Here is a 72,089-nt window from a genome sequence, read left to right as displayed (position 1 = left end):
AGATCTAGCAAGCTCGGCAATTTAGCGCACGCTATTCTGCGCATTAAGGCCCTAACGCACCTTTGTAAAAGGAGCCCTTAGACACATTATCACAAATTAGCCTCTTTATGTGCACATTGTTATAGGATACCCCCTAGCAAGATGCACACATAAATCCAAAATTGTTGCCAATTACAGTAGTTTCAGTAATTGATTATTAGCATCCAATTAGTGATAACTGGTTCATTATTCAATTAAATTGTGTCCACAAATTGGACAAATGATCACATTTGCACAAGCAATTTTGAGCACCATTTATTTTTGTGAAAATGTCTGATGTTCTCCTTCTTCCTCTTTACCATATGGCTCAGAAAGCTAAATCTGTAAAAAAAATCATTTGTGAGAATATAAATGCAAGAGATTGTCATGGATACACGATTAGTGAACTTTTATACTTACCATAAATGTATACTTGTATACTTGGTATAAATTGATACTGGGTGAAAGATTAAAATAAAAATATATTTCACAAACTGGTGATACTAAGTAGATAAATGCATGCTGTGAACTACAAAGCCGTCCTTTTACTGTAGATAATAAAATGATAAAGCTAACAGCAAACAAGTTAATTCTCCAAATATCAGAGATAAATATAAAGGGGAAAAGATCATGATTAAGAACCGTTTCTGCACAGTGGGCAAAATGTAGCAGAAACTTGTAGAGTACAGCATCTCAGAATAGATAACAAAAGCAATTTAGAGAGATTGACATTTGTAATAAGTTACATTTTAAATGTCATAGGTGCATTCCTGAATATCAAAGGTACACTGGAGGGGAATTTTATCTGTGCTTCTCCAAATCTGGCCACTAGTACTTAAAACTGCTGACCCTTAACTCTTGGAGCATTTGTTTAGATTTCTTCTAACTCTCAAAATATATTTTTCTTGTATTCAATTTTTTTTGTCACCAGAAACGGTTTCATGAAGAGCAACTCACTGAATACGACAGGCTGCTGAAAAGTTCACAGTGGAACCAACAAAGCTAGGGCAGTCTCCATTGAGGGCTATACCCTTAGTCCAGCGATTTTCCACTTTTTTTCTTCCATATTTTTACAATGGAATGAAAAAAGTAAAAATTGCTGGACTAAGACCCTCTTCTATCAAACTGTGATAGCAGTTTTTAGTGAGGGGAGCTGCGCTGAATGGCCCACGCTGCTCCTGACGCTCATTGAGTTCCTATGAGCATTGGGAGCAGCACAGACCATTCAGCACGACTCCCCGCACTAAAAACTGCTATCGCAGTTTGATAGAAGAGGGCCTAAGTGTATAGCCTTTGATGCAGACTGCACCGTGTTGGTTGGCCTGAGAACTTTTCAGTGACCCCTCGTAGTTAGGCTTTCTGGGCTATGTTGAACAGCTCATAAACTATTTTGGCAATTCAAGTTTGTTTCCTTTTTCATATTTAAGCATTCTAGAATTATTTTGAAACTTGAATGGAGAAATCATGTGGCATGTGGCTTATAGAATTTTATAGGCATAAAGTTAAACCATATATAATCAGTGAATCGCAAACTGTGTGTAAAGGCACACTAGTGTGCCATGGCGAGATTCTGGGTATATCGCCAGGGACTGAAAGACACATGACATATACTGAATGTCCCTTCTGGCATCGGCGCCTCTCCTCCTCCGTCTGCCTCCCCCGTTTTCCTTGAGATTGGGTTTCCGATCATGTGCTGATGTTGATGTGATGATGTAGTGTGCATGCATGTGATGTCATCGTGTTGAAGTCTGCTCATACTCGAAGACCCTCCAGACACAGCCACAAACTCAGGAAAAACGAAATGAGGTTTGTGTGGTGGCAGGTCTGGGGGTGGAGTGGGGCAGGGCTGGGTTGTGGATGTGCCATAGAAATCATTTGCTCTGTTAGTAGGGCTGGGTTGTGGATGTGCCATAGAAATCATTTGCTCTGTTAGTATGCCAGAGCAAAAAAAACATTTTCAGGACACTGATATATATGAAAGATCACAGATTTGGTCTGAGAATATACAGCTATAATTTAAGAATCCCTGTCACAGTGGTTTGGAGTCCTGTTGAAAATGTATAGCAATAGGGGTTTTTTCAGTTAAGTTGATAAAATATAGTATATTATAGTTATGTACCTATATGAAGTTGTTTTTGTGGAAACATCATAAAATAATGTACTGTATACATTTGTATGATGAAAAGAGCCTTTTAGATAGTTTTTTATAACCTGTGATTGAATAATAATGGCTTATTTTGTTAAGTAAAAAAAGGTGTAGCCAAAATACTGACGCTTTTTCCTACCTCTAAAAGCGGAGCAGAAGTGGTTTGCATGCTTAAATGAATTTTTCACAATGTGGTTTTTCTCTTATATTTTATGGAATTTTTCTTAATATTTTTATTTATCAGGATTTGTTTACCACCTTTTTGAAGGAATTTACTCAAGGCAGTGTACATCAAGAATAAGTCAAACATAAGCAACAGATAATTACAGCAGTACAAATATTCAAATGACAATACATAGCATGGCATAGTATGCAAAATTACAATGTCAACACGATAAAACATTTTAATAATGTGGAAGGGCATAATCAAAACAAATGTTTTAAGTCAAATTTGGTCATATGGCACTAGGCGCCCAAAGTTGGCAGTGGAAAAATGCCCATTCTTGAAAAATACATCTAAATTTTATTTTTTTAATCGTCTTTCTGAACATCTAGGCTTTTATTCATTCAGACTGCCAGTACATCTATCTTTATACCACATTTTCGACCAAAATGCCCAGAACAAGACCATTTAGGCATGGGAGAGGCCAATCTTGTACTGGACTGGCCACCCAGACATGGCAAGAGAGCAGTGGGGCACATTACAGGGAACTTCTGTGAATTTCACAAAAAGGGTGCCACATGAAAACCTCACCAGAACTCCCTTATATGTTATTGTGAGCCCCCCTAAAACACCCCCAAAACCCACTATACCAACCTGTCTACAACCCCAATAGCTGTTATGGCTGCATGGTGCAACCTCATCTGGAGTATTATATTCAACTAGTCTTTAAGCCCATTACATTAAAGGGTGCTAGAGAAGATGTCTGTCTGTCTGGGTATTTTTTTTCTTTGTCTCTCTCTCCTTGCATGCTGCCTGTCTGTCATTTTTTCTGTCTGTGAATCTCCCTGTGCCTCCTTCCTATGTCCTTAGTGCCCCTTCCTATGTCCATAGTGCCCCCAGTGCCCCTTTCTATGTCCTTAGTGCCCCCTGAGCCTCCTTCCTCCCCCCTCCGATGCCAGCCTGCCTTCCATTGAAACCCCCCCACCGTTGCCTCCCATCCCCCTTCCATTGAAACCCCCCATGCCAGCCTGCCTGCCTCCCATCCCAATGAGCAGCATATTTCCATGGAAACCCCCCCCCCCGATGCCATCCTGCGTGCCTGCCTTTCATTGAACTCCCCACCCCCCCTCCAATGCCAGCCTGCCTGCCTCCCATCCCCCTTCCACTGAAATCCCCCCTGATGCCAGTCTGCCTGCCTGCTTCCCATCCACCTGAGCAGCATGTTCCCATGGTCGCGGTGTGTTAGTGGTGTAACCTAGGGTCGGTGGCGGGAGGGGGAATTCACAGCTGTTACCTGACCGAAAACACGTCCGCACAGCCAGCAACCGCTGTATTTCTGCCTCTGCCGGCGGGGACCGTCGGGGCCTGGGTGTGGCAGGGAAGGGGGGTCTTACTCTTGCCTGGCCGGGGCCGAATCCCGGGCCTGCCCTCCTTCCCCTAAGTCCGGCCCCTCACTCCGCGCCATCTAGCGCATGCACACTCGTGCCGCCACGACAGATCAGGGAACACGCGAGTGCGCATGCGCGCTTAACATTTTATTATTATAGATTCTGCTCTCCTTATCTCAAGAAAGAAATAGAGGCGCTAGAAAAGAAGAGCGACAAGATGAAAAAGGAGATGGAGCACCTCTCATATGAGGAAAGATTAAAACAGTTAGGGCTCTTCAGCTTGGAAAAGAAACGGCTGAGGAGAGATATGATTGAAGTCTACAAAATCCTAAGTGGAGGAGAACGGGTACAAGTGGATCGTTTTTTCATTCTGTCAAAAATTACAAAGACTAGGGGACACTCGATGAAATTACAGGGAAATACTTTAAATACCAATAGGAGGAAATTGGTTTTCACTCAGAGAATAGTTAAGCTCTGGAATGCATTGCCAGAGGTTGTGATAAGAGTGGATAGTGTAGCTGGTTTTAAGAAACATAGAAACATAGTGGCAGAAAAGGGCTATAGCCCACCAAGTCTGCCCATTCCAAAGTATTCGCTCCCGAATTTACTCCCTTAAAGATCCTACGTGAGCATCCCATTTACTCTTAAAATCCTTCACGCTTCAAATACTCTAGGCCATATCCTTTAAGGGTTTTGAAGAGCAGACATAGAGCTTTAAATTTAACCCTGCACTGGTTGCAATTAAAGTTTTTGGGAAAGCTGGTGTGATATAGGGGTTCATTTTCAAAAGAGAAAAATGTGCCAAAAATGACATTGTGTTTGCTAAAACATCCAAATTGCCTTGTACATACAGTATATACTGAGATATGCATACTACAACGTCTTTATAAAATTATCCTCCAAGGCCTGAATTCTCAAAAAGATGCTGAAAGTTAGTTGCTGGCAAGATGCCTAGATCGCTTCTACCAGTGATTAACTGAAGGGTTTTAATTAGTTATAAATGGTATGATAATTGTTCACGCCATTAAAAACCAATTAAACTTAATTTTTAAAACCTCTGGGGCTGGTGCAACCTCTGGGGCTGGTGCCTAGGTCCATGACACACAGCGTTGCCTAGAGGCGTCAAAGCCCAGAAATGGGCTTGTTTAGGGGCGAAACCGAGCTTCAGTATCACTAGGCGATGCTAGTTGTGATTCAGCAATGATCCTAACTTCTGGAAATGTAGGCCTATAAAACCCTGGTCTACATTTCCAGTTCCTAGGGTCCTTGGGAGCTGCTATTCTGGAAGTGGTACCTGTTGATGATTGACTCGCGGCAGGAGCCCGTTTTGTAGGCACCTGCAGTGGCAGACGCCGCTTACAGAATCAGAGCCCAAGCATTCACATTAATAGCCGCTAAAATTTATCACTTATTCATTAAACTTTACAAGCACTTAGCCATATATGGGAGTAAACTCTATAGGGTCTACTGTGCAAAGCTCCCTAGCCCAGAGAAAGAGGGAGTTCTTAAGAGGGCAAGGTTACAAGCAGGAGGTCTTGCAATTGAAGCTATTTGGATTATTGTAACATCGTTTACTTGGCCGGAACAAAAAAGACTATCTCTAGGCTGTGAGTTATAGAGAATACGGTGGTGAAATTTATTTTTGGTTTGAAGAAATATGACCATCTAACTCCCTTTTACCGTGAACTGCATTGGTTGCCGGTTGAGGCACGTGTTATTTTTAAGTTAGGTTGAGTCTCATATAAAGTCTTGTTGGGTTTATCTCCAGCTTACTTGATTAATTCATTTTCTTTTGCAACTCTAAAACATTCAAGTAAAGCTCATGCTCTTTTTGTTTATCCATCGGTGAAGGGTTGTAAGTTCAAAAGATTTCATGAACACATGCTTTCATATCAGGCTGCCAGTCGGGACAAGGAATTCAAACAAGTATCTCTTATGTCTTTCTCATATCTGGAATTTAGAAATCGTTTGAAGACTTACTTATTCTCTAGATTTTGGGGTAATTATATTCTGTGATGATCGCTTGGTTGTAAGTTGATGTAATCTTTTGTAAACCGCATAGACCTGCAAGGTTATGCGGTCTAGAAGTTGATTTTTATGTTATGTTGTGAGAAGGCATTTAAACCTGCTTAAACTGCAAGAGGGCAGAGGTGCCCTGAACTTTGGGTATGATATAAAAGGGACACTGTCTTGCCTGTTTTTTGTGTGGAAAGAAGAGAAGACCCAGGAATTTGGGAATGTGTTTGTGAAATAAATCCTGGACATATTGTGAACTTTAAAGCTTCTTGGGTATTTTCTTTCTCCAGTCAGGCAAAGATTGCTTGTGGTACAGACGGCATTTTGCCTATTTGGCAGGCTGTGTCTGGCCTAAGTGTGATTGCCATGAAATAGGTGCCTAACTTTAGGTGCCTATCTTATTAGGCACCTGTTACAGAGTCTGTCCCTAATATTCAGTGGGAGAGAACCACTTAAGGGGGGAATTTATCAATGGGTGCTAACCAAATTAGCATGCACTAAGATTAGCGTGCATTAAATGCTAAGAAGCCCATAGGAATATAATGGGCTTCTTAGCGTTTAGAGCATGTTTTCACAAGCTATATAGGTTAGCGTCCTTTGATGAATTCCCACCATGTGTTGCTGAAAATTAACGGATAGCACCAAACAAGCAATTTAACCAGTCAGCGACTGTTTCTAGCTGATCAAATCATTGTGAATATCGGCCAGTTTAAGTATGGATAGTATATATGAAATATTCCTGAAAACATTTGTACAGGTTTAGTTTATGGGTAGTTCTTTAGTTTTCTGTTTTTAGAAATTTACTTGAAAATGTATACATATCTCCAAATAATGTGGGCTAATAATAATAATAATAATAACTTTATTCTTCTATGCCGCCACAATTGTGTGACTTCTAGGCGGTTCACATCGAAGAGAGCTGGACAATCAGCGAGTTACAATATGCAGATAGTCAGTGAAATTACAGTCTGCAGAATCTTAAAAATGCAGCGAATTACAATGTAAAGTTTGTTTAAAATTTCAGAGGGGCCCTTTTAGAAAAAAAAAGTAGCGAATTACAGAATACAATTTGCTAAGAATTTTCAGAGGGGACATATTAGGAAAAAATTGGAATTAGTGTTTGGATTAGTTAATGTGTAGGATTACTTAGGGCCCCTTTTACAAAGCCGCAGAAGCTCATTTAATTCCTATGGGCTTCAGTGCATTTACCACAGCAGAAATGCTACTCATGGTTTTGTAAAAAGGGCCCATAATTGATATTTGTGTGTTTGACAGAATTGACTATTTGCTCATTGTTATTTATCCTTACTCTTTTGTATATAATTGTAACAATCTAACAAAAAATATATCTGTGACCTGAACTTACTTTCCACTCAATCTTAACAGCAACCATAAATTAAAGTGCTAATATACCCCCACCCTCCTTTTACAAAGATGTGCAGCAAAAGCTCTAAAGCACTTCAAATCCCTATGGCAGGGGTAGGGAACTCCGGTCCTCGAGAGCCGTATTCCAGTCGGGTTTTCAGGATTTCCCCAATGAATATGCATGAGATCTATTTGCATGCACTGCTTTTAATGCATATTCATTAGGGAAATCCTGAAAACCCGACTGGAATACGGCTCTCGAGGACCGAAGTTCCCTACCCCTGCCTATGAGCTTTCGGGCAGTTACTGCGGTGGCCCACGTTATCGGGCTTTGTAAGAGAGGGGGTAAGCTTTTATTTGTTTATATATATACAAGTTAATTTAAATGCAATTCCCAAAGCAAATTTGAATGTAGTAACTAATGCATTTGCTTACTTAGAATATTCTTCTGATTAACTTACAATAATTTGCATGTTGCTACTTTTAATATTGTCAGATTATGCAATATACAGTAGCTCCCAATAGCAATATAACTTTTTCTAACCAAAATGAAAGATATATATCAAATTTAAATACATATTCATACCAATTGTCTTCTGTGTAAACAAACTATTAGTGTGATGATCATAATGCACAATCGTTACCCTTAATGGTTTTTTTTTATAAGACTGTGAATGGATTGTTAAACTTTGGCTCAAGGGCACAATAACTTTCAAATCGGCATAATTTAATCATTACCAATATTAGTGAATGGAAAGTTGAATCTAAAGTTCTTAATCTCATTTTAGTCTGTTTCATATGTTTTCTTGCATTTAGATTCTCCAAATGGGTATATTTTATATAACAAAATGGATATCAAAGTTTTAATGTATTTTTTTTTTTATAACCTCAATGTGTAGGATTTTATCTTCCAATCTGTTATCATAGTAGGAGAAAGAAATCATAGAAATGTAACTGACTGTAGTGCATTTAGGGCCCTTTTTGCCGCAGTAATGATACAGCCTTGGTAAATTCACCAAAATCCATTCAATTCCTGTGGGCTTTGGTGCATTTACCACGACAGAATTGCTACTGCGGCTTTTCCTCTTGTCCTTCATTTCACATGGGAGATTGCTAGTGACATGTTTTAAGTGAAGTAGTGTTTTTCTTAATAGGACATGTATACATTTGCACTAGCCCTATAAATGTACTGTATATGTAACTGTGCAAATTTATGATACAGGTACAAGATCCTTTATCTGAAATTCCAAAAACCAAAGTTTAACACTTCATTTATATTTGAAGGTATTACGGTAGGAATTCTATGAACATCAGAGCAAATACTGCCGTGGCTGGCGATAAAAAAGCTTTGGGGTCCTTTTATTAAGGCACGCTAACTGATTTAGCGCACACTAAATGCTAAGACATCCATAGAATATAATGCATACCTTAGCATTGAGCGTACACTAAATCAGTTAGCGTACATTAATAAAAGGACCCCTTAATGCAGCTTCACAAAAGGCGGGGTAAGTTAGGCACTTAAATTGGCTAGGTATGCTGGTCTAGGTGCCTAACTTTAAGCATTATTTATAGAATCAGGGCCTAAGTGCTATTCTATAGTGCCCACTATTCTATAGTGCCCAGCACTGAACACAAATTTTCCCAGCGCCTACTTTTCAGTGCTATTTAGATGGTGAATTCACTAGGGACAGAGAAAGTACCTCTATATAATATACGTAAACTGCCAATGTAGAAATGAAACCTTTATGATAGTTAAATAATTGTTATACTGTGCTTATATCATATTTGGAACTCATATATACCGTATTTGCCGGCGTATAAGACGACTTTTCAGTACCTTAAAATCCTCCCCAAAGTCGGGGGTCGTCTTATACGCCGGGTACTGTTTTACATGTACTTACTTTACATTACAGAGCTGCAAGGGGACGCCCCTAGGGTCGCGGGGATCCCGTGGGGACGCCCCCTAGGGTCGCGGGGATCCCATGGGGACGCCTCCGAGGGTCGCGGGGCTCCTGCGGGGCTGGATGCTCAGTCTTCTGGATGTACGCGGCTCTTCTTCTCCCTACCTTCTCTGCTTGCAGCACAGAGCCGAACGGAAGTCTTCCCGACGTCAGCGCTGACGTCGGAGGGGAGGGAGGGCTTAAACAAAGCTTAAACAAAGCCCTCCCTCCCTCCGACGTCAGCGCTGACGTCGGGAAGACTTCCGTTCAGCTCTGTGCTGCAGGCATGGCAGGTAAGGAGAAGGAGAGTAGCCTCGCGGTACTAAGAGAGAGGGGCGGCCGCCCCGCCCCGGTTGCAGCACAGCCGGCCAGGTTCCCTTACTTTTGTGGCACTTCCCCGACCGACCGATAACAGCCCGGGTCCGACAATCCTCCCTGCCCTGTAGCCGCAAATCTAAATACCTTCTTACAGCAGCTGTAAGAAGGTAATTTAGATTCGCGGTTAAGGGCAGGGAGGTTTGTCGGACCGGGGCTGTTGTCGGTCGGTCGGGGAAGTGCCACAAAAGTAAGGGAACCTGGCCGGCTGTGCTGCACCCGGGGCGGTAGAGAAGGTGTGCGGAAGAAGGGGTAGTCTTATACGGCGAGTATAACACAAAACTCTATTTTTTAACTAAAAGTTGGAGGGTCGTCTTATACGCCCAGTCGTCTTATACGCCGGCAAATACGGTATTCTTCATATTATGCCACTAAGATGTTGAGGGAGAAAACCACATAATGACACCTTTTAGGATATTTAGATAATGGTTATACAATGCTTGTGGGGCAAGCAACCAATAGAATGGAAAAAGACCTGAGTTCCACACATAAACCGAGAAATTCCAAAACCGATTATTTGTTTCAGCTGGTTTTAATATGTCTAATAAACTTTCCATTCATTTATCTGTTCCTCCGAGATATCTGGAAACTACTGTTCCACTTTGCTTTGCTTTTATGCTAAGCTTGTATCATATTTGCAACTCATATATATTTTCTTATTATTATGCCACTAAGATGTTGTGGAAGATAACCACATAATGGCTGAGTTTTTACATATTATTTCTGATCATAAAAGTAAAGAAAAAGAGGCAACTAAGGCCTTACAACTCCAGTCATGGTAGATGGGCTTGTCATGCCACTGGGGCTTGCGCGCATCTGAGAAGCTGAAAGCTATGTTGTCGGTAGTTTCACTACCAGCAGGTCCTCCCAATGCGGACAAGTTTCAATGGAGATGTCAGACTGACGATGTACCACCCATCTGAGCAGCAGCACCTGGGCAATGTTGGAGGCAAAAGACTGCATCTGATGCAACAACGGTAATATCAAATTTATACTGTGCAGACAAAAGGCCCATCAATCTACTTCTGTATTCTGCCATGAAAACTTGATGTTCATCAAGTCACTGGGAATCAAACACTAGTCGATGGCACCTAACAAGGTCTTGCAAATATACATTTCACATTATGGTTTGATCACCAGGACTTACAGTACAGTGCTGAGAAAGGATTATCTGTATTTTAGCAACATTTTCTGTATACTTGAGATCCTAATCTCAACCCATATAAGAAAGAAAACTAATCTCAATGAACAAATAATCAGACAAAAACTGATATTTTAATTCAGCACATTGATTCAACAACCAGTATCCTTGCCAGAAGAGGTCTTTGAACTTTTCATTCAGTAACTGGTAGCATCTCCTTGAACAGCAATAACTTCAATTAAATGCTTCTTATAATTGGCGCAACAAAGGAGTCAGGAGGAGGATACATAGAAACACGTTGGCAGATAAAGGCCAAATGGCCCATCTAGTCTGCCCATCTGCAGCATCCAATATCTCCTCCTTTCCCTATTGGCTAAGGCTCTTAACATTTGCATCTCCTCTTCCTATAGGCTAAGGCTCTTTGCACCTGCATTGTGAGGTCACAGAGCTGCCCATCCACAGTAACCATTATCTCTTTCTCTCTCCGAGAGATCCCACATGCCTATCCCAGGCCCTTTTGAATTCAGACAGTCTCTGTCTCCACCACCTCTTCTGGGAGACTATTCCATGCATCTACCACCCTTTCTGTAAAAAAGTATTTCCTTAGATTACTCCGGAGCCTATCACCTCTTAACTTCATCCTATGCCCTTTCATTGCAGAGTTTTCTTTCAATTGAAAGAGACTCGACTCATGCGCATTTACATTACGTAGGTATTTAAATGTCTCTTTCATATCTCCCCCCTCCCGCTTTTCCTCCAAAGTATACAGATTGAGATCTTTAATCCCCTCTTCTATTACAATGCGCTAGCAGTTTATAGCGCAGAGAGCCACGCTGAATGGCCCACACTGCTCCCGATGCTCTATGAGTGTTGGGAACAGTTGTGGACCATTCAGCAAGGCTCCCCATAGTCAGTCCCTTAGTCTGTTCTCATATGCCTTATGATGAAGACCACATACTATTTTAGTAGCAATTCTTCTGGACCGACCATCCTTTTTATATCTTTTGGAAGGTGCGGCCTCCAGAATTGTACATAATATTCTAAATGAGATCGCACCAAAGTCTTATACAGAGGCATCAATACCTCCTTTTCCCTACTAGCCATACCTCTTCCTATGCAACCTAACATCCTTCAAGCTTTCACCATCACCTTTTCAACCTGTTTGCCCACCTTAAGATCATCACATACAATCACACCCAAGTCCCGTTCTATTGTCATGCACATAAGCTCTTTACTCCCTAATCTGTACTGTCAATAATTCAGCCATGGGTGTGCAGTTCAAAGTTCACTTTATTGATAGTAGCACTGCGAGGACTTGAAGACTCGACACTGACAGTGTTTCAGCATCTATGCCTTTGCCAAGAATCTATTGAGCCATGACAAGTTAAAACCAATAATAAAAATAATATGAAACACGTGGAGGGGCATAATCAAAAAAAGTGTCTAAGTCCCCTTTTGGTCTAAGTCCCTAAACGTTCAACCCAGAAGCAGGGAAAGTGTCCATAACCAAAACAAATGTCCATGTTTTGATTATGGCCTTCCTCTGCCTAAATGCCCAATCTCCACTACGTCTACAAGTACCCCCTCAGCACGTCTACACTTTTTAGCCATAATGAAACAAAAATACGCCTAGGCCACAAACGTCCAACAGAAGGGCTTTTAGGCGAAGGAGGAGCCAGTCCCTCGCCTAAAAGCAGGATTCTGTAACCGGTGTCTGTCAAAAACAACACCGATTACAGAATCCCCCCCCCCCACAACGATCCAAGCAGGAGGGTGCCCAAGCCCTCCTGCCATGTCAAACCGCGACCCCCCTCTCGACAACATCGGGGCAAGAGGGAGCTCAAGCCCTCTTGCCCCGCCGACTCCCTGACATGATCAGAGCAAGATGGAGCCCAAGCCCTCTTGCCCCTCCGACTCCCCAATTCCCCGACAATATCGGGTCAGGAGGGAGCCCAAGCCCTACTGTCCCTGGGGATCCCCCCCCCGCTAGATGTTCAGGCCAGGAGGGAGCCCAAGTCCTCCTGGCCCTGGCGACCCCCCCCCTCACTAGTTGTTCGGGCCAGGAGGGAGCCCAAACCCTCCTGGCCCAGCCGATCCTGCCCCCCCCTGACAACATCGGGCCAGGAGGGAGCCCAAACCCTCCTGGCCCAGCCGATCCTGCCCCCCCAACAACATCGGGCCAGGAGGGAGCCCAAACCCTCCTGGCCACGGTGACCCTCTACCCCCACCCCGCACTACATTACGGGCAGGAGGGATCCCAGGCCCTCCTGCCTTCGACACAAACCCCCCTCCCCCAATGACCGCCCCCCCCAAGAACCTCCGACCCCTGTGACACTCCCTTCCCCGTACCTTTGTTTAGTTGGCCGGAAAGATGGGAGCCAAACCCGCCTGTCCGGCAGGCAGCCAACGACGGAATGAGGCCGGATTGGCCCATCCGTCCCAAAGCCCTGCCTATTGGTGGGGGCCTAAGATGCCTGGGCCAATCAGAATAGGCCTGGGAGCCTTAGGCCCCTCCTGGGGGCGGGGCCTGAGGCACATGGGCCCAACCCGACCATGTGCCCAAGGCCCCGCCCCCAGGAGGGGCCTAAGGCTCCCGGGCCTATTCTGATTGGCCCAGGTGCCTTAGGCCCCACCAATAGGCGGGGCTTTGGGACGGATGGGCCAATTCGGCCTCATTCCGTTATTGGCTGCCTGCCGGACAGGCGGGTTTGGCTCCCGTCTGTCCGGCCAACTAAACAAAGGTATGGGGAAGGGGTGTGGGGGTGTGATGGGGGGTCGGCCAGGGGGGTCACGGGGGGGGGCGGTCGGAGGTTCTTGGGGGGGCAGTCATTGGGGGGAGGAGGGTTTGCGTCGAGGGCAGGAGGGCCTGGGATCCCTCCTGCCCATAATGTAGTGCGGGGTGGGGGTAGGGGGTCGCCGTGGCCAGGAGGGTTTGGGCTCCCTCCTGGCCCGATGTTGTTGGTGGGGCAGGATTGGCTGGGCCAGGAGGGTTTGGGCTCCCTCCTGGCCTGAACAACTAGAGTGGGGGGTCGCCAGGGCCAGGAGGACTTGGGCTCCCTCCTGGCCCGAACAACTAGCGGGGGAGGGGTCGTCAGGGCCAGGAGGGCTTGGGCTCCCTCCTGGCCCGAACAACTAGCGGTGGAGGGGTCGTCAGGGCCAGGAGGGCTTGGGCTCCCTCCTGGCCCGATATTGTCGGGGAGTTGGGGAGTCGGCGGGGCAAGAGGGCTTGGGCTCCCTCTTGCCCCGATCGTGTCGGGGAGTCGGGGGGCAAGAGGGCTTGAGCTCCCTCTTGCCCCGATGTTGTGTGGGGGGGGGAGTGATGCATCGCGGCAGGAGAGATGCCTCATCTCCTCTACCACGATGCCATCACTCCTCTACCCGAACTGCCGCAGGTAGAAGAGTGATGGCATCACGGTAGGGGAGATGAGGCATCTCTCCTGCCGCGATGGTTAGGTTGCCGGGCCGCTGAACTGATGGCGCCAGCGGCCATCAGCTCAGCGGCCCCTTTTTCGGCACTTAGACCTGGTTTTATTTCATCTAAGTGAAAAAGGTCTAAGTGCCGACTAAACTGTATTGGTTATACCTGTTGTACGGCTAGGTGTAGGTCGGCCCACCTCCCGCCCACTGCCTGCCCTTTCCCCTCCTCTAAACACACCTCTTTTCTCTCTGTGTGTTTAGAGGCAGGGGAAAGGCCTAAGTTGGTTTTAGATACGTCTAAAAACCAGCTTTGGTTATGGGTACTTGGACGATCAGGCTTTTTGATCGTCCAAGTTGCCATTTAGGACACTTTTTAGACGTTTTTTTTTAAATTATTATTACACCCATAATATAAACTATTAAAATTATAACTAATAAAATCACATCAGGCAAGAAAAAAAAAAATATATATATATATATATATATGTGAATTATTGAACAAAGAATGATAAAAAATCAATTATCAAAGACAAATAGACCAACACACTGTCAGTGTCGAGTCTTTGAGTACTCGCAGTGCTACTATCAATAAAGTGAACTTTGAACTACACAACCGTGACTAAATTATTGACATCTGCTCCTCACAACTCTTTTGCTGTGCCTTGATTGTCTCATTGTTGAGGCCTCCTTTTTTGGTGTCCTGTAATTGGTGATCACTTTTTCATATCACCCTAAGGGAATTTTGGCCCATTCTTTTATAAGTTAATGCACATTTTTGCAACATCTAACTACTGTAAAAAATGAAAATGTTTATGTTTACTACCTACTGTAAATTTACATGCTTTGAAAGCTGTCAGACACAGAGGCTCTGCTGAGGAGCCACTAATTCATAGTGAGTGTGGAACTATCTGCCCCTCCAAGGAAGCATGTTTTCTTAATAAAATTAATATGCGGTCAGCTTAAACCCCCATTTGGCCGGCATAAAGGCAGGCTTTTCCTGATAATGACAGGGATAACCATCCAAATGATAACAAGAAATTGGAAGAGTTCTGATACTTTAAATTTTCCTTTTTGGTGGGCAAATTTGTGTTCTAGTTACAATATGAAAAAATGAATGCAGAATTTTTGGGGAATAATAAGGTATTTAAGTTAGTGTGGGGCCCGTTAGCAGCTTTTGTTGCATCTATTTAAGATATGTAGTTATATATTTATGTCTTTTATCTCTTTTAAATTAGGTTTCGTTCCCATATACATCTGGGGGAGGGGAGGGGGGATACCGCATATATATTTGATGTATGTTTACATTGCTGAGTTATAGAGGGTTGGGGGTAATGATGTCTTTTAATTTCTGTAGTTCAAAAGTGCTTTGTAATGGTTTGATATGTTTCAGATGTATATATTTATATTGTACTGTTCAGATTGGAAAATAATAAAATTAATTTAAAAAAAAAAAAATATATATATATATATATATATACACGGTCAGCTTAACACTAACCAATCAACTCAGGATTTCTTTCTTTTTTTCCTTTTACATTTCTTTACCAACCTTCTCATTCTCTAAGAGTTGATCCTTTATGTTCTTTTAATTTCCAGATTTCCCTTAAACAATCTAGAACATCAGAATACTTACGCTAGTAAGTATAACTCAGGATTCTAACTCAGGTAAGTAGATATTTCTATTTTACAATTGCAGAGTCCCCTGCCTGTGTCTGTCTCACTGGTCCTGCTGGAACTCCAGCAGGGCTGTCCCAAGGATATGCTCTAGATAAACCCTAGAGGTGGCTCAAGGCCCTAATTCTCCCCATAGTCCTGTATTTCCCCTTCTCTTCCTTAATTCCCCCATAGTCTAGAAACTTCCCTTCATTTCCTTAATTCCCCTTGTAGTCTGGCATCTCCTCTTTTTTCCCTACCCTCCCTTCATGTGGTCAGCTTTCCCATTCACTCCCTATCTCCCATTTGGTCAACATCCTCTCTTCCTCTCACTCCCTTCCCCTCCCCAGGTAGACAGCATATCTATTTCCATTCATACACTCTCCATTCAGCATATCCTTTCCTCTTATTTACTCATTCCACATCCCTTGTTCCACATTTTCATCTTCTCTCTTACTCCTTATCTCACTGTTCTACCTCTTCCCAGACCAAGATCAAAGTTCCACACAGGCCTAAGCTCAAACAATGTCACCTTCTGCTCTCCTCTTATAAAAAATTCCTACTCTCCTCTTACATGGGATTAGGATACGGGAGAGCAGTGTTGCTTCCCTGCTGCCTCCAAATTATGCTACCCTAGGCAGACACAATAATTTGCTTAATAGCGGAGCCAGTTCTGCTCTCTCCAAGGTGTCCAGGCCAATGGGGCAGCAGTGATTCCTATTCATTCCTGACCTAGAACTTCCCTTCAGAAATCAAGCTACTCAGCCCTTAGTGGTAGTATTGACAGGGGCCAAATAGCACTATTTTTAAAGAAGCAGCTACCAGAGGAAGACCAAATGGGAGCCACTCTTGCACCAATCACCTCCCAGAACACTTGAGTTAAGTCAGCATCTCAGAAGGTCCAGTGCTTAGGCAATCTTCAGTTTAATTAGATTAAAAGACTTGGTTTCCTCAGAAGGAGGGACTTCAGATTTATACTCTCACAAAATACCCTTATCAAAATCTTTAAGAATAAAAAATCCTTAACAGAATCACTTGGGAGTATTGTTCTGCAGCAAAAAAAAACTCTTAACTTCTTTGATTCTGTTGAAAGGGGCAGAGCCTCAGATCCCCATGCGTCGTAAAGCTTTAACAACTGCACTAGAAAGGGAATTAACCTTACTGGCTCATGTTCCCCTTCCTGCCCTTCATAGAATCTAATCTTAAACTAGCAATGCTGAAAAACCAAAGGACTTAAATTTAGCTTCAGGGCAGGGTGAATTTGTTGAAAGTTGAATGTTTCAGTGCAGGTAATTATCACTCCTGCTGTCTCTGCTAGTCCCTTCGCCGATGTTAAGCTAGATGTTGTTTCGCCTTCAAGCTACGTCAGGGCTGTGGACCGATTATCTAAAAAAGTAAAGAGAATTAACAGGAGAAACTTCACGCAGCAGAAAACACTCTCCAAACAACACTGCAACTTACTATGGCGTTTAATTTTTCACGCTCACCGCGGCAGAGATGGCGCCAGTTAGAGCTGCCTCCTGTTTAATAACATCTGACATCACTCACAGCTGACCGGCGAGTCAGGAGCCTCATTCTCATGCCAAACAAACAAAATCACTCACTCAATCAATCACTGTTAAATGATCAAAATCGAAGTCCTACAGTCCTATGATGATTAAAAAAAAAACCAAGTGACACTCAATCTTTTGGTTTAACCCATATGGTTCCTCAGAGTGCAAGCAGGAAATCCATTCCTGCTCTTTCTTTTGCAAAATCAATCTTCTGTCTCCTCCTCCAGTAGTCAAAGAAAATAGATTTTTTTTTTTTTTATCAGTTTACCATCATGAAATCTTCTCTGACTTATATAGATCACTTTCTCTTATATCACTATGGGAACGCTGTTTAGTAAGTTGGGTATTTGTGTAGCACAATATGTAGTGAATCTGTAAAAAGAAAGAACATTGGAATGTTTGCTTAACATTGGAGAACAAAAGTGCTCATTACTCTGCAACTGCTTTTTAAGCAGAGACAAGAACAGGGAAAGCATTACCCGGTAATCTTTACCCTCACTTCCCCACTGATTTTACCTGTAATTGCAATGCTCCTGTTAGTTTTAATTTAAAAGCGACTCTCACTTGGTCAGGAAAGCCTACAGTCTATTTGTGACATACTTGCTGCTGTCAAGGTAAATGTCATTTAAGGCCACTGTGACAGTGGCGTCTTTTCAGCATGTCTCATGGAGAGATGTGACCTGAACTGTTGAGCTACCAGACATCACATCAAAAATGAACCGGTTTGATATCTGCTCAGTGAATTTTATGGTATTATTGTAGGGAAAATAGTGTGCTGAAAATGCTTTTGCCCTTACTGTATATATTGTGATGGGGCCAGGGGTAAGCCTAGCGCTGGCAACCCGGCTCTGAGTTCTCCTTGGAGGGCCACGCTGGGAAACCACAGTAGAAAAGAAACTCCACTAATAATGGATAGTTCAAGTTTTATTACCTAGTTCAATGGCACTGGGTCTCAGGCAGCCATTTCTGGTAGGTACCGCAGACTAGGAGCCTACTTGAAAGTGATAGGTACCTAACTTGATAGGTGCCTATCATCCAATTAAGTGCAATTAACAATTACAAGTTGTTAATTGTAAATTATTGGCACACACATACACACACGCACATACCTTTTACAAAACTGATCCTGACACTCAGAGTTCCTATGAGCATCGGGAGCAGCACAGAGCATTCAGCGCACCATCCTGCATTAAAATCCGCTTTGGTGGTTTTGTAAAAAAGGGGTGGGGGAAGTAAGTGTGTCATTTATAGAATCCGGGCCTTATTGCCTAAATGCCCCTGAATATTGAAAAAAAAAGCTATTATATATTTTCCACAGCACAAAATATATAACTGCTATTTGAATATTTACCCTGTAATATTTATTTATCAGGTCAAATCTGATAACTTGTTTTCCAAAAGTATCCAAAAATAGATAATCTAAAGCTTAACCCCCCTCTTTTACTAAGGTGCACTAACCAATTAGTGCGCACTAATTGAATTAGCACATGCTAAACGCTAACGCATCCATAGACTAGCATGCATGCATTAGCATTTAGCGTGCGCTAAATCAGTTAGCGCACCTTAATAAAAGAGGATCTATGTTTATAAAATAAATCAATGAAGAAATATATATTTAATCATGACAAAACAGTAAATAGACAATCAATATGTCAGTTCACTTTGTAAAAATCAGGTTTCCAATCTGCTTTCTCAGGAAGGCTTATTCAAGTACTATTAGGCCCTCTTTTACTAAGGTGTGCTAACCGATTAGCACGCGTTAATCGATTTAGTATGCGCTAAACGCTAACGCGTGCATGTTAGTCTATGGACACATTAGCATTTAGCGCGTGCTAATTCGATTAGCGCATGCTAATCGGTTAGCGCACTTTAGTATTAGTCTTCTTGGAATTAGGAAGAAAAGAATGTTATGTAGGCATATTATTCTCTGCTTGTAATCTGGTAAAAAAATTGTTTCTTTTAGATCTATCATTATTTAGAATATATCACTACTCTGTGTCTTGCAGTGGAAAAAAAATCAATGATTTTTACCTCTACAAAATATCTTGCATTAGTAATTCCTTATAATGGCAGATCCTAATACTCATAAGAACATATGAATTGCCGCTGTTGGGTCAGAGCAGTGGTCCATCGTGCCCAGCAGTCCGCTCATACGTCGGCCCTCTAGTCAAAGACCAGCGCCCTAACCGAGACTAGCCCTACCTGTCTGATGTAGAGAAACTGTAATTCAAATATAGCATATAAAGGGTCCCTTTTATCAAGCTGCGATAGAGGTTTTCAATGTGAGCCAGCGCGGTAAATGCTCTGAAGCTCTTAGAATTCCTATGAGTGTTGGAGCCCTTACCACACCCACGCTAAAAATCTCTAGTGCGGGTTGATAAAAAGGGAGAGGAAATGTATTTAATTTGATGCTATTTAAAGGGTTAGATTGCTTTTCACTTACAATATCTTAAAATCCTGGTCTTCATCCTGATTTTAAACCAAATAGAAGATTATTGTAACTTGTTGTATTATAATATTAGCAATCTTTTCTCCATCATGTCTAATTCCTTCAAATTACTGCTGCAGGAGTCCGTCTAAAAACAAGGAGATATGATCATGTCTCACCAGTATTGGAAAATCTTCATTGACTTTCAATTGTTTCTAAAACTTTCTTTAAAGTGATTCTTCTGCTACATGGTATTATTTATTTTGGCACTTCTGCTTACTTTATCAACTTGTTGCTTCCCTACTATTCTGATCACAACATTTTATTTTTGTTCCTGGGTAATAAATGTTCTTTCTCAATTACCTATACCACAAAAGTATAGAAAATGGTTATCATTCCCATCAGACTTTGCTTTTGTATCCAGGAAATTGATGTTTTGTAATTTACCATTTTTGCAGAACATTTCCAGATTGATTCCAAGCTGACTAAACTTAGGGGCCCTTTTGACGTCTAGGCTCAAGCAGTGAAACTTGTGGTATGAAAGTACACAAGTCACAGATCAGAGGAAGCACCACCAAGCTTTTTCCACCTTCGTCACCCATGAAGATGGGCTCTGCTTCTGCCCCAATGTTACCAGTCTGTTTGAGGCAAATGGAATCGCCTGTAACCCAAGAGTGGTGTCTCTTCATTGCCAACTGATCCAGGAACATCAAAACTGTGCTGCTCCATAACAGAAACAAGTATCTGTCTCTTCCATTGGCTCACTCAGTGCACATTAAAGAGGATTACTACAGTATCAAGACCTTACTAAGTACCTTGAATTATGAGGAGTATGTCTGGGAGGTTATCAGAGACTTCAAAATGGTGGAATTCCTTATGGGTCTCCAAGGCAGTTTTACCAAGTTTCCCTGCCATCTCTGCCTTTGAGACAGCAGGGACACAAAGGTGCACTACCAAAGGTGGGGCAGGCCATGGCTGACTGAGTTCTATGTGGGGAGAAACAACATCAGATGGGAACCACTGGTGCTGATGCCACCACTGCATATCAAATTAGGCCTAATAAAACAATTTGTTAGAGCTATAGGGAAATATCTTCCCTAGTCTATCTGAGGCAAAGGTCTTCATCGGACCACAGATAAAGAAGATCCCAAGGAATTTCCCAAAAAGCTAACTAGGAAGGAAAAAGTGGCTTGGAACAGCTTTGTCACAATGGTTCGGGACTTCCTGGGCAATCACAAGACCAAAAACTACATGGAGTTGATTGAGAATCTGGTGAAGAATTTCTTAAAGTCCATGTCCTCAATGCTCATCTTGAGATATTCAATGAGAACATGGCAGCTTACTCAGAGGAGCAAGGTGAGTGCTTCCACCAGGATATACTGGACTTTGAATGTTACTACCAAGTACAATATAATGAAAACATGATGGTAAAGGGGATGGAACTCCTCTCGTATAAGGAAAGACTAAAATGGTTAGGGCTCTTCAGCTTGGAAAATAGTCGAAGTCTACAAAATCCTGAGTGGAGTAGAACGGGTACAAGTGGATCGATTTTTCATTCCATCAAAAATTACAAAGACTAGAGGGACACACGATGAAGTTACAGGGAAATACTTTTAAAACCAAAAGGAGGAAAAAAATTTTCACTCAGAGAATAGTTAAGCTCTAGAACGTGTTGCCAGAGGATGTGATAAGATCGGATAGTGTAGCTGGTTTTAAGAAAGGTTTGGACAAGTTCCTGGAGGGAAAAGTCCATACTCTGTTATTGAGAAAGACATGGGGGAAGCCACTGCTTGCCCTGGATCGGTATCATGGAATATTGCTACTTCTTAGGTTTTGATCAGATACTAGTGACCTGGATTGGCCACCGTGAGAACGGGCTACTGGGCTTGATGGACCATTGGTCTGACCCAGTAAGGCTATTATGTTCTTATATACATCTGGAAGCTGAATCATGAAAGTAACTTACAATATAATCACAAATCTCAAAAAACTGCTTACTTCTAAATCTTCTGTGGTCATTTTTGTATAACCTCAACATAAATAAGAGTGTTAATTATGATTCATATGTTGCTGTTTATGACTTTATAAGAATGAAAAGATGAAAATTTACCTATTTAAAAGATGAAATTTTTAAATAGGTAAATTACAAAATTTTACTATATTGGTCACAAAAGCTAAGTTTTATGGAAATAACAGATATTTTCTAAACTTTTTAGATATGAGCAATTAGTAAATTACACTTACTGCCCAGGAACAAAAATTGTATTACATAGTGTTACCAAGATGCTAAGCAGCTGTCATTGGTTTTCTCAGCTTCTATCAGTCTGGACATGAAGTGACAAACCATTTTCAATTATTTTTCCCCCTTCACTCTGAAATACTCTGTGGGGCCAATATTCAGCGCTATTTAGCTTCCTGGGAATGGCTTCCAGCTGGCTAAATAGCACATAGCTGGCTATCGACTGATATTCAGCAAAAGATAGCTAGTCATCTCCTGCCAAACATCCCATTCAGCGGATTGAGCTGTGATTGGTTATGTTATGTGACATAACCAGTCACCAGCAAAACTCTGCTTCTTTCCAACTATGTTCACTGGTCAGATACTGTAGAACCTTCTAAAAAACAGGTCTATCTTTGACCACTAGAACATAGCCAGCCAGCTGATGAATATTGGCTTAGCCAGCTATGTCTTGGTAAGCCATATGTAAGCCAGAAATTCAATGTCTGTCACTGGATACAGTGCCAAATTTTATCATTTCTGTTTTTGCTGTAGACCTCAGGAGACAGCCAGCTATCTCCCGTGCTCTGAATGTGGGGTGGTATGTGTAGCATACTAGCTGCCAGCATTGCATTGATTGTGAAATCTGTGAAGGATTTGCACGGAGGGTCATGGTGGATTGCCTTTGATGCAGGAAGTTGTTCACCCCTAACGCAGCAAGAGCGAAACGGAGATTTCCCCATCGGGTGGGTTGTTTACCCACGAGACCTGGGTAGTGAGGCTTGGAAGTAAGGCTGATTGGAGACAATTAGGACTTCGTGGACAGCTAAGTTTATCCTTTTTCCTTGCTCAAGTTGCAATATTTCTGACTGTGCCTCTGGACTGCAATCTTTTTTCACACAATGTTTGTATGTGAGATTTTGGTGTGCTGGATGTGAGGTGTTTTTTGGGGGGCTGCTTTTGTGCCTCATTTTTTCACCACTATTTTTGATATAGTGAAGACACATAAGTGGAGATTTTTTAGCCATATGAAGCTTAACTGAGGCTTTTTCTCCACTTTTTTTCTGTCTTCTTTTTTTCAGACTGTGGGTGTATGTGTGATGTGTGGGTGGCCTTGCAGTGTCCCATAAGACCCTTGAATGTTCGATTTAGGGCGCATTTTGAGGGAAAAGGTGATTGTTTGTGTTCCTATCCATAATTAGTTTGAAGTAGTGGTATGTGTAGCTACCTCCAGGACAGTTTTAGTGGCCGCAAGGCAACAACAAAATTTGAGAGTTACCTTATAAAACCATAAACGAGGGTAAAATACATATAAAATAAACGAACCTTGTCCTATTACTTCTAAAATAATAGGAGGAAATATATTCTAAAGAAGATTCAAGAACAGTTGTTACAATATAATGTTTTATTTTTCTATGTAAAATTTAACTAGAATTGTAACCAAAATAATCACAACATTTAGGAAATAATCATAATCACATTTTCAGACTTGTGTTTTATGTTCTCACAGTGAATCATGAATTGTCTGAATTTTCAGCTCTCTACATTGAAGGAAAAATCTCAGATAAATTAATTTTCAGATTTTCTTCTATTATATACAGTTCTCCTAGCACTGAACTCAAATGTGTAAATGGTACCATTAAGAGTCTGATTCTTTCTGTTGATGTTTTATTTTCTTGCGGGTGCAGCTGAAGATGGAGGATGACAGGACAGCCAGACCAGATAAGTATCCCCCTCTTTTCTTGTCTTCTGTCTACCTGCTTGATTGTAGTTCTTAATTATTTTATTTTTCTTTCAATAATTAATATTTCCTTTGCATTAAATCAATTGAGGATATTTTTCTCCTTATTCTTGGATCTTATTACTTATTATTTTGGACAAATAATGTATTCATTTTTCTAGTAGCATGACTTATGATTCTTTAGTATTCTTTTCTTATTTTAGCTTTTTCTATTTTGTTCTTTATCTCTCATTATGGTGATATTAAATTATGTTTTCAAATTTCAATAAACAATTAATGAAAGGGTCAGGATGAGTGTTGCTAGACACCAGGGATATGTTTGGGAGGGGGTGAAAAGAGTGTGGAGTTGGGGATACGAGACTGATACATGCTACATCATGCTTTTGTGTTGTTGTTTTTTTAATTATAAATCATTATATTGAGTTTTCATACAACCATTACATTTGGTAATGTGAATAAAGAAATTATTAAATTGAAGATCACAGGTAAATAAACCATTATTATATCCCCCATTCCAGATATCCCTTGCCTCCTTTACCAATGAATAGGACACTAAAAGGAATATGCTACAGACACCAGAATGTCTCTTACAAAGTCCCAAAAGAAATAAGGAACCAGCTTCATAATCTGGATGATAAAGAATTCAGAATTGGAATCCATGACTTGGTAAATCTATAGCTTTTCTTAGTGCTCCAATGAATCATATATACTTCATATGTAAAAGTTGATGCAATTGATTTCTCCAAAGTGTCAGTGGGAGGGTTCTTCTTGGAGTAATAAACAGGGTTTTGCATGCTTTTTAAACAAATAACATTCATTCTGATCTAATTCTTAATCATCCTCTAAATCTTCCATTCCTTGCTTTGAGGAATTGATCCCTTCAACAAATGTATTTATTTTATTTTAAAAATTTTTATTCCGTTTTAAGTCAAAGCGGATTAAAATAAAACATACAAATTCAAATGTAACACACATCACAGAAAACAGCTGTGCATCAGTTAGACGACTTTACATTATATCCTTTTCTACAAAGCTTCACCAAATTTCTAAAATGTAATCTAATTAAAAGGCTTGAACAAAAAGGTGTATCTTTTTAACATCTTCTTATCACTCAATCGTAAGACTCAAGGCAATGAACAAATGTTCTAAATATCTCCAAAGTTGTTCCTAAAATGTTGCAATCTGCGGGCAATAATGCCTTTTCTTTTTAATGTCAACTTTCCGTCAGTGCTTAAGCCAATCCTCACTCATTCACTGACAGGAATGTCGATATTTAACACAGATCCGCAGATTACTGCCGTGATTTTAACATGGCTTTTAATTTGCATGCTCATTAGTCTGAATGTGCTGTGGCAACTTCTTGACTGTAATTTCAAAATGAAGCCTTTACCATAAACTTTGGCCCCGGAGCACCATGAGACTGATCAGAGACTCAACAGCTGCCACAAGCTAGAAGAAGGACACCGTAACATTCTATACTGTAAATGTTAGACAGTTGGAAGGGAACTTGACAGAGACTGAACATGTGTTGTGAAGATGAAAGGACGAAATATGAACAACACTGGGAATTTTATGAAGAGACTACTGAGAGAAAAGTGGCTTATAATGTATTTATATGAAAATTTTATTCAGTTGTGAGAAATTCTTATGGTAAGTGTACGATATAATTGAGAGTTTGGTAAGACAGAGAAGGGAAACATGAGTTTAAAGACTCAGATTACTTAATATGTGAACATGAAGAAAGATTATAACTTGTTCTATGTGTACATGTTTGGTAACATTTCAAGATTAAATAGTAGAAGCTGACAATTCACATAAATATACTGTATGTGAGAAGAGATTAAGGGCTCCTTTTACTAAGCTGCGTTCCCATAGTGATGTAAGAGAAAATGATCTATATAAGTCAGAGAAGATTTCATGATGGTAAACTGAAAAAAAAAAATAAATCTATTTTCTTTGACTACTGGAGGAAGAGACAGAAGATTGGTTTTGCAAAAGAAAGAGCAGGAATAATAATAATAATAATAACTTTATTCTTCTATACCGCCACAATGAAATACAATACAATACAATAATCAAGAGAGCTGGACATTCAGCGAAATACAATAAGCAGATATTCAGAGGAAATACAGAGAGCAGAGACCAGAGAGCAGAGACTTTAAGAAAGCAAGAAAATAGAAATACAAATTGCTGAGTAAGAGTATAAGATGTATGTTTTTGGTGGGTGATGTCCGAGAGGCCCTGTTTGGAATGGATTTTACGCTTGCACTCTGAGGAACCGTATGGGTTAAACCAAAAGATTGAGTGGCACTGTAGGACTTCTATTTTGATCATTTAACAGTGATTGTGCACCGTGAGTGATTTTGCCACCATTGAGCTGGCATTCATTCTAGCCGCGTAGCGCGGGTTTAGCGCATGTGGCAATTCTGAGCGTGCTAAAAATGCTATTGCAGCTTAGTAAAAGGAGCCCTAAGTGAGAGACTTTACAGGAATGTAATTGGTTATGTAAGGATTAAAATAAATCTGAAAATGGGCAAGAGTATACATTTTCTTACCTTGGAAGCTCTAAGACTTTACTGACTGTCAGAGAAGTGCTTCATGACTGTCATGAGAAGAAATATAAATGTTAAGGAGGTCTTAAACAAGACAGAAAAACACCAAGATTGTGCCCACATACATACTCTTTATAAAACACTGACTACACTTCCCATTTTTAGGCCATACATGTGCATTTTAGTGACCTATATAAAAATTACCCTCCATATTTCAAGTCTCTATTAACTGCTAGTGATGGAATGTGCTAACCATGCAGCCCATCTTGTACAATCTTACGGGTTTCATCTGTTGTAAATAATGTGGATCAATTTTTAAAACACCAATCTTCCTCTAATTGGCAAGTTAGCAGTACTGAGGCATGAAAAAAAACCTTTAATTAAATGTTCCAAAGCTGTAGAACGTTCACTAGAATAGATATACATGGGGCTCTTTTACTAAACAGTTAATTTGTGAAGTAATGTAAATTAACTGTTAGTGCATGAGCTAAGTAACTGTAACCAAGTTGGCATGGCAGTATGTGCTAATTCATGCATTACCTGCATGTTGTGTTAGGGAATGGGATCTGGTGAGTTATGGGTGGGTTATGTCATTTGTGTAGTTAGTGTGGGTACATTTATTGCCTCCTTAAGAGATAAGTGTATTCGAGCAGTGGTATACCAAGGGGTGGGGGGTGGGCAGGGGGCAGTCTGCCCCAGGTGCAGCCCATAAGGGGGTGCTCCCAGGACCATCAAATGCAGTGTCTGTGTTCACAATTCACTGTTCTGCCGACATTGGGCCTTTCTCTCTGCTGGATCCTGCCTTCACGGAATCAGGAACTAGGCAGGACCTGGCAGAGAGGAAGGCCTGATGCTAGTAAGAGCCAGCATGTTGTGACTGTTGTGCTACCAATGGAGGATGACAGAGAGAGAGAGAGAGAGAGGGAGGGAGAAGAGGGGGAGAGAAATGATGCACCTGATTGGGGGAGGGAGATGGAGGGAGGAAGAAGGAAGACCAGGGAATGGAGAAGAGAGGAATGAAAAGAAAATAAAGATGCCAGACTATGGGAAAGGGAGGAGAAAGGGAGGGGGAAAGGAGCAAGGAAATAAAATGCTAGACTATGGAGGGAGAGAGAGATGCCAGAGCATGGGGAAGGGAAGGAAAGGAGACAGATTTTAGACCAGGAGGAAATGAAGTAGGGAGGAAGAGAGGTAGGGAATTGAAGTAGAGATGCCAGAGCATGGAGAGGGAGGGAGAGCGAGGGAGAGATGGAAGGGAAGGAGAAGAGACAGATGGGTGGGAAGAAAGGAAGGAAAAGAGATACCACAGCATGGGGTATGGGGTGGAGATAGAGAAAGAAAATTGGAGAGGGAGTAAAGCTGAAATGAATCATGTATATAAGAGAGAAGGGACACTGGATAGACAGTTTATGGAAGGGGCATAGAAAGAGGGATGACGCCATATGAAAGGGGGGTTGGAAGGGGGGTGGATAACAGATTGGAGAGGGTGGACATTGGATGGAAAAGAGAGAGTGTGTAGACAGTGGATGGAAGAGAGAGTATGTGGACAGTGGATGGAAGGGGCTGAGAGAGAGCGGTGGACAGTGAATGGAAGAGGCACCAACATATCTGTTATCATTGCAGTTCTCTGTGTTTTTCTCTTTCACCATTATGTATATTATGTATAGCTTTCTTGTACCCAACTTTCTGTCAGTTGATATGAAAATGTTCCAATTTTAACTTTCAACTTTTATTGAAAAGTGAGCAATCTAAATGATCATAAAGTCTTTAAACATAAGAACTGTGTCCATCAAGCCCAGCCTCCTGTTTCCAACAGTGGCCAATCTGGCCCATAGAACCTGTTGAAACCCAAATAGTAGCAACATTCCATGCTTTGTTCTCCATAATTCTCTTTGGTTCAATCAATGATCTGAAACAATGTCAAAACATAGAATTTCATTTCTGCAAATTGGCACTTAGCAAAATAAAATAACACTCTTTTCAGCTATAGTAGCAAAATAATGCTCAGAAATTTTTTTTTCTTTAATATTCTTTTATTGAAATCAAAGAAAAGTACAAACATCTGTACAAGAATAATAATTTCTGTAACAATGAATCAGGCCCGCCATGTCCCCAAACCCTCAGAATTTAAGAAGTTGGTTAGATGGGCTGAGAACTTTTTAGCAACCCCTCGTATAGAAGCTATAGATGTTTGTTGTTACCAGATTTTGCTATGCTTGCTGAGTACCATTGCATTTGCAATCTGCTGTCCTGGACTGCAACTATCAATTGCTCCATAGGTTTCAATTCACCTCTCCTTAACCATTCTTGTGGCTATGATCAATAAATGGTTCCTGGAATAACATTTTTTCTTCCTACTGTATTTATAAATTTGTCACTTTTTTTCCCCTGATTTGCTGATCTAATTCTTTGTAGAGAGGAGTTTTTTTTTATTTTTCTTTTCCTTCCCTACATGAATTGGTAGATCTCATTCATTTGTTCTAGTCACTGGAATGCCTGTCTAATTTTAACAATGAAGAAAGATTCCGAACATTTACTTTCATATTTCAATACATCATCTGGAGGTCTATGATAGTAGCTTGAAAGGTAAAATCAATGTTTATGAGGCCCATTCTTTCTTCAGTTTTGGCAATGTACAATCTTGGTATATGCTGAATCTTATAAATAACCTTGTAGGCATGGAGGAGTTTTCTTGTTTGTACATCCAGTTTTTAATAATCTTCAAGTTGTATGAGAATGCAGGAACTGCCAACTGATTAATGGGCTGTATCTTATTCTCTAATACTAGAACACTCTTTGCTATCAACTTTAGTCTCCTGTAATATTCTTTATTGATCTTTCCTCTTAGCAATTTATTCTTATGTCTCCTTCCTCCACTTCTAGATATTTATATATACCTTCCTTTATCTCACAGTCATCAGTCAGAGAGATATCTTTCAATTTGGGTCAATTTTCTAGAAATGAGGTTGCCTTGGTACATTTGGCCAGACCAAAAGTCATCGTGATGTCATCTCAGAAACATTTCACTACACAAAGTTGTTCTGCTACAGCTGCAGGTCTTCTACAAACAATAAGTGTGATGTAGCTTCCAGATTATTACCATCTATAGGATTAAGGCTACTAAACCCATATCCTAAAGAATTTATGAGTGAATTCAGTATCATACAAATAAAAGTGATGACAGGGAGTACCTCTAAAATATGCCTTGTTAGGTCTCAATATGACAAATGATAGAGGCCTGGATTCTCAAAAAGCCACCGAATGTTATTCTCCGGCAGACGCCTAGATTGTGCCTACTGGTGACTAACTTAAGAGTTTTAATTGGTTCTAAATGGTACGATAATTGCTTATACCATTAAAAAAATGATTAAAAACAAAAAAATTAGGCAACACTAGGTGGCCTCTCAGACTGGCGCCTAGGTCTATAATATCTAGCATCACTTAGTGACATCGAAGCCCAAAAATGAGCTTGTTTCCGGTGGTGCCATGCTTTGGCATCATTAGGTGACTATAGTTGCAATTCAGGCCTATAAAGCCTGACTCTAGTTGCAAATGTAGGCCTATAAAGCCCTCCCCTACATTTCAGGCGCCTAGGGTCCTTGGGAGCCACAATTCTGGAAGCAGTGCCTGACAGTGATAGACATGCAGCAGGCACTCGTTTTGTAGGTAACTGCTGTGCCAGGCACCACTTACAAAATCCGGGCCAAACTCTCCATCTTCATACTTTACAAGGGGCCACTGAAAATTTCTCAGACCAACCAACAAAGTTGGGGTAGTCTCTATCGAGCAGTGATTTTTCCACTTTTTATTGTTCTGTCAGAAAAATACAGAATGAAAAAAGTGGAAAATCGTTGGACTAACCCCCTCTTTTCCTAAGGTGCACTAACTGATTAGCACGCGCCAAACGCTAACGTGTCCATAGACTAATATGCACATGTTAGTGTTTAGCGCGCGCTAGATCGATTAGCGCATACTAATCAGTTAGCGCACCTTAGTAAAAGAGGGCCTCAATATCCAGCCCTTAAATGAGACTGCCCTGGCTTTGTTGGTTGGGCTGAAAACTTTTCAGCAGCCCCTCGTGGATGGCATATGGTAGCCACATTCTCACAGTGAACTTGATATATGGCGATCAATGCAGGGTTTATTTTTTCACATTTTAAAATCATTTATTATCCAGGAATATGTAATATCTGCAGTGGACACCACGGGCACATCTCCCAACAGTTACCCTGCTCATTTTTTAATTGTTATACACCCCCCCCTCCTTTTTACAAAATGGTAGTATGGTTTTTATCACTGGCCGTGGCACTAACAACTCCGACAATTCTGTGAGCGTCAGAGCTGTTACCGCTGAGGCTAACGCTAAAAACTGTGCTACAGTTTTGTAAAAAGAGGGGGGGGGGGCAAAAACTTACCACACTTTCCCCCTCTTTTACTAAGGCGTGCTAGCCTTTTTAGCATGCGCTAAATGATAATGCATCCATAGAATATAATGGAGTGTTAGCGTTTAGCATGCGCTAAAACGGCTAGCTTGCCTTAGTAAAAGGACCCCTTTACTTAAAAAAAGCTCCTATATTTATTTAGGTTCATAGTCTAAAGCGCGCGAGGACAAAGGCACTCCGACAACCGAGCGCAGACAACTGAGCGCAGGACTTAATCGCGCCAAAGAAAAACCGTATTTTAAAGGGCTCCGATGGGGAGTGTTGGTGGGGAACCCCCCCCCCCCCACTTTACTTAATAGAGATCACGCTGGCGTTGTGGGGAGTTTGGGGGATTGTAACCCCCCTCATTATACTGGAAACTTAACTTTTTCCTGTTTTTTAAGGAAAAAGTTAAGTTTTCAGTATAATGTGGGGGGTTACACCCCCCACACACCCCCAACATGGCAGCGTGAGGCAGCGCGATCCCTATTAAGTAGAGTATGGGGTTCCCCACCAACACCCCCCCATTGGAGCCCTTTAAAATATGGTATTTCTTCGGCTCGATTAAGTCCTGCGCTCAATTGTCTGCGCTCGGTTGTCAGCGTGCCTTTGTCCTCACGCGCTTTTGAGCCGTCACCTGTATTTATTATAGAAGAGTTTCATTTTCATGGCCTATCTAATGTCTTTCTGATTTTAAAAGAGATATTAACAAATGACAATAGTGATACATTTTCTGTTCAGATAGGTGACCCCATATTTAGAGCTAAGAACAAGCTCCGATCCCATATAGGGAGGAGCGCGGCCAAATCGGCCGAAGTCGGAGCAAAAAGGATGGGAGGGGGGAAGGGGAAGGGAGGACAAGGAAGGGCCAATCGACTGAAGAAGCGGGGGGTGGGTGGGTTAGGGGGATAGTGGTGAGCGGAAGGGAGGTCACCCTTTCAATACGGCGATCCCGGGAGATAGACACGGCTTGAGTGCACGATTTGGGTTCTCTCCCCATAGTACGGAAACGAAGAAATCGCAAGCATAGGTATTTTCTTCTTTATAAAGTTATTTCTTTAATAGATTTCTCTGCTTATTTCTCTTTGGATCTCCACTATTGAGACGGTTTAGAGGTCTAAGTTCTATGAATCATTGAGATTAATTGTATCTATTGTTTATTATTTCTTTATAACTCTCTTTTCAGTGAATGTTTTATTTTCTGGGAACTTCAGATATTTCTGAACAAGTAAAGTTTGCTTATGAATTATTGTGAAATTTCTAATAAAAATAAAATGTAAAAATTGACACTAGTGATATTAATGTTTACACTGAAAAGATTTTCTTTGGGATGTTCTGAATAATATTAAAGGAATGGTGTGTGGCAAAGAAAGAAGAAGAAAAAAACAGAAGAGCAAAACACCCTGCAGACTGAATATGCAATAAGCAGCAGCAGAGGGGAACGGGAACCAATGGTGCATTCAGCACATCCTCTTATTTTGAGATTAGTATCACATTATACAATAATTCATATCGTTTTTTAGTACAGCAGTTATTTATATTAATGCTCATTTTCTACCATAGCTTTTACAAAGCCACGGTAGCGATGCTGCTGCGGTTAATGCACCGAAGCCCATAGGAATTGCATGAGCTTTGGTGCCTTTACCGTGGCTACAGTGTGCCATTATTTTCCTTTAGTTGTTTCATACTCTTCATTGTGCAATAAAACTACATTAATATATCCCCTCCTTTACAAAGCTGCACCAGCGTTTTTAGCGCTGGCCATGGTGATAAAAACTTGAACGTTTATAGGAATTGTACGAGCACTGGAGCTGGCGCTAAAAATGCTTGCACAACTTTGTAACGGAGGGGGATAATATTATATGTATTCTATCACATACGAATCTCTGTAAATATTTCTACATACTGTGGTATTCAGCCTATGCCTGCTAGGTCTGTCCCCAGAGCAATGCACAAACCAGAAGCTAATACACTAGAAACAGCATACTTTAAACCAGTGGTTCCCAACCCTGTCCTGGAGGACCACCAGGCCAGTCGGGTTTTCAGGATAGCCCTAATGAATATGCATGAAGATGATAGGAGTGCAGATCTTCCCCATGCATATTCATTATGGCTCTCACGAAAATCCGACTGGCTAGTAGTCTTCCAGGAAAGGGTTGGGGACCACTGCTTTAAACCTCAAGCTGACAATTTTGAGGAGTTTTCTTCTTTGGCCTCTAGAGGGAGCAGGAGAGCAGATTGGCCTGTTCTTCAACACACACACAGCTCTAGCTTGGTTCCCAGCAGTCACGTGCTGGCTGAAACTAGAACCAGCAACTCACTGCAGCCAATCACAGAGCAGCGCAGGACCAGGTAGGAAGTGCAAAGGTTACACTCCTGCATTGTGCGTCACTCTGCAAAAAGGCATCCACCGCGCTAGACCACCGCCACTTAAAAAAGGTACCGGGGAGGGGGGGGTGTATTCGGTCCATAAAATGCACCCCCTTTTTAGGGGTGGATAAAGTGTGTCTTATGATCCGAAAAATATGGTATTTGTATTTAATATTTTCATATAGACATTCTTATTGATGATTAATTTAATATATACTGTATTTCATTTATCTTTATCCCCCCCTTTTACAAAACCATAGCATGGTTTTAGCACCAGCCACAGCAGTAACATCTCCGACACTCATAGAATTCCTGTGAGTTTCGGAGCTGGTACCGCAGCGGCTGGTGCTAAAAACCACTCTACAGTTTTGTAAAGCGGGGGGTATATTTGTTTATTGTTTGGTATGCATTTCGACTCCTGAGGCAGGCTACAGCTGAAACACAATTCGTGTTGAATCAACGTGCATTTAGACTCAATAAAGGTTCTTCTATTGTGCCTCATTCTTTGACTTTGAACCTTTTTTTTTTTTTTTTACCATTGGTTCCCGTCCACTCTGCTGTTGGTTGTGGTAAAGAAAAAAAAACATGTAGCAAAGTTGGCTTTCCCCTCTTCTATGAGGGGCCACCTAAAAGTTCTCAGCCCAACCAACAAAGTTGGGGGCAGTCACCTTTAAGGGCTATACACTTACCCCCTCTTTTACTAAGGTGCGTTAACCGATTAGCACACGCTAATCGAATTAGCGCACGCTAAACACTAACACATCTATAGACTAACATGCACGCATTAAATCAATTAGCATGTGCTAATCGGTTAGCACACCTTAGTAAAAGAGGGCCTTAGTCCAGTGATTTTCCACTTTTTTTGTTCCATATTTTTCCAACAGAATGATAACGTGGAAAATCACTGAATTAAATATATATCCCTCAATGGAGACTGCCCCACTTTGCTTGTTGGTTGGGCTGAGAACTTTTCAGTGGCCCCTCATACTTTTTCACAAAAGTTTTCTTTTTTTGCATCAAGACGACAACAATTCTCACAGCCAAGTGCCTCTTTCAGACATCACTCCAATCAGCAATGCTTCTATCAATTCACCAACAATAAAGGCTGCCTGTATTAGTAAACTCCATATTAAGCTGTTCAATGTCTGTGTATCTTTAATATACTATTTGTTCATGTCAGAGTTGCACTGAGACACTGAACAGAATAATAGATGTTTGCAAATGCTAAAAGTGATAAAGAATCGAAGAAGATTAGAAAAATGCTTAATGACTTCTATTATAATCTAGTAGAGTGAAACATTGCAACTGGATTACCGGTAGGTTTCTTTGCCTATCAGATATGAGTTTAGCAATGGTTGAAAAAATATAACGGGGTTTTTGTTATGTATGAATATCATAAATTTAACTTTTTTTTATGCATAATGTTTATACATTTTAGTAAAAAAACGGAACAAACAACAATATCGACCCAATACGTGGTCTCAGACAGGGCAAGTAACCAACCAGAGAGTTTAGTTATCAATTTGTCTAATCAGATTTTGACATCTGTAGATGTTAGTGTGTTATGTAAGGGGCTAACTTTTGTGCCAGTACAACCTCTGCATCCCCTTCGTCTACGCAAGGATTTAGAAAAGTTTTTTCACAAATTACATTTGCATGAATTCTTTTTTTCTCATCCATATACTTCTACTGAACCCACAATATTTCGGAAACCATCACGCTGGCTCCCACCAGTTCCTCCTAGTTCTCATTTAGTAACTTTCAAAGATATGATCCTACAAGATATACAGCGGTTCAATAGAAACAAAATCTTTCAGCGTTTTAATCTCTCAAGGGATAAACATATGGCCCTAAAGAGTTTACGGTCTAATCCTCTAATTAAAATTTGTTGTGCTGACAAAGGTGGCTCTGTTGTGGTAATGAATATGTCAGACTACAATAATGAAATCCAGCGCCAATTGACCGTTGTCACAGACTATATAGAGTTGCCTTTGGATCCTACCCCAGAATTAAGAGATATTATTAGAGACATAACGTCTGTGGCCCTACTTAATGGCTCCATCACTAAGCAGGAACATAAATTTTTGAATGAAGACAGTCCTAGAGTCCCCGTGTTCTATGTCCTGCCGAAGATACACAAATCGCTCCATCATCCACCAGGATGTCCTATTGTTTCCATTAATGGTTCTATTCTCGGACCCTTATCCTGTTTTGTGGACTATTTTCTCCAACCACAGGTTTTGAAGGGTTTTTCTTATTTAAGAGACTCTGCCCATTTCCAACTAAGATTGAGGGAAATAACAGATGTCCCTGGTATCACATATTTAGTGACCTTTGATGTCAAATCTCTGTATACAGTGATACCACAATCTGAAGTTATTCATATCATCAGTGATTTTTTAGATGCCACTGCTAATGACACGAAAGTACCTAAAATGTATATAATACAATTGTTAGCCTTGGCAATGCAAAAGAACTATTTCCGCCATGGGGAAAAGTTCTTTCAGCAAGTCTCAGGTGTAGCGATGGGGGCCACTAGGCCCCCTCAATAGCTAATCTGTTTATGCAACATTTTGAAAATCAGTGGATCATTTCCAAACCTTTCTCGCTATACATAAAACTATGGCTGCGTTTCATAGATGACATTTTTATGGCATGGACGGGCACTTATAATGATCTCATTGAATTTTATAATTGGCTTAATGCTCGACATCACAAAATACAGTTTGATATGAATGTTCATCCGTATAAAATATCTTTTCTAGATATTTTTATTAATAAACAAGACCAGGAATTAGTGACTACGGTTTTTCGAAAGAATATTGACAGGAATACATTTCTGGATTACTCAAGTAATCATCCCGTGTCTCTTAAACAAAGTTTGCCCATTTCCCAATTTTTACGTTTTAAACGAATATGTTCCACTTCAATGGAGTTTAAGAAGCAGAGTAAGGGTCTTTTTCAGCATTTGCGGTCATGTGGATATCCGAAGTCAGTTTTGAAGAGGACATATAAACGTGATAAATTTGCTGACAGGGATCTATTATTTACACCCAGAGAACACACTCCAGATTTACAAGCCATCACTTGCATACTTGAATTCTTACCTGCTATAAACCGAGTTGCCCGGTCTGTACGCCATCATTGGAACATTCTAAGAAATGATCCAGCTTTTTCTGACTGTCATCTACGAATGGCTTTTTCGAGACAAAAAAACTTTAAGGAATTGCTTAGCCCTTCTGATTGTTCTATTCGTAGACAACAGTACCAGTCTCTAGGCAGCCACTCTAAATGCCATACATGTCAAATATGTGCCTTCACAATTGAATTATCTGAAAATTTTGTACATCCAATTACAGGTAAAACTTTTTTCATTCAACACAATACCACCTGTTTAACAGATCATGTAGTGTACCTGATAATATGTCCTTGCCCGAAGATTTATGTGGGTCAGACAATACGATCCCTTAAAGTTAGGATTACAGAACACAAGAGCTGTTTGAATACAATCAAGATACAAGCTCCAATTGTGGCTCACTGTATTGAATTTGATCATACTTTTCAAGACCTCAAGTGTTGTGCAATAGATCATGTTCCGGTTAACCATCGTAACAGACAGCGGTTACTTCTACAGAGAGAGCTTTTTTGGATCTTGACTCTGGAGACAGAAAACCCGGTAAGATTAAATTCTAGGGCGGAATGGCACCATTTAATGTAAACCACAACAGTTACCATGGATACATCCAATTAGAATTGCGGGTTTAGGATTTAAAAGGCAAAGCGTGTTCCACTTCCTGTGTCTGAGAAGCCACCATGTTTTTTGACTCGGAGCTTCACTAAGAGTATGTCGGGGCTTACTGCTTTTGGAAGAAGAGACAGATTAATTTCTTTCTAAAGATAAGTTATGTGTTTAATTCAATCTTACTTGTTTTATAGGATTGGTTACCTGTACGTCCTGAGGCAGCTTTTTTGAAGCGAAACGCTGGCCATCGTCAACGGGTGGTACATCTCTTTTAGACACAATCAGTATTGCTCTGATGAAGCATTAGCTGCTTAATCATTGTAGTCTCTCAATGTAGTTTTTAAACAACTTAGGGATTCTACTGCATTGCATAAGGCTTTTATATAGTGAAAGATTATAGAGGAGGTTTTTTTATGCCAGTGATTATATCAACCCCTACAAAGCCTCCTATTTATCTACAATTTTAACATGTTGTTGGATTGGAGGAAGGGATATGAGGCTTTTTCCTACCTCGTGATAATTTTCACAATATTAAGCCATTTAGTTAATACTTGCTAATCCTTATTTTGTTTCTATGTAAACTCTTGGGAAACTTAGCATTTACGTGGTGTGTGTGTTTACAGTGCTGCAAACATTTTGAGAGTGTGGTTGTTTTTGATTTTCTAATTTTGGTTCATATAGGCTTGTGTGTGTGTTGGGCTATACATTTTAGTACACATTGTGCAACAGTTTTAAAAAATTACTCAAGTTCATGTGATGATAAATCTTTGATGAATGTATTCGGAGTGTGCCCTTTCTGTTTATAATGCTCATCCCTAGAGATCTGAAGTTCACAGATAAATTTGTGTCCTTGCCATTCACACTACAGATGGCAATGTCATCAACAAAATGTCCATCTGTATTACAGTGTTAGCCAAATGTAATATGCTGTTGTTCCCAATAAATTTCAACAGTCCCACAGTGTTTCAATATGAAACCTAGTTTATTTTATAAAGATGACTATTCTATCAGGTTTGGGGAATTATATCAGAATAAGGTAAAATGTACTTACATACAAAGTAGAAAGATTGGAAATAAAACTATGAGGAGTGCTGAAACTTTTGTCAGCCCCACCAACCAACTTCCTAAATTCTGAGCATTATTTTGCCTCTGTAGCCGAAAAGAGTGTTATTTTGTTGTGCCAATTTGCAGAAATGAAATTCTATGTTTTGACAGTTTCAGATCATTGATTGTACCGTATCCACATCATTCTCTTCTTGGGATGAGAAATTTTCAGCACCCCCTCATATGCATCTGTTTGCTAGCACTAGAGAATGACACAGGGACAAATGTGTCCCCATCCCCACCAGAACTCAATTTCCCAGTCCCGTTCCCATGAGTTTTGCCGCTGTCCCATTCTTGTAAGCTCTGGCTTAACCGCACAAGCCTCAAGCACTTATGATTTTAAATGTTTGAAGTTTGTGCAGATGAGGATAGAGCTTGCAGGAATGGGGCAGGGACAGGAAAAGAACTGTCCAAGACGGGACAGGAAAATGAGTTCCCATGGGGATGTGGAAAATTTGTCTCAGTGTCATTCTCTAGCTAGCACTGTAAGTAAAAAAAAAAAAAATAATAATAATAATTACAGTTAAACAAGTGAAACACTTTTCAAAGAAAGACTGATGAATGGCCAAGACACCTAAAAGTCAGTTCTATGACTGAGTGCATGCACAGAAAAGTGTCACTTATGTACATAAGTGTACTGCATGCTATTCTATAAGGGCACATATAAATGTCTTAAGGCCAGATTCAGGCAATTGCACCCAAAGTTAGGCATTATTAAACACTAAGCAACTTTTATAAAACACTATATAAAATAGACCTCAGAGTGGATTTCAGTACCCAGCATTGAGTGCATGGATTTATGCCTGATGATGGGCACATAATTCCAAGTATTATTTAGCATTATACCTAATTTCTGGGAATGCCCCTGGCACTACAAACAGAGAAGATATAGGAAGCCCCCAAAAAGCCAACAGGTGTCCAAAACAAGTGGGAGTCAAAACAAAAGACTCAATGGATGGTGACGAAGTAAATCATTCTTTCAAAGTTCTTTATTAATGTAATTCATATATGGGACTCAACCCAAGATTTGTTTCAATTTTCCTGTCTTTATCAGGAGTCCATTACATTACATTAGTGTCTTTTATTCCACCAATACCTTACGGTTCTAGGCGGATTACAAAAAGAGGCATTCTGGTCCCAAGAATGCACTGCGGGAGGGGCCTGAGATTCTGGTTGGCCCCTCCCCGGTACATCCCATGATACACTGGGAAGGGGTAGGCCCCCATTCAGTAGAGGCGGGCCTGCTGGCCGGAAGGAGTAAGCATCTCTCTGGCCGGCCAGCTCAGTTGGGGGGGGGTTCTGGGTGGGCTTGAGAGGGTCAGGGTGCCAGGGGATGTTTTTTTTGGGGGGGATTTCTGGCAGGAGGGACTGGGTATCCCTCCTGCCAGTGGATGTCTTGGGGGGGGGGTTCAGCAGGAGGGACTGGGTATCCCTCCTGCCAGTGGATGTCTTGGGGGTGGGGTTCAGCAGGAGGGACTGGGCATCCCTCCAGCCGGGGCATGTCTTGGGGTGCTGGCGGCAGGAAGAATTGGGCACTTCTGCCACAGACATTCAGGGGTGGAAGGGCAGCTTTGGGGATTCCGGCAGGAGGAACTGGGAATCCCTCCTGCCAGTAGTCTTTGCAGGGGGGGCACGGGTTACCTGCTGTGGCCACTAATCTGATTGTGGCAGGGAGATTCCCTTGCCGCGATCGGATCAGTGGCCGCGTCTATCTGAAATGACCAGCATTTTGCTGGCCTACATTTCAGGCATGTATCGTGGCCCTAGGGAGATGCCTAGGGCTGCCTAAGCTCGCCTAAGGCCACTTCCAGGTAAAACCATGTCCACGCCTAGCCTTAGGCGAGCTTAGGTGGCCCTACATGCCTCCCTAGGGCTACAATGTAGGCAACCCTCCTCAAGGCTTTTTTTTTTAAAAAAAAATCCCGATTGGCTGGTTAGACAGCGGTAGGAAGTCTACTGCCATCTACAATCGTGACACTTTGTTGAATTTGTCCCTTAGGGTCAGATTCTCTAGAGTGCCTAAAGTTAAGCACCTACCTTAATTGACAATAGACTACTACCTGATTCTATAAAAGGTAGGCGCCTATCGCATGGTGCTTAGTGGCACCTAACGCCTAAGTGGATGTTTTTATTGGCAAGCGTGACTTGGGCACCGCAAAGTGCGGTTCTCCCAAAACTTAGGTGCCTGAAATGCAGACCTTTAAAACCCTGGCCTACATTTCCACTGCCTACATTTCCGCTAGGTGCGATTCTGTAAAGAGTGCCTAAGCGTGATTGACAGGTTTTTCTAGGCACTGGCCAGCCTAACTTCATGGGTCCAAATTCCATGCCTTAAGTGTGCCTCTGCTACCTGCCCAGTCATGGAATGCAGGTCCCAGTGTACAAAGAACGAAAGTTAGAGCTTTTGACCCTCTAAATGTTCATTTTTAATAAACTGTGCTTATATTTACTCCATTCATACAAATAGTCATATTTATACATTACATTATAAAAAAAAAATTCTCCATTATGGGAAAAAAAAAAAATTGAATAGATTGAATAAATTAGCAACCTTAGCAATGACACAGGTTCATCTTCTGTTGTAATACTTGAAAGATCTCAGGCAGCTGTATATTTAAAATTTGAGTACTGAAATGCCTTTTTAAGATTCCTAACTCATTGATCTAAATATACTGTATATATCTGTCTTGCCTGTTGAACTGCATCAAGTATTATATATTTGAAAAGATAATGTCTCATCCCATGGCACCATCCCCCCTGCAGTGTCCACAACCTGGCCAATATCCTGACCGAACAACGCATGCAAAAGAAATCATAATCAAGTACAAATTACATTCACAAGTTCATCTTTTATGTTTGTTTATTGAACTCACCAGATTCTTAAGCTATTTTATACAAAGCACATTTAACACATTCAATCTGCACTCCGAGCACGTTCAGTGGGCATTTTCATTGAAATGGTGAAGTAAAATGACCATCCATCTTTTTTTCAGTGATGCATTTTTTCACATCAGTGATCTCCTAACAGATCCATATCTTTATGAATAATTGTTTTTCAAAGGAGCCTCTATGCCAGGCTCATTTGTTATTAGCATGCATGCTAAAAGTCCATGCAAAATAGATTGTTTTGAACTTTTTGGGTGCTACTAAAATAGTCTTTTTAGCAGATATGTGTAAAAATGTACTTAACATAAAAATAGTGGTGCTTTATATGATCCCCTCAATATTCAAAGCGATTTAAAGGGACAGAAGAGGGTCAGGCCTGCTTAAATCGCTCCTGGACACCCAATCACCCAGGGCAGGATTAATTTGTCGAGGGCCCCTAGGCACACAAGTACACTGGGCCCCCCCTGCCCCGCCCCACCCCACCATGCGCCCAGGTGGAAACAGGAAGCTGCATCAGAGGGAAGCTTTGGGCAAGCAGCACCGCTTGCAAAATTACAGTTCCCATTGCCTTTCTTACCCACATTGCTTGCTTGTCTTACTTTCCGTCGATGGAGGGAGGGAGCCGCGTTGCTGATCGGGGGGGCCCCACGTTGCCGATCAATGCTGGAGGGGCCCATCGCCGTTTGGAAAAAACAATGTTGATGCCCTCCTTTATCGAGCCCCTGTGACCATTGCGGGCCCTATCGTACCTACTGGGCCTATTGGTTAATCCTGCCCTGCAATCACCAATAGTCTGTGGCACTTAACTAGGCAGTGCTGCTGAATATCAGTTCTGATTGCCCATAGAAAAATGGGCAGATCCAGTGCATACAGGAGGTAGCTGCGGGAAGAAGCTAACAGTTATGTAGATAACAGCAATATTTATTGCCAATACCCACAAAGCTAAGCGGTACTCACCATGAACATAAGAATAGCCTTACTGGGCCAGACCAATGGTCCATCAAACTTAGCAGTCCGTTTCACAGTGGCCAATCCAGATCATTAGTACCTGGCAAAAACCCAAAGAGTAGCAACATTCTATACTACCGATCCAGGGCAAGTAGTTGCTTCCCCCATGTCCTTCTCAATAACAGACTATGGACTTTTCCTCCAAGAAATTGTCCAAATCCTCTCCCGTTTGCCTTCAGTTCCACCCTGTTTCTCCTCCCTTCCTCACTCAGCTCAGCTGGGGAAAAGAACTCCACATTAGTATGCACTTTCCCCCTGGAAGCAACAGGCAGGATCTTAAAGGAACCTTTACCTGGGGCTCTCTGCTGAGAGTTAAAAGTTCTAGCACTGCACTGTTTTCTCCTGCCTTTCTGAACTGGACATGCCCTGTCAAAGGGCTCACGGGTAGGACTACGGAAGTGATTGTCCTGTGGCTCTGTGATCAAGGGTTGCAGCACAGGGTCCCTGTCCCAATATACTGTATATGTGTGTGTGTGTATATATATATATGTTGTTTTCAGCATATACAGTATACAGCAGTGGTCTCAAACACGCAGCCCACGGGCCGCATGTGGCTCTCCAGGTTTTATTTGTGGCCCGCGGTCTGGACGCGATCAACAGCATTTCTCTTCCTGTAGGGGTGTTTCCTTATTGGCACCTGAAGGTTAGGCCTCTCTGACATCATGAAGCCTGAACCATTGTCTGCAAGAAATCTTTCCAGCATGAACTTTGCATGAAGAGAAAAAGAAGAACACATCTTTGCTGTTTCTGCCTGATGCATTCTGGGTATGTACAAGAATGGTATTCTAGTCAAGGACATTCATCTATGTCTTCATAATTAGATTGTGTGATTCTTGTGGGAGGTATACTCCTATCCTGTTCTTATCTGTCTAACGGCGCCTGTGTCTCCCAGCCTGTATAAGACCTTACACAGAAAGGCTATTCATCTAAGTTCTGTTTCTGAATTGGTCCGAGAAAGTCATCTGACGAGATCCAAGTGAAAAGGTGCTAATTATAATTAGTCTGTGTCGGGATGCGAGGAAGCTCACATCTTACCACAGGTGTCCTGCACGCATCGCTTTCTTAATAATTAAGACCTGAACAGTTACCTCGTGTGACTCTCTGCCTGAGAGAGAGTGAATCGGACCTTAAACAGCTCTGAATTCCATCACTTCAAGGAAACTTGGCTGCCAATAAATTATAGCTGTACCAGTGGCTGATGAACACTCGTTCCTGTAACCAAAGGATTTACGTCTACTAAGCTAAAAAGAAACAATTTCCCTTTCACCTAAGTTTCGGCGGAGGCCTTACCGAATGGTGAGAATAAGGAATTTATTATCTTATCAGCTGGGGTTAGATAAGTGCATCTGATTGTGATATAGGATGAGGTTTGTAAAGCTACCTTGGTGATAACTGTAATCATTTGCTGCTAATCAGGGATTATTATTATTATAAGGAATTGTCTAGTTTGTGTAAGAATTAGTTTTACTTAGTTATCTAACAAGTGTATTGTGATAATTATGTACTGAGTTTCATGTATGTAATCAGATATTTTGTGAACAATATTTAGATATTGCTGCTGGCTTGTGAATTATATTTTTCTATTTTCATAATAAAAGTGTTTCTCATTAGCCTGGGTCTTGTGTCGTATAAATAGACCAAGAAATTTGGACCTGGCAGCGTTTATGGTTTTCCCTAGACAAAACTAACAGACACGTAACTTGTTTATGTAACTGATTAGTGTACAATAAATCTTGCTACATTCCCCTTTCCCTTCCTTTTGGAGCAGCAGCGTGTCTGACCGGCTCGTTCCGTTCAAAGCCGCGGGTTGGCGGCTCCTCGTGCTATCCACTCCTGCATTGGAAGCCTCTCTGATGTCACAACACCAGAGAGGCTTCAGACGCAGGCGCAGATCTTGCAAGGAGCTGCCACCCGCGGCTTTGAACGGAACAAGCCGGCCAGACACGCTGCTGCTCCACAAAGAAGAGAACGGAAAGGAAGGGGAAAGAGAAATGCTTCTGCTACATATGAAAGAGGGACCCTAGGGAAATGCTGCTGTTGCTGCTGCTGTACAGGGAAAGGGAGAGGGAGGGAAAGGGGAAGAGAAATGCCTCTCCTGCACAGGAAAGGGGGAAGGGAAATGCTGCTTCTGTTGCTGCTGCACCCAAATGGGGAAAGAAAGGGAAGGAAGGAGAAGGGAGAGGAGAGGAACAAGAGAAGAAGCCAAGTTCATGGAAGGGAGAGAAGGAAAGGAGATATCAGACCATGGAGGGGGAGGGAGAGATGCCAGGGCATGGGGGAAGGGAAGGAGACAGATGCCAGACCAGGGGAAAGGAAGGAAGGAGGGAGGGAGAGAAAGGAAGGAAAGAAATGCCAGACCATGGAAATAGGACGGAAGAAGAGAGAGATAGGAAGGGAAGATAAGACATGGAAACGTAGATTTTGAAAAGAAAGCAGAAAAATTGAACATTAAGTTAATGCCAAAGATGGATGCAAGGCAGAAAGTGAAGACGGAGAGAAAAACAGTCAAAGGACAAGAAGGCCCTGGAAACATAGTTGAAAGCACAGAAAAATAAAGTCACCAGACAACAAAGGTAGGGAAAATGATTTTATTTTCAATATAGTGATTGAAATGTGCCAGTTTTGAGAAAGAAAAGATATTAAACTTTAAATGTGAGGGCTGCAGAAAAAATAGAGTACTTGGAGGGCCGCCAAAAAATAGTTAATGTCTTATTAAAGAAATGACAATTTTGCATGAGGTAAAACTCTTTATAGTTTATAAAACTTTCCTTTTAACTGTTAAAGGAAAGTTATATAAACTATAAAGAGTTTTACCTCATGCAAAATTGTCATTTCTTTAATAAGACATTAACTATTTTTTCGACGGCCCTTCAAGTACCTACAAATCCAAAATGTGGCCCCGCAAAGGGTTTGAGTTTGAGACCACTGGTATACAGTATTGTGGCAGGGAAACCCTTGTCACTGGTTCAAAATCTGCTTTAAACCCTGCCCCTAAAGAAAATGTGCCTATTCCTAAGCCAAGGAAGCTGCCCATTAACTCTGTTCCCAGTGCTAAGATCAGACAGGCAGGGCAGAACAGAAAAGGGATGGCAGAGAAGAACAGAATACCTGTTCCAAGCCACTATAATCCCTTTTATAAACCATCTGTTAATTCTCCGGTTAAATCTCTGGTCAGGCAATCTGACACAACCAGGGTTAAGGAAAGGGGTAGAGCTGACAGGCAGAAGTGGTTAGAGCACCAGTGAAAGTTCACCAGCAGGATAAATCAAGGCCAGCTGAGAGGGAAGGACATTCCTCACAGAACAGGGAACTGAAGGTTAGAAGCTCTGTCTTACTGCCTTCTGCTAAGAAAACTCCTGTCCTGTCATGCTGACAAAACTTTGCTTTCTAAGCAGAGGCTAATTGGAAGGGAAAAGCTCCATGAGCAGGGCTGGCCAAATGCTGTTCTAGAGGATAGCTTGTACCCATCTTCAGAGAGTAAGGAGTCTCGCCACTCCTGTCTAAGCTCCATTGGCTCCCAGTAATCTCCAGGATCCACTTCAAATGTGCGTGCCTAGCCTACAAGATCCTACATGGCATCCTTCCTGCCGTTATCCCTCTATCCTGGAACTCCCCAACCCCTACCTCCTCCAGATCCTCCCAAACTCTTAAACTATCCTTCCCTTCCACAAAAGGTATTTCTCATGCAGGCAAACTTGGGTCATCCCTCCCCTTTAAAATCACTGAGATCTGGAATAACCTTACCTCCCCGCTCCGATCCTCAAGCTCCCTCCAACTTTTCCGTAAACACCTAAAAACCTGGCTATTCTCAAAACTGTAACATTTCCCCCCTCTTAGGCCTCTCCCACCTTCCCCACCCTTTTACATCTAACTCTTAAACTCTCCACTGGAGTTCCTCTCTCATCCTAATTCCTGTAAACCGTGCCGAGCTCTGCACTTACTGAGATGGTGCGGTATATAAACCCAAGGTTTAGTTTAGTTTAGTTTAGTCTCTTATGGAAGTAGAGAGATATGTCTCTGAGGGGGATGAAATGGAAGCCCTAGACTATGGGCCTCTTCTATTAAACTGCCCTAGCAGTTTTCTAGCGTGGGGAGCCACGCTGAATGGCCTGCGCTGCTCCCGACGCTCATAGAGTTAATATGAGCATCGGGAGCAGCGCGTGACATTCAGCATGGCTCCCCACACTAGAAAACTGCTAGCGCAGTTTAATAGATGAAGGGGCTATATGTCTGAATGCAGCATGAGTCAGTAAGGTATGGTGTGGGGGAAGGGAATGAAAATTTGTTGTATAATAATGGTTTAAAGTACTTAAAGAAACATTTCTGTCCTTATGAGGGACTATATAATGAATGAGTGTTTGATGTGTGAATGTGAGGATTGGTTAGCAACAGAAATTAAACCACAATCCCTGTATGCAAGCAAAGCATAGTGAGTGGGGAATGGGGAATGCTAACCTTAGAAGGAGAAATAAGCCCGGAGTGGATTCAGTGACCTGATATTGCACATCCCTGATACTGGAAACTTATTGGCAGGGGAATCTTAGACCATTAAAACAAGGGTGGATGGTTCCCAGCCTACTGGCCAGAAATAAGGGTCAGTGGGATATTCATATTTCAGGCAGTCAGGTGGGGAGAACTTCATGAAGAAACAAAGTGGGCTCAATACAGTAATTGTGCCTAACCTAGAAGGCAAGGAGCTAAAGCCCAGGGCTGGCTAGTCCTCAGGGGTTCTCGTATATACTATAAGTTCTTGAAACTAGAATGCTGCCCAGAACTGTGGAAAGAAACCCTGTTTAAAAGGGAAATGTTTTTTTATTTTTTTCCTTTCCTGATTGAAGCAATGATTTGCTGTAAAAAAAGAACTTTTTGTTTGTGATAAGTTTCCTTCGAAGCATCATCAGCCTGTATTAGAACCAGTGCAAGGTGAACTGGATGATAAAACTTGGAATTGTGAATTATTGGTAGAGAGGGTTTTTTTTTCCCACTGTGCTCAATCCAGAGTGGTCCTCCAAAGAGCTCTAATACTTGTGCCTGGAGCGGGAGCCGGGTTGCCAGCACTTGGGCTTACCCCTGGCCCCGTCTCAGTATATATATAAGAACATAAGAACATAAGCAATGCCTCCGCTGGGTCAGACCTGAGGTCCATCATGCCTAGAAGTCCGCTCACGCGGCGGCCCAACAGGTCCAGGACCTGTGCAGTAATCCTCTATTTATACCCTTCTATCCCCTTTTCCAGCAGGAAATTGTCCAATGTGGAAGCACATTCTAGGTGTCCACCACACGTTGTGTAAAGAAGAACTTCCTAGCATTCGTTTTGAATCTGTCCCCTTTCAACTTTTCCCAGTGCCCTCTTGTTCTTTTATTTTTAGAAAGTTTGAAGAATATGTCCTCTCTACTCTCTCTATGCCCTTCATGATCTTATAAGTCTCTATCATATCCCCTCTAAGTCTCCTCTTCTCCAGGGAAAAGAGACCCAGTTTCTCCAATCTCTCAGCGTATGAAAGGTTTTCCATCGCTTTTATCAGACGTGTCGCTCTCCTCTGAACCCTCTCGAGTAACGCCATATCCTTCTTAAGGTACCGCCATATCCTGCTTTTACCCTCACACACAATTATTATTTGGCATTTTAGTGCGCCATTTCTGAATTTGCACACATTTGATATAATTATAATTTCAGAAGTATCAATCTGCATGGATTTTAGTTATGTTCATGAGAATTTGATATAACGCCCCATCTTGGAGAAGTTCAGGGTGGTTTACAATTTCTTTTTGTATCAGGTACTCTAAATTAATAGCTAATGAGCTCAGTAAAGTAAACCAGCTCATTACCTGTTATTGTTTAACAAGAAATGTGTGAAAATGACTTTATAAAGCTCTTTTTGTATAAAATTGACTATACCTCAAGGAAATGTAATTAAAGCGTTCAAAAATATTTGCAACTACACTTTACTTTTTTTTTTCCACGGGGCTCATTTACATTTTGTGTTCTCAGTTAAAAAAAGAATATGTGGAGAATCAGCAGTAGTGCAGAAAATTTGGTGCACAATAATGTTATCTATGAAAGGGAAAAACTTCTACATAAGGGAAAACCATTGACAGAAAATATGAACAGAAATAAAGAAGCTATAGATACAACAACAAAGAAAAGATTTGGTAGGGAAAAAATATAACTAGACAAGAAGAAGAATATGAAAATATGCAGATGAGGCAGAGACACTGAGAAGAAATAATTACTGAGCCAAGTCAAAATTATAGATGAAACAGCAAAGTTTAGACACAATGATTTATCTTAATTAGATTTAGAATGCATTAATGGTATGATGAATCCTTTTCAAATTTGATTAAAGATTAGTAAAACAAACATTGCTTTATTTTTCATGTTCTGATTCTCATAAACTTTTAACTGCTGTTCAGGGCCAGATTTTCCTATAGGCTTCAGCCTAGGGCCTCAAGATCAAGAGGGGCCTACATTCAAATTGTTAGCAAAATTAAAATTACACTATTCTAAAAACACTGAACACTAAAACACTGAATCGAAAATAAGGAGAAATTCTACAATTCGGGATCGGAACCGGCTCCGGCCGCAACAGGGCGCCGACTCGGCTTCTCCCTTTTTTTTTCTCGCCCTGGGAGGAGGATCGGGGAGGGAAAGACGTCAGTCCGGAAACAGCTGGGCAAAGCCCAGCCCCGCGGGGAGAGAGGCAAAACGTGGATCCGTCAGGACAGGGCGGCCCAGACTGGCATCGGGGGGTGGGGTGGGGTGGGGATAGGGTGAGGGGTTTCAGTGGAAGGGGGATGGGAGGCAGGCAGGTTAGCATCGGAGGGGGGGTGGGGGGGTTTAATGGAAGGCAGGCAGGCAGGATGGCATGGGGGGGTGTTCAATGGAAGAGGGTGGGAGGCAGGCGGGCATCGGAGGGGGGGTGAGGTGAGGAAGGACACACTGAGGGCACTATGGACATAGGAAGGGGCAATGTTGTGTGTTATGTTTGATTAGTTATTGTTACAAGTACTATATATGTTGCTGAGAATAAATGTCCAAATAAGTGTTCTCGACTTTTTTTTATATATTATCAGTGTCACATTTTTATAAAGGTTAGTACCAATAACAACATGTTTCATTTAACATATTGATATATATCACAGTAATGATGTATTTTATTATCTTATCAAACAATCATCCCCACTTAAACTAGAATGTGTCTGAAAGTTCTATTTTACTAACAGGAGTAAGCCTCAGTAATGGAGCCTACGCGTAGTCAAAATCAATGACTGGGGTATTCAGCGTAGTTGTTTCTTGCTCCTTATTCTCCAATCATTGGCTTCACTCCTTTTCATTAACTTTATTTACCAAAAGACTAAAACTAATATAAATTAGTAGTGTTTATTTCGTTTTTTACTTTTTATAAAAATTCTATGTTTAATTTATTTCCATTCCTTTCATTACACTCTTGTAGATTTCATAAAACTACATTCAACGGTTAATTCTTATTATATTTAGGCAACATTTCTTGTTCAGAAGGCCTACTTATCTTAAGTCAGCGCTTGCATTATAGAAAAGCCAACGTGGCCATCGTTTCGTGGGCAAAGATTCCAACCCACTGCATCAGGGCCGATTATGTTAGAAAACAAGCCGCTGAAAAAACAAAAAAGTTTTTTTGTTTGAATAAACAGCAATATACTTCATACAATTTCTACACAATAAATTCACTTACTTACTGCTCACTGTGTAGTTGAAAGCGGTCACAAAGTCTAAACAAAATGGCGACAGCCTCATTTTAAAATACTTGGCAGTGTACTGACGGAATGGAAATAAATTAAACATAGGATTTTTATAAAAAGTAAAACACGAAATAAACACTACTAATTTATATTAGTTTTAGTCTTTTGGTAAATAAAGTTAATGAAAAGGAGTGAAGGAGTGAAGCCAATGATTGGAGAATAAGGAGCAAGAAACAACTACGCTGAATACCCCAGTCATTGATTTTGACTACGCGTAGGCTCCATTACTGAGGCTTACTCCTGTTAGTAAAATAGAACTTTCAGACACATTCTAGTTTAAGTGGGGATGATTGTTTGATAGGATTATTTGAAGTTTGCCCACTTGGGAATTCCCTTTTTTAGTATTTTATTATCTCTCATTTAATTTACAAACTTAAAAATGGGAGGTGAAAGAGCCTCATAAGTGGAATAGCCTAGGGCCTCTTTTCATCTAAATCCGGCCCTGCTGCTTTTCAGTGCCTTTAGCTCAGGCAAGGAACCCAACCATGGGACCTTGAAGGAAAGTAATCATCTTGCCCACTAGATAGCTCCTGAACTGCTGGATAAAGAGAGGCAGGTTGTCTCAAGTGAGCTTACTTCAGGTCTAGGAACTCAAATTCTCTACCTCTAAGTTGCTCACTCTTAGCCCATAAGGATTAAAGTCTATAAATAGTGGCTGGGAAAAAATTAGCACAAAAAAATAGCACTTAACACTCTATAAATGGCGCTCAAAGATAGAACCCACAACTAACAGTTACCCCCTTTTACAAAACTGCAATAGCGGTTTTTAGCGCAGGCCAGCACGCCGAATGCTCTGCGCTGCTCCCAACTCTCATAGAGTTTCTATGAGCATTGGGAACAGAGCAGAGCCTTCAGCGCACTGGCCTGCGCTAAAAAACACTATTAGTTTTGTAAAAGAGGAGGGGGGAGTGTGCATAAATTGGAGGAACACCCCTAATCCCCCCTTATCCCCCCTTTTTGCCTAAATTTTCTGGGTAAATTTTAATTGAAGCCAATTAGCACCACCATATATAGAATTCAGGGATAATTGGGCATTGGGTGACACCACATTCTGTTCAGATTGGCAGAACATTATGCAGTGGCATACCTAGCATATGTTCCACCCAGGGCCCATCATTTTTTGGCACCCCCCCCCCCATCTGTACGAAAAATATGATTTTTAGTAACAAGCCACATGTCACACAAGTACCTAGGAAAAGGCAGCACCTTACATACTGCAGTGAGCAGTACAACCTCAATACACCCATTGTAAAACTAAACAAGCCAGACCAGTACAGATCAATCCTACACCGTCAATCCTAACAGAAAACCATGTCTTTCGAACACACAGAACACAAAAAACACCTTCGCCTAGTATGGAATATGTCATCACAAACTAACTCCTCCCCCTTTTACAAAACTGTAGTGTGGATTTTAGCCATGGTGGTAACAGCTCAGACATTCATAGAATTCTGAGCATCAGAGCTGCTACCACCACGGCTGGCGCTAAAAAACGCTCCACAGTTTTGTAAAAGGGGGGATAAAATAGAAATACATAGACAAAGGTTAAATTGAACCAGCAAGAAGCTGGACTCTGCATAAAATGCAACACCACAGAAACAGTGACATATGTCTCCTAAAGCAATAAATAAATAGAAAATTTTTGTTCTACCTTTGTCTTCTCTGGTTTCTGCTTTCCTCATCTTCTTGTTACTGTCTTCCTTCCATCCACTGTCTGCCATCTCTTTGCCCCTTCCTATATGGCATCTTCTCTCCTTCTATGCCCCTTCCAGAAACTGTATGCCTCCTCCTTCCATCTCTCCTCTAGACCCCCCCCCCCTTTGGTCTGGCATCCATCATCTTCCCTCTGTTCCCTCATGGTCTGGCATATTTCTCCTTTCATCTCTCTTTCCCTCCCCCCTGTGGTTTTTAGCATCTCTCTCTTCTTTTTTCCTCCACTCAGATCTGATATCTCTGTCTCCTTCCCCGTTCTCTGGCATCTCTCTCTCCTCTCTCTCTTCCCTTTCCTTCTCTGGTTTTCCTTCTTTATTTTCTGCCTCCGTTTAAATTAAATTCTTTCTTACTATGCAGTCCTCAGTTTCCCTCTTTTCACTATGTCTACCCACAGCATGCCACCCCTTTCCTTCACCCCTCCACTATCTCACTAACTCTATCTTCTTCCCCCATCCAGCATATGTCCTTTTTCTTTATCCCTCCTTCCATCCAGTATGTGTTCTCTTTCTCCACTTCCATTCAGCATTTGCTCTCCCTTCTCCCCACTTCCATCATCTGACCTTTTCTCTCTCCCCTTTCTACCCACTTCCATCATCTGCCCCCTTCTCTCAATCTCTCCATCCACCACAGGCCCATCTTTCTTCCTTCCTCACCTTTCTGATTTTGGCAACAAGATCTCCAATGCCCCCTCCCCCCCCCAAGGACAACAGGCCCGGTCCGACAAACCTCCCTGCCTGTGGCCGGTGATGTCTAAACTGCCTTCTTATAGCAGCCGGAGCATTGTAGTTGCTTATGGCTGCCGTAAAGTTTGTCTCTGATGCAACTTCCGGTTGTGTCAGAGATGACCCTTATGGCAGCCACACGCAGCTTCAACGCTCTAGCTCAGGGATGCCCACACTTTTTGGGCTTGCGAGCTACTTTTAAAATGACCAAGTCAAAATGATCTACCAACAATAAAATTTTTAAAAAACACAGAGCACACTGTACGCTGAGAAAATGTTAATTATCATTCCTATTCTGGGGTTTTTTCAAAGAGATCAAGGCAGATGACTCTATGCACTGTCACCTCAGTAACAACCATACAAAAATAGACAAATATACTCCCTCCCTTTTTACTAAACCACAATAGCAGTTTTTAGTGCAGGGAGCTGCGCTGAATGTCCAACGTTGCTCTGGACACTTATAGGCTACCTGCGCTAAAAACCGCTATTGCAGTTTAGTAAAAGGGGGCCATAGTGCAAAATATAGACAGCAGATATAAATTCTCAAAATGGACACATTTTGATCACTAAATTAAAAATAAAATCATTTTTCCTACCTTTTTGTCTGGTGATTTCATGAGTCTCTGGTCCTTCTTCTTTCTCCTCCTGGCCCCCCCTTTTTCTTTCTCTCTCCCCCTGTCCCTCTTCTTTATTTCTGCCTTTCTTTCTCTCTCCCCCTGGCCCCCTCTTTATTTCTGCCTTTCTTTCTCTCTCCCCCTACCCCCCTTTCTTTCTCTCTCCCCTGGCCCCCTCTTTCTTTCTGCCTTTTTTCTCTCTCCCTCTGGCCCCCCTATTTATTTCTCTCTCCCCCCCTGACCCCCTCTTTATTTCTGCCTTTCTTTCTCTCTCCCCCTGGCCCCCTCTTTATTTCTGCCTTTATTTCTCTCTTCCCCTGGCCCCCCTCTTTCTTTCTCTCTCCCCTGGCCCCCCTCTTTCTTTCTGCCTTTCTTTCTCTCTCCCCTGGCCCCCCTCTTTCTTTATGCCTTTTTTCTCTCTCCCTCTGGTCCCCCTCTTTACTTCTCTCTCCCCCCTGGCCCCCTCTTTTTTGCTGCCTTTCTTTCTCTCTCCCCCTGACCCCCTCTTTATTTCTGCCTTTCTTTCTCTCTCCCCCTGGCCCCCTCTTTATTTCTGCCTTTATTTCTCTCTCCCCCTGGCCCCCCTCTTTCTTTCTCTCTCCCCTGGCCCCCCTCTTTCTTTCTGCCTTTCTTTCTCTCTCCCCCTAGCCCACACAAAGCCATCGTGCTGATTTCTCCACTTCCACGATTCTTTCCCTACCCTCACCCTCAATCCAGCAGCCAATTTCTCCCTTCTCCTTCCCGAGCCAGGCCCGGCGCGGACAAGCGTCGGGCCCACAAAAGTCTTCACTTCCAGGGTAAGTTCTAATGGGGAGGAAGTTGCCGGCCAGCCAGACAGCGATTGGCTGGCCCAGAACTTACCCTCCGACGTTAGAATTGACGCCGGAGGTGAAGTATTGTGGGCTCTGCGCTTTTTCCCCGTCCACCAGCCCGTCTCACCTTTTGTCTCCACCTACCAAGCAGTTGCTGGCCGGCTGGGTTAAGGAGTGACTCTGCGGGGGAGCCGGTGCCGGGATGCAGTGGTGAGACGGAGCAACGGCAGAATAGGGAGGGTGGCCGGCTGTGCACCCCCTTGAGGCATACACCCAGGGTGGACAGCCCCCCCGCCCCCCCATTGGTACGCTACTGCTGTTGAGTAAGGTGGATTGGTTTGGCTCCTCCAAGGTCAATAATTTTTCATGGACTTCCCCTCCAAGAATTTGTCTGAACCTTTTTTGAACTGCTCTGTTAGCTACATTGACCACATCCTCCAACAGTTTAATAATGCACTGCATTAAAAAAAAAAAACACTTTCTATGATATGTTTCCCATTGGCTGGCATTAGCTTTCTAGAGCTTTTGGTTCTGTGTTGTTTGTAAGGTTAAACTGCTGTTTCCTATTTAACTGTTTTATCAAGTTTCAAGTTTATTTAAAATTTGATTAAAACGCTTATAAAAAGAATTTCTAAGCGAAGTACATAGAAATGGGGAATGCCAACCAATTAAAGTTAAAACAGACCTAATGAAAAATGGATGATTTACAGAAATATGATGGAAAAAAGGGTATAACGACCATACTATTCAAGAAATTTGTCAAATGATCTAACCAAACCGTATCGACCATTCCCAGATCCCAATTTCTTGTTATAAACCGCCTAGAACTGAAAGGTATTGGTGGGATAGAAGACATCAATGTAATGTAATGTAATGGTTATAGGAGAGATAACAATAATGGAAAAAGTAAAGGGTTTGGGGATACAACAAGATCAAAATCACAGCTGAGTGCTCCACAGCAGACACATCACCCTTACTCCATGATTCTATTCCTGGCCTTACCAGGATTTTTAGTATCTACTGGAAACAGAATGATGGCCACTCTCTCTCCTGTTCTTTCAGCTCCAGGTCATCTAGAATAACCCCATGAGACTACCTCAGGAAGTGAAGAGTCTGGGCCTTGAGGTGATTTTTTTTGCCTTGTGGGAGAGGGAGGAAAAGTTCTTCGTAACAGGGAGACCAGGGGTAAGTTCTAGAAGAGGCGAAAATCATGGGTAGTTATGAACAAAGGCTCGTAATATTTTTTTTTTTTAATTCATTTATTTAGCCCAGAACGGGTTACAAAGGTACATTCACAGTATAGAAAGGACAAATTATTGAAAGACATTTTTGGCAGACATAGCTCTGAAAGAAGCAAATCCTAATGGAACCTCAAAGGATCTATGGAAAACTGTTTAACCAGAAAAAAAAGTAAGATTCTAAAACAAAATGATATCCTCTATTTATAAGTTTATATTTAAAACTTTACTAAATAGAGGCAATATGGTTACTGATCTACCGTATTTTCGCGGATATAACGCGCGCGTTATACGCGTTTTTACCTACCGCGCATACCCCTCGCGCGTTATACGCGTGAGCGCGGTATACAAAAGTTTTTCTACATAGTTCCCACCCCGCCCGACGCCCGATTCCCCCCCCCAGCAGGACCGCTCGCACCCCCACCCCGAACGACCGCTTCGCACGCGCTCCCACCCGCACCCGCGATCGGAGCAAGAGGGAGCCCAAGCCCTCTTGCCCGGCCGACTCCCCGACAATATCGGGCCAGGAGGGAGCCCAAACCCTCCTGGCCACGGCGACCCCCTACCCCCACCCCGCACTACATTACGGGCAGGAGGGATCCCAGGCCCTCCTGCCCTCGACGCAAACCCCCCTCCCTCCCTCCAATGACCGCCCCCCCCAAGAACCTCCGACCGCCCCACCAGCCGACCCGCGACCCCCCTGGCCGACCCCCACGACACCCCCACCCCCCACCCCCCTTTCCCCGTACCTTTGCTAGTTGGCCGGACAGACGGGAGCCAAACCCGCCTGTCCGGCAGGCAGCCAACGACGGAATGAGGCCGGATTGGCCCATCCGTCCCAAAGCTCCGCCTACTGGTGGGGCCTAAGGCGCGTGGGCCAATCAGAATAGGCCCTGGAGCCTTAGGTCCCACCTGGGGGCGTGGCCTGAGGCACATGGGCCCAACCCGACCATGTGCCTCAGGCCGCGCCCCCAGGTGGGACCTAAGGCTCCAGGGCCTATTCTGATTGGCCCACGCGCCTTAGTCCCCACCAGTAGGCGGAGCTTTGGGACGGATGGGCCAATCCGGCCTCATTCCGTCGTTGGCTGCCTGCCGGACAGGCGGGTTTGGCTCCCGTCTGTCCGGCCAATCTAGCAAAGGTACGGGGAAGGGGGGTGGGGGTGTCGTGGGGGTCGGCCAGGGGGGTCGCGGGTCGGCTGGTGGGGCGGTCAGAGGTTCTTGGGGGGGGCGGTCGTTGGAGGGAGGGAGGGGGGTTTGCGTCGAGGGCAGGAGGGCCTGGGATCCCTCCTGCCCGTAATGTAGTGCGGGGTGGGGGTAGGGGGTCGCCGTGGCCAGGAGGGTTTGGGCTCCCTCCTGGCCCGATATTGTCGGGGAGTCGGCCGGGCAAGAGGGCTTGGGCTCCCTCTTGCTCCGATCGCGGGTGCGGGTGGGAGCGCGTGCGAGCGGTCGTTCGGGGTGGGGGTGCGAGCGGTCCTGCTGGGGGGGGGGTGAATCGGGCGTCGGGCGGGGGGGGGGTAGGGGGTCGCCGTGGCCAGGAGGGTTTGGGCTCCCTTCTGGCCCGATATTGTCGGGGAGTCGGCGGTCCTTCGGGGTGGGGGTGCGAGTGGTCCTGCCGGGGGGGGGGCAGGGCAGGGCGGGTAAACGGAGAGTCGGGACAGCGCACATAGAGTCGGGGAGGGCGAAAGGAGAGTCGGGGTGGCCAGAGGAGAGTCGGGGCGGGCGAAAGGAGAGTCGGGGCGGCCAGAGGAGAGTCGGGGCGGGCGAAAGGACAGTCGGGCAGCATGCGCGTTATACCCGTGAGCGCGGTATACAAAAGTTTTTATACATAATATTGTGGTTTCTGCGCGCTATACCCGTGTGCGCGTTTTACACGGGTGCGCGTTATATCCGCGAAAATACGGTAGTTAACACCCTTTTAAAACGCTGATGCACTTTGAAACCCATTATATTTTAATTATTTTGTAGCACTGGAATATATTTGCTTCTACAATTCCTTACATAGCAAAACTTCAGAGTTGAAATCTTTCTAATTTATAATGATTTTCAGTTTCATACATTGTTCATTTTAAACTCTTAATTATAAAACAGTAAAATGCATACCTACATATTTTTGAAGACAGTATAAACCATATGTAATAGCTAGAAACAACATTGCATTTTAGAAAGCATGCAAATTAGAAGACAAATATTAAATATCAATTAAAGAAAAGCTATATATCTGTGCATTTGAGTCATGCATTAAGACTAATGGAATTCTGCACCTAGAAAACAAATATAGGTCTTCTTGATTCACTCAGGAGATTCATTAATTCATGTTCTTGTTTATACTCTTACCTAAATTGTCAACAAGTGTATAACCAGTGTGGGAGATGAAAGGGAATGAAGAACCAACCTTATAATAGTAAAAGGAAACATTGAATAACATTGAAAACTTTACATTCCTACAGTAAAAATATATAACAAATTGCTATATTTATAAAGCACACATTGCATTTACACTAAGGATGTATATTGGTTGGCATATGTATTTACACACACACACACGGAGATGATTCAGTATACAGTCAAACCCGGTTTGCGAGTGCTTTGCAAGATGAGCAAAACTTGTCTCGCAAACCGAGTGTTGACTCAATTTGCGAACACCCTCCCCCCCGAGAACCAGCATCGCTCCCCCTCCCGCTCACAATGCCCGCCCTGCTTAAACTGGCACACCCCCTACCCGAACAACTTAAAATTTACCCCCCCGCCTGGCACCGGCATGCAGCTCACAGGACGTGCCGATGCTGCATGAAGAACTTCCTGCCTCTGCCGGGTCTTGAGCATGCATCTACGCATGCTCAAGGCCTTCTAATTCTCCCTCTTGCATGCTCAAGGCCCGTCAGAGGCAGAAAGTTCTTCAAGTGGCATCAGCACGTCCTGTGGGCTGCGTGCTGGTGCCAGATGGGGGGTAAGTTTCAAGTTGTTTGCGCGGGGGGTACCGGTTCGCGCGGGGGGTGGCTTTGTGAGCGGGGGAAGCAGCGCCGCTGGCCTCGGGGAGGTGGTTGGGAACTTATCAAGTGAGTTTCCATTATTTCCTATGGGGAAACTCGCTTTGATATATGAGTATTTTGGTTTACGAGCATGCTTCTGGAACGAATTATGCTCGTAAACCAAGGTTCCACTTTATAAGACTAAGAACTAGATTAGATTACAAAACTGTAGTGCAGTTTTTAGGAATTCCTATGAGTGTCAGAACTGTTACAGCCACGGCTGCCACTAAAAACCATGCTACGGTTTTGTAAAAGGGAGGGGGGCGTGGTTAGTTTGTTAACATGCCTTAAAAAATGTAAAGCCCAATGTTGAGAAAAAAGTTATATACTGTATTTACCAGATGCTGGCAAAATATAAATGTTTTGGATGTGGATTTTCAATGTACATTATTAGAGGGAATAACTCACTTCAGGTCACTGCAGGGTGTTAGCGTCTGAGAATCTCAAGGATGAGAAACAATTTGACAAGGTGTTGGCCAATCCCAGAAGGATGGAGGGTTGCATAATCAGCACAAATTTGCAGCAAGTGGAAGAACTGCTATAAGAAAAATTGTGCTGAGTCTAAGTACACCTGGTTGTGAGTGTGAATCGTTAGCACTCCTAGTAAAGTTTAAAACATGATCCACATTGAGTATTTTTAAAGGAGTTTTAATAAAACATTTCTGTATCAAGACAAATGGTATTTGTAAAAGCTCATTTCTAAACTGTCCATTACAACTCCTGAGACATAACAATGAGCCAAAGATGACCTACTTAAATTTGTTACTATTTACAATCAAACCTTGTTTTGCGAGTAACGCAGTTTGCGAGTGTTTTGCAAGATGAGCAAAACACTCATGCAAACTTTGACTTGCAAACCGAGCGTTGACTCGATATGCGAGTCCCCACCCCATCCCCGAGAACCAGCCCCCCCCATGCCGGCGCCCAAACATTTACCTCGAGCAGACAGGACACCGGCATGCAGCACAAACCCATAGGATGTGCCAATGCCAAAAGAACCTGCCACCGGGCCTTGAGCATCTGCGCATGCTCAAGGCCTTCTGGCTCCCACTCTCTCTGAGATTCTCATGAGAAATTGAGAATCTCATGAGAATCGCGGAGAGAGTGAGAGCCAGAAGGCCTTGAGCATATGCAGATGCTCAAGACCCCACAGCAGCCCAGCAGAGATCAGCGGCAGGCTCTTTCAGCACCAGCACGTCCTGTGGGTTGGTGCTGCATGCCAGTATCCTGTCTGCTCAAGGTAAGTGTTTGGGCCGCGGGCATGGAGGGCGAAGCCGGTTCCCAGGGGTGGGGTGAAAGTGCACCAGTGGCCTCCGGGGGGGGGGGGGTTTGGGATGAGGTGGGTGTCAGCATAGCTATCGCTAGCAATCAGCATTTTCAGTTGGCATAACTTATGTCAGCAAAGGCCTATGGGAAATTATATCAATCTGACTTTGGCATGTGAATGCAGATGGACCCTGAGTGTAGGTAGACTGTTTCATATAACCCAAAAAGACGGTTTCAAGTAGCCCTGATTGAATCATGATTAGCTAAAAGGTGTTAACGTGTTAATGTCTGATTAAGAGGGTGCTTAGGACAATGGGTCCAGGTGCACAGATAACTAAAGTTAATCAGAAACTATTGTCAGAGACAGACTGGAAATACATATATGACTACAGCCTATTTTTCTCCTGTCTACGAAGGAGGGGGGAAGTTTATCTTCTATTGAAGCTCAATAGATTCTGGTTTTTAGAATAAGTTTCCAAACTATAAAAGCCCCCTCGCAGCATCACCCCCCTCTTTTGGCTCTTGGCACTCTGGTCCTCTCTTGTTTCTCTTGAGCTCTCTCTTTCTCTGTCTATCCTTCTCTTTATCTATGGAACACAAAGCTTGGACCATCACCCCATCCCCCTTTTCTCTCTCTCTTCCTTTCCCTGGAACTTCAGGCTTCTATGTCTCTCTTTTCCTCTGAATTCTGTAAGGCAGGGAAACTGCGTTGCTCTCTCATTAATTGTAATGCTTAATTATAATGCTTATAAATATTGCTTTTCTGTAAGCCTATTTCTATAATATATTCTTTATGCAATCACCTCTGGCTGTGCCTTTTTGATTCTACTTCCTACTGAATCTTCAGTGAGGGAACTGAACCTGGGACCTGGCGTTTGTAAGGGCGCCTCTCAAGTGACCCCACCAACCATACATTGTGGGGGACACTAACAAACCTTACAGTAGAGTGGGGTGGAAGCGTGCCAGTGGCCTGATGGGGGGGGGGGGTTCTTTTTGGGATGTGGAATGAATCATCCGAGTTTCCCTTACTTTGTATGGAGAAACTCGCTTTGATATATGAGCACTTTGGTTTACAAGCATGCTTCTGGAACGAAGTATGCTCGAAAACCAAGGTTCCACTGTATTTTTTAATTATAACCTAACTGTATTAATAGTTATACTAATCTACCTGTACTAGCAACCCTATTGAATGTCCACGTCAATCTGTCCATTGTTACTTCCTGGGTAACTGATCCAACCTCTTCTAATGTAATCTGACCTTGAACTGACTAAGTAAAGGTGGAATAGAAAACCTGATAAATATAACATCCTTTTGACGACTTATAGGATCCACCAGAGATCCAGGTCAAGACTCCTATTTCTACTCCATAAAACCTGTGATACATTAGGAAGAGTCAATTTAAGGTGTGAAAGTAGGACTGATGTTTCAGATGAGGCAGACAACCTAAGAAGTTAACTATAAACAGAAGAATGGTCTAATATTTGGCAGTAAAAATGTAATGTGAGAAGATGATGCACTTGGGGTGTAGAAATTCTAAGCAGCTATATAGGTTAGGGGATAAAAGAGACCTTAGGGTGATAATGTCTGAGAATCTCAAGGACACGAAGCAAGTTGACAAGGTGATGGCCAAAGCCAGAAAAATGGTAGCCTGCATAATCAACACAAAAGAGGCGATTATTCCTCTTTAAAAGTGTATTCAGTTTAAAAGGCCATATCTTACTAAGGGGTCCTTTTACTAAGGCAAGCTAACCGATTTGGCGTACACTAACCGATTTAGCGTGCATTAATCGATTTAGTGTGCACTAAAGATTAGTGCATGCTAAATGCTAAGGCACCTATTATAGGGGTCTTTCACTAAGGCATGCTAGCTGATTTAGGTGGCCTTTTACTAAGGCATGCTAGCCATTTTAGTGTGCTAAAAATTAGTACGTACTAAATGCTAATGCGTACTAATGCATATATTATATCCTATGGACGCGTTATCACACGTTAGCATTTAGCACGAGCTAAAATGGCTAGCGCGCCTTAGTAAAAGGCCCCCTAAGTTTATAGCAAGACTTGAAGCAGTTCAGCACTTGGAGAGTGGTAGATGATGCTCTCGTAACAAAGTGATAGCAAAGCCAGTGTCTCTCAAACTTTCTCGAGCCTGGGCACACTATAGGTAGTGGCCATGGCTTGAGGCAGCCAGAAGTGCACGGATGTCGCCTTGATGACATCATGCATATGTGTGACATCATCGCGTCGACATCCACGCATGTGCAGAGGCCCTCCAGATGGGCCCTGAGATCCTAGTAGGGGGTGCAAGCAGGAAAGAGGGCTGGAGAGAAGGAGAGACACTGGTGCCTGCTGATTGCCTACAGCAGTGTTTCTCAACTACTTCGAGCTAAGTACCCCCAAAGCAGGGCTGTGGAGTTGGTAGATAAGTCCTTCGACTCAGACTCCTCAATTTCCGGTACCCACGACTCTGACTCCAACTCCAGTACCCAAAATTGTCTATGACTCCTCGACTCTGACACCACAGACTACCCCTAAGTCTAACAAATATCAACATTGTAATGCAATTTTTTCCAATCATTTTTTATATGCACACAATATACACAGCAGATATAAATTCTCAAAACTGACACATTTCAATCACTATATTGAAAATAAAATAATTTTGCTTACCGGCGATCCTCTGCAGGCTGCTATAATTAGCTTTAAAGATGATACTGGGAGGCCAGGGGGGGGGGAAGCCAGAAGACGATAGAGAGAAGGGGGAAACATGCAGGCCTTCAACAAATCGGGCAGCACTGGTGCTGTACCGCATAGGAAAGTCATCTGGCAGGTGCCTCTCTTCCTCCTCAGTGTGCAGCGGCACACTTGGAATCTCAGGAGGCACACTAGTGTTCCTCGGCACACAGTTTGAAATACACTGTACTAAGCCTAACCTCATACGAAAAGTAATAGAAATACTGCTGACAAAAAGTGTAGTGTGCTTTTTATAGTCTAGTGTTTTTGGGGTGATAATAGGAAGATTTTCAACAAAATGGACACCCCAGAGGGAGTAGGCACAATGAGGAGTGATCTAGAAACTAGAAAACTTGGCAGTTAATCTTTAATGCAAAAAGGTGCAGAATAATGCATTTAGGATGAAAAAAACCAAGGAAGTTATGCGAGATAGGATGGGGCAAGCTGATGTGCACAGACTAGGAGACTGACCTCGGGGGTAATAGTCTCTGAAGATCTCAAGGTAGCAAAACAATGTGACAAGGTGGTGGTCAAAGCCAGAAAGATGCTAGGTTGCATTGTGAGGGGTGTAACTAGCAGAAAGAAGGAAGTTATAATGTCTCTCTAGGTCAATGATGAGGGCTCTTGTGGAATACTATTTTCAGTGTTAGAGGTCCCATTTCATTACAGAAACAAAGAAGCTATTGTCATTACAGAGGAAAGCATCTAAAATGGTAAGATGTCTCCAACAAAAAAACATATCACAAGAGGCTGGAGGTCCTAAATATGGTATAGAGAGACAGGGAGATATGATACAGACCCATAAATACTTGAAAGGTATTACTGAACAAACAATTCTTTTTCCAAGACAGAAAAACTGTAGAACCAGAGGAAATGAAATAAAACTAAAGAGGAAATTTAAAAGCAACAGCAGGAAAACATTTTATCACATAAAGGTGATGGGTATTTGGATGCCCTCCCAGAAGAAGTGAGTAGAGAAAAAAACAGTAATGGAATTCAAAAAAGGTATAGGAAGAACACAAAAGATCTGTATTTAGCAAGAGGATGGAATCAAAACATAAAACATTTCTACTTAAAGTAAAATATAAATGACTTTCACACTTCAAGAAAACATAGAGGAGAGTAACCTGTATAGATCAGCCGTTATAAAACAAACCACCTTACTAGGCAGACCAGTCATTTACTATGGGGTAGATATTCAAAGCTCTTGACCTTTTAAATTACTTGTTGAGACTAATTGGCAATATTCAGAGGCACCTAAGCACCTAAATGTTATTCTATAAATGATACCTAAAGTCAGGCACCATTTATAGAATATCACATATGCCCAGGAGTATGACCATTGTACCAATGAAAACCTCGAGCATAAAGTTAGGCATAGATGACCATTAGTCTTTAATTGTGCCTGTAACTTTGAGGAATGCCCTTGATACAGCCATGACCCTCCCATGTCCGTGCCCCCTTTTTGACACCATGCATAAATTTTAGGTGTGGATCACACACCTAAATTTACACCCATATATTTAAATTAAAAGCAAGGTTAGGAGCAGGGAAGGAGTGGAGATTGGGTTGAACAAGGCCCTAGCCAGATAGTGATGATATTCAGACTGTTAAGTGGCTAAGTAAGTGTATAAAGTTAGGACAGAAAAAAGGCTATCCTAACTTTATATGCCGAGTTTAACTTGGCACCAGTCTAAATAGCAGCCAGTTTCTGGATAATCTCACATAGGGTCTGGTGGGCCCCATCTGATGTTCTCTGTAAAACTGCTGAAGGAAATAGAGGCTACTCCAGCCCCCCACCCTGACCCCCATAGGCCCCCTGAACCTACCTGGAGAAGACCCTGCCTACCTGGCAAAAAAGTGATGCCCATTCATTCCTGCCTGTCTCTACGGTTTATTCTGGCACAACACACCTTCATCAGGGGTAAAATGAGCTCAGTCTGAATTCATATAGTAGGTAAAATAACCATAATATAACACTTTGCAGCTATAAAAATGATAATCCTCCTGAAGTGACATAGCACAGCACTCTGAGCCTAGGCACAAGAAGACATGACAACAATGAGGGAGGCGTGATCTGAAAAGTCACTGATGTCATGTCTTCTTGCAACTATGTTTGGTGTGCTGTACTATGTCACTTCTGGAGTATTGTCATTTTTATTCATGCAAAGTGCTATACAGTATTATGGCTATTTTACCTACTACTGTATATGAATTCAGACTGAACTCATTTGACCCCTTATTCAGGCGCATTGAGTTGAAATACAGACCATGTCTGTTCCATTCAATAAATGGCATTTAACTGACCCAAGAACTACCAAGAGTCCAGCAGAGTGCAAACCCACGTAGGCAAAACAGGAAACAAGAAGAGTCCCACTCTCTTCTTGATTCCTATTTAACTGTGCCTTACTTGAATGCCCTTTTTGCTTTTCTTTGTTTCTCTATTGGTTTGGTGCACTTTGACCTTCTCTGTTGTTCTACCAGGCTTTACTCCAAAATGACCTCTGCAACCTCTATCAACAGCCTATCAGAAATGAGACCCTAAGTTGAAGTATTGTGAGAACACCATTAGAGGTCGTAGCTACCATTTTGGAATGCAGACCAGCACTGGGCAGGAACATTGCTCCTGCTCGATTCCCCCCCACCCCCAGACCACCAGGGGATAATTAAAGTTAGAATAAATTAGCATTAATAACTGCTCACTGCATTATTTATAATGCTAATTCTCCACTGAAATCATTTATTCCAGCAAGAACGATGCAGTTAGAGATTCTTTTTAAATATGCTTATGCAAAGTCACCCTTGTGATCACAAATGAGGTTTTTGTCTCTGATTTCAAAGAGCAGTATAAATCATTTTGAGAGAGCCTATATCATTACCTTTATTCCATCTGGTATTCAGGGATCACTATTAAGAGCTTGACAAGGTACCACAGAGGATCCTCTTGTCTATTTACATAACATCTTTCAATTTTAAAAAATTTGATCTTAGATTACAATAAATGTCCATGTTGGTGGTTCTATAAATTATATAAATGTTGAAAGTTACATGTAAAAACGGAAAATCATATCGGGGTCAATATACAGCCATCAACGGTGAACATTTTGCTCACCATCAACAGTGTTATTCCCAGATATTCAAAGCCAAGACCTGTGCAGGTTTGGGTTTTGAATATCTTGTTATTTTTAAGCTGGCTAACACATAGCCACGTAAGTCAATAGTCATCATTTAAGTAGCCATGAGTTACCGTATTTCCCCATATATAGGCCGCGTCCTATATCTGGGTTTTGCAAGCTAGCACAGTGGGCGGGGCTTGCAAAACTGGGTCAGCCTATACAACTTTAAAAAAATCATCCCCCCCCCCTTTTACCTCTCTTGCTGGACTTGCTGTTCCTCAAATTGCAGCGGTGCAGGGCAGGAGAGATCTTTTCAATCTCCAGCACTGCTTCCTGCATGCCTTTGCCCCAGTTTTGGGCCACCCCAGTTATTGGTAGATAAGCCATGACTAATACAATGGGGAGGCTTATCTGCCAGTTTTAAAACATATATAGGCATTTTTGGTGGCCTATACACTGGGGCGGCCTATACACTGGCCGCCCCAGTGTGTAGGCCATCCCATATGCAGGGAAATACGGTACCACATAAAAATAGGACAGACATTTATGTGGTCCTATTTATATATTAACCCTGGCCGCTTAAATGCTGAATGCCAGCACTTAAGCAGCCAAGGGCTGACTTTGCCCCCGGAATGTTCTCAAGATAGCCTGTTTTCTGTTCAGCGTTAACCACAATATTCAGTGAAACTTAGCCAGTTAAATACTACTATATATTAGTGGCTAGCTCCAATCAAGCGATTTAACCATTCAGTGGCCAGTTAAATCATTTTGAATATCAGACAAATAATATTCAGGGGAATCATTATACAGCATGCATCTTGGTTGTTTTAATTATATTCCCAAGCATTTATTTAACTATATTTCAATGCAAAATTTAAATAGTATATAAGAAATTAAGGCTCCCTTTTACTAAGCCATGACTGAGGTTTCTACCACAGCCCGGAGCGCTAAATGCTCTAACGCTCATAGAATTCTTATGAGCATCACAGCAGTGTAGGAGCTTTTAGCGCCACGGGCCGCAGTAGAAGCCTCTACCAGCAGTTTCCAAACAAAATACAGCATGATCTCTGTAAATTAATTTCTGATGTCCACAGACATCCTTGAATTACAAACTTTTATATATAATGAGTCACACAGGTACTTGCCATCAACCACAATATAATTAATTTTGAAAATGAATAATCGAAAATTATATTAAAGAAACTATTGGAATTGCAACAAATTTCAGTGTTAAAGAAAGTAAAGGAAAATGAAATAGGTATGGTTTTCTATAAAAAAAAAAAAAGTGTTTGATAAAATAAATGCAAAACATAATTGCATTATACAATAGATTGCAGAACAAAAGTATAGGAAAATAAATACCTGATGTAGCAGAAGGGAAAGCTGTCAGGGTGACAAATGTGCAAGAAGAAGAAAAATAACTGGAGAGGTAAAGTGACGTGATGTCAGTAAAAGAAGGAAATGTAGAGGTGCTCAGTCAATAAGGATAAGCACCGTTGCCTCCTGTCTTGTTTTAATATTGTCAGGTCATTGGTATCTCTTCCTACAGTCCTGGTGTCAGCGTCAGATATATTTAATAGTCCTGTGTGATTTTTATAAGATGCTGATGTGTACGACCAGAGATTTCCTGATGTGTTTTGCTTTGCAGTGAAGAGCTGCCATTTTGAATCTTCAATGTACCGTATTTTCACGTAGATAACACGCACCCGTGTAAAACACACACACGGGTATAGCGTGCGGGAAACCGAAAATATGTAAAAAAAATTTTGTATACCGCGCACACCCGTATACTGCGCATGCTGCCCCGACTCTCCCGTCACCGCCCGACTCTCCTTTCGCCCGCCCCGACTCTCCTCTGGCCACCCCGACTCTCCTTTCGCCTGCCCCGACTCTCCTCTCCCCCTTGAAGTCCTGTCCCCACCCTGAAAGCCTTATGCCCCCCTCCCCGACGTCCGATTCATCCCCCCACAGGACCGCTCGCACCCCCACCCCGAAGGACCGCTCGCACGCACCCGCATCCCCACCCCGAAGGACCGCTCGCATGCACTCCCACCCGCACCCGCACCCCCACCCTGAAGGACCGCTCGCACCCCCACAGCCTCCCGAACCCCCCCCCCCATCATGTAGATGCTCCTACCGGTGTCCTGCTGCTTCCTCTTGGCAGTCCCGGCCCTTCTGTGAGCCCTGTACCTGCGCTGCTTCCTCTTCCGGCGGTCCCACCCTTTCTCTGACGTCAGAGAAAGGGCGGGACCGCCGGAAGAGGAAGCAGCGCAGGGCTCACAGAAGGGCCGGGACCGCCAAGAGGAAGCAGCAGGACACCGGTAGGAGCGTCTACATGATGGGGGGGGGATCGGGAGGCTGTGGGGGTGCGAGCGGCCTTCAGGGTGGGGGTGCGAGCGGTCCTGCGGGGGGGGTGAATCGGACGTCGGGGTGGGGGGGGGAACTATGTAAAAAAAATTTGTACAACGCGCAAGGTTATGCACAGTTTGTAAAATCGTGTATAACGCGTGCGTTATATGCGTGAAAATACGGTATTTATCTAGAACACATCCCACACTGTTGTTTTCATTTTGGCTGTATGTGAGCAACTGACTGTATGTCTTAGGTTCTGTGCCACTGGCGCTATCCTCCTTGTGCTGCTTTTACATTACAAATCGGTGTCGCGAGCCTTGTCTGGTCCTCTCATGCTATTGTCCCCTTCTATGTCATCTGCTTTTATCCTCCTCCTTGTGTTTACTGGATCTTAACATTGTAATTTGCACTCTACCCTTTCCTTCCATAAGCTGACCTGTCTGCAGTTGTACCTTCTCTTCCCCTACCTCTTTCCTCTCTCACAAGACTTGTCTTCCCCCGCTCTTACTGGCAGCCATGACATTTTCTCTAATGGTGTGCCGGTGCAGTGAGCAGTCACAGAGCCACAGCATAGAGGCACGTAGCTGTCAGCTCCGCTAATCCTTGGCCCCAGAAAAAGAAGCTCTGCAACTGCTCGTTGAACCCCCCTCACTGCTTGAGTTGGGGGTGATGCGTCTGAAGAAAGAAGGGTGCTGTACCCTGACAGGTAACCATGGTAGGTATGCCACTGACTTACTCATTCTCTTTTTAGCACTTTACCTCCTACCTTTAGCACAATCCAAGCATATCCACACACCAAGAACATCTCTTGCACCCGTTCCTTTTTCATGTCCCCCAGCACATAAGATCGTAGGCCCAATATTTAAAAGTGTTTAATTGTGCAGGAGAGACTCCTGGCATCTCACAAAATTCAGCAGCACTTAACCAGGCAGTGTATTGAATATCCGGACAGATTTCAGATAGAATGTGGGCAGGAGTCCCAATTTACATATAGGGATTATAGAATATGGTCAGGAGTCCTCATTTGCATGTAGGGATTATAAAGTTCTGTAATGTACACATATGGTTTTAGCAATTTAGGTATAAGCATTTATACCAGCTCTCTGACTATATGGCACCTACTTTTCTTTATAGAATAGGTTCCATGTCAGTATGCGAAGTATGCGATTGTCTTCAATGGTTTGTACTTTGCAGGAGGGCATTCACATGAGTAGAGTCTGAGTCACACTTATGTGCATTTCCCCAATCTAAGCAAGAACATTTATACCAGCTCTGTGGCTGGCATAAGAGGTCATGCATAAAAACATATGGCTTATGAGGGGACGCTGAAATGTTCTCAGCCCAGACAACAAAGTTGGGGCAGTCTCCATCAAAGGCTATATACACTTAGTCCAACAATTTTCCACTTTTTTTGTTCCATATTTTTGCAATGGAACGAAAAACGTGGAGAATCACTGGACTAACCCTCTGTTTCACTAAGGTGCGCTATGCGTTTTATCATGCGTTTGGCATGTGCTAAATATGCATGCGTGCAAGCCGCTAACACGTCCATAAACTAACATGCACGCGTTAGCGTTTAGCGCCTGGTTAGCATGCGCTAAAACGCTTAGCACACCTTAGTAAAAGGAACCCCACGTGTATAGCTCTCGATGGAGACTGCCCCAACTTTGTTGGCTGGGCCGAGAACTTCTGGGACCCGTACTTAGGAAATGACATCAAAGGGAGAATGTACACCAATAGGGGCATGCTGCTCACGCCGGAAAAATTAAAAAGGTATGGGGAAAGGGAATGGGGCACCCACATGGGGGAGGGGTGCTAAAAACTGCTTTTGCGGTTTTGTAAAAAGAGGGGGGGGGATTAATTTAAAATGTTAAAAATAGTTTGCAGGGTTTAGCCATATTTACCTATAGTCTGGTTCCCCGATTTCTATTTCTTTTAACAGAAAAGAGATGCTCATATGGAAAAGAAGTAAATTTTATGAGTCTGCTACCATGAGGAGACCAGGCAATCTGTCACTATGGGATGACTTAATGTACCATGTCAGGGTAACTCCCCAGAGTTGAACTAACACTCTTGCTGTAGCCTTATTTCATCTGTCAGAAAGGAACGAAGAGAAAAACCTTGGAGGGTTTATTGCTCCTTCTGCACTGAAGGACATCTGGAGGAATTTGGCATCTAGTAATGCAAAACCTGAAGGGCCAGTCTGGTGGCTCATTGACAGAGCTGTGTACTGGCACAAGGAGAAATTTGCATTTGATTTCCAGCGCAGGCTGTCCACTGCCTATCAGCTGAGGCAGGTGATGCTTTGGAGACAGCATTCAGAACAAGAGAAGAGAAGGTGTCAAAGTCATGATACATTGGCAACACTAGGGGTCCTTTTACTAAGATGCGCTAACGATTTAGATGCGCTAAAGATTAGCACATTCTAAATGATAAGGCGCCCATTATATTATATGGTAGCCATGAGCATTTAGCGCAGGGGTGTCCAACCTTTTAGCTTCCCTGGGCCGCATTGACCGAAAAAATGTTTCTGGGACCGCACAAATACGCAAACGCTGCAGTAAGACAGAGGAGGGAGCCAGCAAGACAGTAAACACCCAGAGACAGCAGAGGAAAACACTGCATCGCCCTCAACCGGGGCCGCACAAAATACTTCACGGGGGCTGCATGCGGCCCTGGGGCCGCAGGTTGGACACCCCTGATTTAATGCACGCTAATCTTTAGCATGTGCTAAATCGGTTAGCGCCTTAGTAAAAGGACCCCTTAGCAAATAATTGTATAACAAGGCATCTAGGCAGGGAAGGCAAATAGGTTATACCTATTTTATAAATCTACGCTTCTTCATAAAATAAGCAACCAAAAATCTCTCATCCAAAGTTACATCTGTTCCAAGGGAAGTATAGTTTTCTGATGCATGTGCCACTTGAAATAAGCATATATGTGTACAGTATATTTATAAAATAAATAATATATAGTAAAACTCCATGAGATGGCTTTTTCTGAAAACCTGTGTGTTTACTCCTGTCAATTAGGTCCAAATCTTCTGCAAATATAGAATGCACCTGTTAAATGCCATCCTAAGATATCATTCACTTAGCCAGGCTAAACATCCAAGTATACTACACTCTACAAGGGACCATAATGTGTGATCCCCAGCCAAGTACTATAGTGGTCATATTAGGGCACAATGAAAAGCAGGTTACAGGTTGGGAAAGCTATAACTCAGTAGAGGACAGCTCCTACAGCATATCAAAGACCACAAGGAAATTGCTTGGCCAAATAAATGGATAAAGATATGTAGACCAATAGTAATTTGAAGAAATTATGGGCTCCTTTTACGAAGGTGCACTAGTGATTTTAGCACATGCACCAGATTAGTGCACACTATAGCGTATGTTAGCCGAAAAACTACTGCCTACTCAAGAGGAGGCGGTAGCGGCTAGCGCACGCGGCATTGTAGCGTGCGCTATTCTGCACGTTAAGGCCCTAACGCGCCTTCGTAAAAGGAGCCCTATGTGATGAATTAAAATGAACAACACATTGAATCATTTTATTTACAGTAACTATTTCTAAGGTTTAAACAGAATGTTTAAACCAAGAAATATAACCAGATGAAAGAACACACAAATATTTAAATAGCCAAGTGGAGCAATGTTGCTATATTTGGGCGAGAAATATTTTATTATGCATAAGACATTGTTACAAAATGGACATTTTCCAGCTTAGGAAAATATAGTGAACAAATGAATGCAAACTAATTAGATGAAATGGAGTGACTGTAGTCAAGTCACTGAGGTGGATAGTGCCACGGCAAAATATGCCATAACTACATTAAGCCTGGAATGATGATGATAAAAAATATGTGAAAGCCAGAAGACTGCACACACTAGTTAATAAAAAGGGCCTCACAATTACCTCAAAAATATTAAAAAGAAGAAAACTGCAATCACAGTGACAGAATAACTGCTTTAGGAGATCTTTATCAGCAACATAGAAGAAATGTAATTCTCATAGCACATATCATAGCAAGGGGAATATGGTTTTATTCATCAGAACAATTCTAAACAAAACCCAGTTCCTTGATAAAGGAGTAGTCATTGAGACAGGGAGAGAATTCTATAACAGTGGACCTAGTGTATATTTAGGGCTCCTTTTACGAAGGTGCGCTAGCGTTTTTAGCGCACGCACACGAAAAACTACCACCTGCTTAAAAGTAAGCGGTAGCAGCTAGTGTGCGCTAAAACCGCTAGCCCACCTTTATAAAAGGAGCCCTAAGTCACCTAAAATGTGCTTAAATGAGCAGAATACAATGATATATGTGCAAGTGTGTGCACTTACAGAGGTACATATTTTGGTGCTTTTTTTTTTTTTAAATGAAGCCTAAATGTGATGGCACATAGTTTGAAAACATCTGCTGAATTATATATAGTTTCCCAAAGTTGAATATACAAATGTGGTCACAGATCTGCGCATAAGTTAATTAGCTAATTAGGCCCTATCAACATTTGGTGTTACCAAGCAATTAATTTGACTTGCACATCGATCTGCCCTACACTGTATTTTATAACATAGAAACATGATGGTAGATAAAGATCAAATGGCCCATTCAATTTCCCTATCCGCAGAATCCACTATCTCCTCCTCTCCCTAAGAGATTCCAAGCAACTATCCCACATTTATTTGAATTCAGACACAGTCTTTGTCTCCACCACCTCTAACAGGAGACTATTCCGTGAATCTATCACCCTCATGTTTCCTTAGAATATTCCCGAGCCTATCTTGAGTGTGTAGCACAGTGGTTAAAGCTACAGTCTCAGCACCCTGAGGTTGTGGGCTCAAACCCATGCTGCTCCCTGTGACCCTGGAGAAGTCACTTAATCCCCCCAATGTCCCAGGTACATTAGACAAAGTGTGAGCCTGCCAGGACAGACAGGGAAAAATGCTTGAGTACCTGAATAAATTCATGTAAATCGTTCTAAGCTCCATGGGGAGAACAGTATAGAAAATTGAACAAATAAATAAATAAATTCATCCTATGCCCTCTCACTCTGGCGTTTCCTTTCAATTGAGAG

The 72,089-nt window shown here is 42.5% G+C and overlaps 1 long non-coding RNA gene across 1 annotated transcript; it reads right to left on the bottom strand.

The window, feature by feature from the left end:
* Positions 1 to 16,588: 16,588 nt before the first annotated feature.
* Positions 16,589 to 54,473, bottom strand: LOC117366501. The gene is made up of 3 exons (XR_004540595.1): positions 54,288 to 54,473; positions 26,118 to 26,164; positions 16,589 to 17,008 (listed from the first exon to the last, which is right to left on the bottom strand). It is a non-coding gene; the product is annotated as an uncharacterized LOC117366501 (long non-coding RNA).
* Positions 54,474 to 72,089: the final 17,616 nt, after the last annotated feature.

The sequence above is a fragment of the Geotrypetes seraphini genome, chromosome 9, assembly GCF_902459505.1.
Source record: "Geotrypetes seraphini chromosome 9, aGeoSer1.1, whole genome shotgun sequence".
Taxonomy (NCBI): domain Eukaryota; kingdom Metazoa; phylum Chordata; class Amphibia; order Gymnophiona; family Dermophiidae; genus Geotrypetes; species Geotrypetes seraphini.
The sequence above is the reverse complement of the archived record's forward strand: the minus strand, read 5'-3'. Positions and strand labels throughout refer to the sequence as shown.